Source organism: Mus musculus, chromosome 13, assembly GCF_000001635.26.
Source record: "Mus musculus strain C57BL/6J chromosome 13, GRCm38.p6 C57BL/6J".
Taxonomy (NCBI): domain Eukaryota; kingdom Metazoa; phylum Chordata; class Mammalia; order Rodentia; family Muridae; genus Mus; species Mus musculus.
Window position 1 is genome coordinate 54,066,063 of NC_000079.6, and position 71,368 is coordinate 54,137,430.

At 45.1% G+C, this 71,368-nt stretch overlaps 1 protein-coding gene and 1 long non-coding RNA gene across 6 annotated transcripts; one reads left to right on the forward strand and one right to left on the reverse strand.

The window, feature by feature from the left end:
• The first annotated feature begins 5,593 nt into the window (after nt 1-5,593).
• On the forward strand, nt 5,594-42,284 carry Sfxn1 (sideroflexin 1). 5 transcript variants are annotated; one of them, XR_003950425.1, is made up of 12 exons: nt 5,594-5,870; nt 19,387-19,561; nt 22,827-22,997; nt 25,161-25,259; nt 26,311-26,386; nt 26,939-27,024; nt 27,792-27,919; nt 30,669-30,718; nt 31,286-31,390; nt 38,740-38,789; nt 39,686-39,733; nt 40,445-42,284. XR_003950425.1 is itself a non-coding variant. In XM_006516849.4 (11 exons), exons 2-11 carry the CDS (start codon nt 19,398-19,400, stop codon nt 40,539-40,541), a joined length of 969 nt encoding a protein of 322 aa, XP_006516912.2. In that variant the 5' UTR covers nt 5,758-5,863; nt 19,387-19,397; the 3' UTR covers nt 40,542-42,284. The 5 variants fall into 5 exon arrangements, 3 of the variants coding, with proteins under 3 accessions (XP_006516912.2, NP_081600.1, XP_006516913.1); XR_003950424.1 differs by having other exon boundaries at nt 5,764-5,863; XM_006516849.4 differs by lacking the exon at nt 31,286-31,390 and having other exon boundaries at nt 5,758-5,863.
• On the reverse strand, nt 22,298-24,160 carry Gm52069. Its single transcript, XR_003950719.1, has 2 exons — nt 23,621-24,160; nt 22,298-23,075 (listed from the first exon to the last, which is right to left on the reverse strand). It is a non-coding gene; the product is annotated as a predicted gene, 52069 (long non-coding RNA).
• Nucleotides 42,285-71,368: the final 29,084 nt, after the last annotated feature.

Consider the following 71,368-nt stretch of genomic DNA (forward strand, 5'->3'; position numbering starts at 1 on the left):
TGCCCTGGAACATGAAGAAGGACAGATGAATGAGTGCTGAGCTAAGGTGACCAGCCAGGTGGTAGAACTTAGATTAGAATAAATGAGATATTAGGTTATGAGCTAGTTGGAGAACAATCCAAGCTTATGGTCAAGGTGCTTGTAAACATATTTGAGTAGCAGAGTCATTATTTCAGGGAATCTCTGCATGGATGGGAAAGCTCACAGTTACAGCAAGGGACAAGCTAGTGCCTAGACTCACAGGCCTAATGTGTGGCAACTTTGGGCTGTCTCACCTTTTGTTTAGCAATAACTTAGTGGCCAGCATTCAAAACACTAGAAAATTTTGCATTAAAAATCCTGACTTATGGCTTTGGTTGGAACAAATCAGAAGAAGTGACGGCATCTATCCCTTACACCCACTGTGACAACGTGTTAAGCTAGGCAGACTCAGCCCTTGTGTGGTGAACATGCCGGGTGTGCCATCTTTACTTGGCTGAGCAACAGCTCCTCTGTGTCTCTTGTTATCATGACCCTGCCCAGCCTCTGAGCCTTTGACCTCCAATCCAAGATATTGATTAACTTTGTGCTTTATGCATGTTAATTAATATGAGAGCTGCCCTGTGCTCCTATGGACATTTAACACAGTGAGACAGACCTTTTTAAATTGTGCTACAGACAACCTTCTAAGAAAGTCAAACTGCTTTAATACAATGCATTTAAAATTTTTTGATAAACAATGTTTTGGTTATTACTGACCTAGCTTCATGTAAAATTTTCTAATACATACATATACATATATATGAGAATGATAAATTATGGGTCATTTATAGATACAAACATCATATATTTGTTTTAATAAGATCTCAAAAGCATAAAAAAAATCAAGTAACTATTTTGTTTGTTTTTTGTTTTTTGTTTTTTGGTTTTTTGGTTTTTTCGAGACAGGGTTTCTCTCTGTATAGCCCTGGCTGTCCTAGAACTCACCAGGCTGGCCTCTAACTCAGAAATCCACCTCCCTCTGCCTACCAAGTGCTGAAATTAAAGGCGTGTGCCACCACCACCGGCGTCAAGTAACATTTTTAATGAGTTTTTTTAAAATCATGCTTCATGCCAGATACTTCATTATATAGATTATATTATAGTAATATTAAATCTGATAGCCAGTTGACATAGAGACTCCAAATTTAACAATTTTTGTTAGATCTTTTCATGAAAAACACTGATTCCATATTAATAAGTTTATAGTGTATATGTGTATACCAACCTACATCTTAAAACATCTAACTTCATGGCCTCATCTATAACAAAATGCATAATCCATTAGCATTGGATTAACATAAGTGACAACTTTATCATTCCTAGAGGAAAGCATAGCCTATCTCAACATTGACAAAATATACATAAATTTTCTGTGGAGAAAAGCCCAGAAGCAGTGTATAGCTTCTTCTACACATAGACCAGATCTTCAATCTTTGTTTTACCATGTCGAATAGCCATGTTACAAACTAGAGAAAACTGCACATTACAGCACATGCCCAGCTCATGGTGGGCATCCAGTTATTGCTAGTCTCTTCCTATCTGCAAGGCTCTGCTGGATTGCTCGACCCGGAACCTTTAGGCTTCCCTATCACTTGAGGGGAAACATCCAACCAACCAACAAAGCAAAGGAAGAGTCAGAGCTCAGCAACGTCTTTGCTCAGAACACCAGACTTTGATGATGCTCAGAAATGTACCCGGATTAGTGCTGACTACAGCGATGCTTTTTGTTCGCACTGTTCCCTGAATGGCTCAAAGTCCACATTCAAATGCAAAGTCCCCACAGCTCTCAGCAGGGTTAGAGAGCAAAACTTCCAAAGCCTTCTGTTTCCTTCTGTTTCAATACCAAACAAAGATCCCTCAGTCCCAGGAAAGCTACTGCCCTGGGGGAAAACAAAACAAATATACAATAATGACAAAACTATTTAAAGCAATGGTGCAAAACACCTAAAGACACCCACTTTCTCTTTTAATGCCTCCTCTCATTTCCTCCCCCTTTGTCCACCTATGCCTTCTACTTTTTTCAGTAGTTCTATTTGCCTTGGATTTTGCCATGAATTCCCAGTCAACCAGGTCTGGAAATCCAGCTCAGAAGATATGCACGGGGTGAAGGATTGTGGTGGTTTGAATGTGCATGGCCCAGAGAATAGCACTATTAGGAGGTGTGGCCTTGGTGAAGAAAGTGTGTTATTGTGGAGGGTGGCTTTAAGACCCTCCTTCTAGCTGCTTGGAAGAGAGTCATCTCCTGGCTGCAAGATAAAGAACTCTCGGCTTCTCCAGCACTATGTCTGCCTGCACATTGCCATGCTTCCCACCATGAGCCCCAATTAAATGTTTGCCTTTATAAGAGTTGCCTTGGTATCTCTTCATAGCAATAAAACCCAAACTAAGACAGGAAAGGAGAGATTTCTTGTCCCTGTAACTAGAAGCCCAGGGTTGGCTTCAGGATTGACTAGGCTCAAGGTCTGACATGTTCTCCAAACTCTCTATCTTTCTGCTAACTCACTCCTGCAAACTGGCAAAAGGGGGTTACTTGGTTCCTTTGACTGGAATCCTCTTAGCTTAGCACCCTCAATCTGTGTTCGTGTGTGGCAAAGGAACTAGAGAGGATTAATGTCTCTTTTCCAGTGTTTGCAAATTCAAGGAGTCTGACCCAGTGTGGGCCATGTACCTGTAATTGAGGCAGGTCTAAAAGGATAAGTGGTCATCAGATCAAATGGAAGGAGGGAGAGGGTCTATTCCCAAGAGAAAGGGCAAAGACACATATGACAGAATTTGGGGGACACCCAAGTCTTCACCTGCACAATGTTGCTTGACGGCTCCTGACCATACCGGTGTGATCTTTTCCTCTTGAATGGCCCATGGTTTTGCCACTTGCTTGGGCCCACAGACTGCAGCAGAAATGGGAATATGTCTGTTCTAAGTCTTGGCTTCTGCTATCTTCCTTCCCGTCTGTTTCCCTGCTAGGCAAACATGCCCAGTACAGCCCATGGGCAAAAAGAAACCAGAGCAGAGTGAAGTCAGCCCACTGTTGTACCTAAGGCCTCCCTCAAATGCAGAGATGAGTACAGCCATCAGTCATGTAGGGATGAAGGATAAGCAGAGAGCAACCAAAGAGGTAGAAACACCCAGCCAGCACACTGACTCGGAGACAGAACACACTGTTACAGTTGTACCACCTAGGGTTTTAAAGTTAGTATATATGGTTACTGTAGCAACAGAAAACAGATAAGTTGTCTCTACTATGCCTTCTGCTCTGTTGCCAACCTGGTGGCTTGCATAGCCCTCAGTTACAAATACTGTTGCAAAGATGTTAACTTAGATAGTCTACTGTTGCAAAGTTCACAGTGGATTGATATATTTATCTTAAATACTTGTTTACAATGTATGGGTTCTCTCTCTCTCTCTCTCTCTCTCTCTCTCACACACACACACACACACACACACACACACACACACACACACACACTAGCTCTTTGTAGAGTCCTTTTGTGTTTTGTTGGTTGTCTTAGTTAGGGTTACTAGTGCTGTGATGAAACCATGACCAAAGCAAGTCGGGGAGAAACAGGTTTATTTGGCTTACACTTCCTCATCATTCACTGTTCATCACCTAAGAAAGTCAGGACAGGAACTCAAACAGGGCAGGAACCTGGAGGCAGGAGCTGATGCAGACAGAAGCCATGCAGGGGTGCTGCTTACTGGGTTGATCCTCATGTCTTGTTCGGCCTGCTTTCTCATAGAACCTAGGGCCAGACTCCCATGAGTGGCATGACTCACAATGGGCGGGTCCTCCCTCCCCCATCAATGACGAATTAAAAAATTAATTCGTGCCACCAGCTTGCTTACAGCCTGATCTTATAGAGGTATTTTCTCAACTAAGACTCCTCCTCTCTGATGACTCTAACATGTGTCAAGTTGATTAGAAAACCAGTCAGGACATTGGGTCTTTGCTTTCTCTCTCAGTCCTTTTTCAGTCTGCTTTAGAATCAGACTAAGGACATATGGAAGTTCTGAGTATAATGAATACCATTGAAAATGTCTGAGAAATATTGCTCCAAGCTCTGCTCTCCATGTTTGTTTTATGAATTCACTTGCAATTGAGTTAGTTTTCTGTTGTCTAAGGCAGTGTATCCTACTGCCTTGTGATGCAGTATATTCAGGAGCCACAGGTATGGTGGGGAGGTTGGGCAGTAAAAGAATTCACGCAAGACAGTACTAGGTATAAAGGGACATGTTTAACGAGCACGGTGCAATGGGACAAAGCAGTAACAGACAAACTATCTTCTTGGCTTAGACCAGTTTTTAATGTGGGGACTGTCTTGGTTTCTTTTTCTGTTGCTGTGATAAAACATCCCAACAAAAGCCACCCAAGGGAAGGAGGAGTTTATCTTAGGTCACAGTTGGAAAGCACAGTCCATCACCCAGTGGAAGTCAAGGCAGCTGGAGCTTGAAGCAGTGGATCAGAAGGCTCCAAGGCAACAGCTCTTTTAGACCTATGGGTATTTAATTTGATCAGTGTGGCCTTGGTCACATCATCCACACTCAGAAGGAGCACTGCTTTTCTTTACAATGTTAGTAGGGCCTTCTGGGCCAGTCTCCCACAGTAGAAGCCCCTAAAGGTAGAAGCCTGATCCCCACTCCCACCCCCCATGTTCCCCTCTGGTGACCTTTTTTTTCAGCCTGTCCTGGATGTCTGATTGGCTGGATGGAGCTCCTCATTGATTCTGGTACAAACACATCCTTTCTTTTTTACCATTCTTCTGTGTTTGTAACTGTAGGACAATCTACTCCTTCAAAGTGTTTTAGCTGTTTTGGGCTCTTTGTTTTCTCATATACGTTTTACAGTCACCTTATTGGGATACAGACAGACACACTCAATGGGCGCGCGTGTGTGTGAGCGCACACACACAGAATCCAAATTCAGTTCGGAATCTCATTGCTTGTAGAGGTTATTTGGGGTAGAATTTCTGTCTTTAAAAAAAGGGGGAGGGGATTTATCTACCTGTGCAGAGAATGCAATTCGTTATTTGTTGTATTGTGCTGGCCTTCAGAATGCGTCCGAGATTCTATGCTTCTCTCCTCATCGTCCAACCTGGTCTAACCAGGTCCAACCTGACTAAGCTCATGACCTCTGGTCTGCACCTCCCCTATGGTCCCATCTCTGTCCAGCAGCCAGTGACTCTTTTGAAGGTGGCACTTGTATTGTCTAGTTTTTCTTAGAGGGCTGGCTGTGCCAAGCTCCCCCATTTTAAGAAGCATTAGGGGCTGGCGAGATGGCTCAGTGGTTAAGAGCGCCGACTGCTCTTTCGAAGGTCCCGAGTTCAAATCCCAGCAACCACATGGTGGCTCACAACCATCTGTAACGAAATCTGATGCCTTCTTCTGGAGTATCTGAGGACAGCTACAGTGTACTTACATATAGTAAATAAATAAATCTTTAAAAAAAAAAAAAAAAAAAAATACCTAATAAAAAATGGAAAAAAAAAAAAAAAAAAAAAAAGAAGCATTAGCCCAAATGAATGGAGGAACAATGATGATGGGTGGTCTTCTAAAAAAAACCAAATTGAAAAACAGTGGCATTGACCCGGGCTGCGGCTAAGATGAACTTAGGAGTTCTCAGTGTGGCCAGAAGCAGAAGCGCGGGCACATGGGGCGTGCGCAGACTGCGGAGCTCAGCAGCCAAAGCCATGAATGACACCGAGGCAGAGGCAGGAACCTCTGGGCGGGGCCGCGCGTCGTGAGCGCGCGTCGTGGCCGCGCTCCTGGGGGCGGCGCGCGGGGCCGCGGCGCTTCCGGCAGCTGGAGGCGGCGCCGAACGGGACCGAGCGGCGCGGGTGGCGGCCGGGTAGGCGGTGAGTGGCGGGGGGCTGCGGAGCGCGCGCGGGGAGCCGGAGGCGCGCGGGATGGCGCAATCTCGGGGGCTGCAGGGGACCCAGTAGGGTCCACTGTGCGCGCTGGGGTATGCCTGAGGCGGGTTACGTACGCCCGGGACCTCGTGAGTCCGCAGCTCTAGACTGGGGCTAGGGAGGCCTCAGCGTGGAACTGATCTTGTGGAACAGATGTGAAAGGGGAGCATCACGCACCGTGCCACGCGTCCCTAGCCACCGCGTGACGAAACATGCTGGGTGCAGGCGGCCAAGATGGCTGCCAGGGGACTGTCTCCACGAGGATGGGCGCGCGCAATTGCCAGGTGACCAGGTGGCTCTTAGTAGCTGGGACCCGGAGGTCCGCGTGGAGATCACTTGGTGGCCGACCTCCAGCTCTTAATCTCTTCAAGGGACCGAAGTGTCCCAGGTAGAACCGTGGGACCCTCACCCTCAGCTCCCACATCGTGTTCCTGCTGATCATCTCAGGTTCAACCGCCTCCAGAATGACAATGACCACACTAAGGTCTGTGCCTCCGGAGTTAGATCTCTGACTTTTGTATTCATCCAATGCTGCCAAATCCATAATCCAGATTTGAAAACTGAGGCATTAAAACTTGAATAACTTGCCTAAAGTGTCACAGCTGGCCAGGGAGAAGAGCCAGGCAATCCGAGTATATATATTGTTTCCACTTTGTCCCTCAGTGACGATGTGACGATTGAGAGACCTCGTGGAAAAGCGTAGTTCTGCTGGATTTCAGAATTTGGGCCTTTACCCGGGACTCTCCCTTTATAGTTTTCTCACACTCCTGATCCCTCATCTGCTGCACCTACTTTGGGTGCCTCTAGTCAGCAGCTCTCAACTGTGGTTGCATATCAGAAGTTTACATGACGATTCATAACAGTAGCAAAATTATGTTTATGGAATGGCAACGAAATAATTTCATAGTTGGAGGAATCACTAAACCATGTATTAAAGGCTACAGCATTAGGAAGGTTGAAAACCACTGCCTAGATTTTTCTCTCCGTCCTTGTTCCAGGCAGAGGCAGGAGTAGAGAGGCGAGCACTGAGGTAAAGAAGAGGACTTTGTGGGTCTTAGAATGCTGGACTCAGGCTTGCTGTGTGAAGGAGAGCTGTTTAGAGGACAAATGGAAGTTCAGCAGGAAGTCCCAGAACCTCAGGCCACCCCTCCCCACCCCCCACCCCACCCCCCTCCCAGGACTGAGGTTGTCACATTCACAGCAATAACAGTGTTTGGGAAGAGTTTGTTAATTCCCACCCAGCTCTGATAAGGAATTGCTCCATCTGTGTACTCAAGGGTGCAGCCAAAGGTCTGCAAAATGGAGAGAGTTGTGCTTAGTTTTCTGTAAAAGTTTGGTGAAACTATCCCGGGGTGTGCAGCAAAAGCTGGCTGAGAGGAAGCATCCCCTTTCCCCTCCTAACTTCTGCCAAGAAAGCTGTGAAGACAGCCAGGCCAAAAGGACTCATAAAGCAGTGGGGCCACTTTCTCTTTTATCTAAACTGTGTGTGTGTGTGTGTGTGTGTGTGTGTGTGTGTGTGTGTGTGTGTAGGAGGAGGAGGAGTAGTAGTAGTAGTAGTAGTAGTAGTAGTAGTAGTAGTAGTAGTATATATGTAGTATATGTCTGGGTGCAAGTGCTCTTTAGAGGCCAGAAGAGGGCATCAGCCCCCCCCCCCCCTGGAATTGGAGTTACCCACAGTGGCAAACTGCCAGATGTGGCAAATTCAGGTCCTCTGAAAGAGTAACAAGTTAACCACTTAGCCATCTCGCAGACCTCCTGCTGCCTGAAAATGAAACAAAGTATCCCTGCAGAAATGGCAGCTTTAGTTGTGCAAACAGGGTGCCTTTAGCTGTGTGTAGCTGTTGAAAAGGTGGTTTGGACTTCAAGGTAAGAAATCTAGATTAGTCTGTAATAATCTGTTTCGTTCCTTCATTTCCTTTGCTAGTTATTAATTTGAAAGTAAAAACTCATTGTTGCCAGGCGGTCCATACCTTTCCTAGCACTTGGGAGGCAGAAGTAGATTTCTGAGTTTGAGGCCAGCCTGGTCTACAAAGTGAGTTCCAGGGCTATACAGAGAAACCCTGTCTCCGGAAAAAAAAATTATTGTTAGGACTCTATCATTGTATAAACTTTATATATCACTTAGTGAGGGGTGGGGGAGGGAGAAAACACCCAGGTCCTTTATCTGTACAAAGTTCAAATTTATTGTTTAGTTGACACTATTAATTTGTAACATAATTTTATAGACTTTATTATGTGTAATCTATGAGTTGATTTTTTTTCCTGGAGCTGAGGACTAAATTCAGAACCTTGTACTTGCTAAACAAGCCTTCTACCACTGAGCTAAACTCCCAACCCCAAGTTGATTCTTTTGGATGGCAAAAGACTCTTTTGGATGGACTGAATATGTTCGATATATTCTGTTCCTTGTTGGGTAGTGTGTTATCATTTTTGCAGACTAGTGCTACCTCATCTCAAAGGGAAATTATAATATAATTTCCATTGTTAGTCTTTAGCCAGGGTTAAAGGTTTGTCACCAGTCACTGGGGAAGTTCATTCCATGTTCCTTGTCTATGAAACGTCAGAGAGAGAATTCCTTTTCAAAACCAGTAATCAAACGTAGTCTGGTGTATATCTAAAGGTCTGAAATTTGGTTTATTTTGAAGAAAGTTCCTTTTGATTAGACACATGTGAGGATCTCTGGAGAGCGAATGCAGCCCCCCTCCATTCTCTGCCAGCCACTGCCAGTGAGGACAGCTGTTTCCGCTCTCCATCACTACATTTCATTTATGAGGTCAATAACACCTTCTACGTTACAGTCTTATGGGCTCTGTGAAATCGCTCCCGTGGTCGGTTTCTTCATCAGGAAAATGAAATGTAGGATGAAAAGTAACTCCTATGTTGTGGGATTGTAGAGTCCATGCTCCCATCCATGTCATGTTTGCTTGGCTCAGTTCCCATTCTGTTGATTGTCCCAGGGTAGGTGACAAACTGGGGATCCTCTCTAGTCCAGAGCCAGCCTGGAAAAACAGGCCAGTAGCAGCAGAGACAAAGAGCTGGGACATCACTGAAATATTTAGACTGCACTAGCTCAGGCCTTAAAGGTCTTCCGTAAGACTGAGTCACTTGGTTTATATTTTAATTTTTCTCCAACTGTGTTTCCCGGTTTGCCTGGTCTTAGGATATTCCCAGTGTACCTCGGACACACTAGTTTTACCTCAACTCTGTCCTGTCAGACTCTCTACATCCATGCTGTCCCAGAGTTACAGGCATTTCTCAAGGGGGCAGAGATGTTGGCAGCAAGTGACTTGGGTTCACATCTGGGCACTGCCAGAGTAAAGTTAATGAACTGCCTTCCTGTGCCCAATGAGGGTAGTGATGGTTCTATAGTTTAGATGGGGATGCTGTCTTAGGGTTTTACTGCTGGGAGCAGACACCATGACCAAGGCAACTCTTACAAAGACAACATTTAATTGGAGCTGGCTTACAGGTTCAGAGGTTCAGTCCATTATCACCAAGGTGGGAACATAGCAGCATCCTGGCAGGCATGGTGCAGGAGGAACTGAGAGTTCTACATTTTCATGTAAAGGCCACTAGCAGAATACTGACTTCCAGGCAGCTAGGAAGAGGCTCTTAGGCCACACCCACAGCGACACACCTACTCCTACAAGGCCACACCTCCTAATATGGCCACTCCCTGGGCTACTCATATACAAACCATCACAGATGCTGTGAAGACAGCTTTTGGAGTAAGTGGTTAGCAAATATTAGTACTTATTGGTATCCAGAGCTCCACGTTTATAAATGTTTTAAAGTTGTTGAATAGCATGCATCAGTCCTCCAAGTAGTTGGCAGAGCTGAGTTTTGAGCTCAGGTTTGCTCTGCCCACAAGCATAGGTTTCTGCCTTTACCCTGGTAGCAGCTCTCATGCATGTCTAACTCCCCTCATCTAGGACTCAAGCTACAGAACAGCTGGCAGAGGTGGGAACTGCATCTCAAGTCAATTCAAGTGACTAGCCCACTGGTTGACAGTGCCCAGTCGTAACAAACTTAACCTGGAGTCGTGGAGGTGGACATGTGAAGGAAGGACCCCAGGACCTAGGTGTCAAGGGCTGGTCCTTTCCCTTACCCAGCTGTTTGCTGCCTGTGGCGCAGGGAAGGCGGTGGTATTCTCACCGAATTGCTCATGAAGATTGGGCCATGTAGTGTTGTAAGCACGAGCAATCTGGTTCCCCTGTTACCTAGTGAGGATAAGAACAGGAGGTAGGGTGACAGAAACAAATGAACTCTACTGGCAACAAGCTGGTGAATTGGAAGGCGGAGGAGTTTCATACTCAGTCCTTCGTGCCAGGGGCTGCAGATACAAAACTCACTTGGCATTCCTAAGGGGTCTAATTTTAGAGCCAGATGAGTGCCCAAGTGGCTACTAATTCTTCCAGTAGCCAGTTTTCTTGATGTGGCTTCTGAATTGTCCCCTGGTCCTCAGGGAGCCCTGAAGTTTGAGGGGTCCCATAACATCTAAAAAAAAACCATCATGGTCAGGGCGGATGGGGAGTGTTGGTTTTTGGTAGTTTCTTGTTTTCAGGTAAGAATCATTTTCTTGGTTAGTTATAATTTCTTTGGAGAGAATAGTCTGACAGACATGGGCTTCTAAGTTCCAGCGGCAAGTTAATCCAGTCATTGCTTCAGTTACCTCAGGTGGTGCTGGGAGAGAACTGACCCAGCCATTGGCCTTACAGTATCATGTGCTGAGGATAGACCGGCTTTCTGTGCTCCTCGTTGTGGTCTGCATGTGACTTAGCTGCTGTGAATTTTTTTTCTCCCCAGACGGGGTTTCTCTTTGTAGCCCTGGCTGTCTTGGAACTCACTCTGTAGACCAGGCTGGCCTTGAACTCAGAAATCCTCCTGCCTCCCAAGTGCTGGAATTAAAGGAGTGCACCACCACTGCCTGGCAGCTGGTGTGAATTTTAAGGTAGTTTGAGCCCATTGAAATAAGGAGTACCTTTGACCAGTGTGTGGATTCGAACACCCGTCAATGCGATCCCAGTCTCAGACAGGGTTTGCTGGGTTACTGGTCTTACAACCCCCTTCAGCAGACGTGGATGAGGCCTATGCATAGACAGCTTGCTGTGTGAAGGGTCTCTGCATGCGTATTTAAAGAGATTAATGTAGGACATGTTCCATTATAATCTGTTTGCTTTTCAACCTGATGTTTTGCGTGTTAAGAACATTGGACCCGAGCCTAAGCCAGTGAAACTGCCTTAGTGTGCACTGGCTGCGTTTAACCATGTTTGTTAATGAGTATCTACAGAGACCAGAGAAATGTGTTCTGATGAGGCTTCCTGAGCCTTGGCCAAGAGATCAAATGTTAACACTAACAGAGTGTTCTTGTCCCCTTAGAAAACTGTTTCGAGGTCTGGAGCAATGACTCCATAGGTGGTGCTTAGCCTGATGGCCTGAGGTAGATCGCCAAGATCTCCACCTTCAGGACAACCACCTATTGCAAGTTATCCTCTGAGTTGTGTGCCATGACACACACACACACACACATGCACATACATACATGCAAAATGGGTAAACTAAAAAATGGTTGCCTCTATGAATAAGAAAGACAACTTATTATAGGTGATCTCTGCCAACACCAGGAACAGCAAGGTAATAATGATCAGCGTGAGCCAAGAGGGAAATCTGGTTCAACACAGCTCAGTACTCAGGGCTGGTTCAAAGTTTGCAGGTCTGACGACAGGCAATTTGTCTCAGGCATATTGAAGCACAGCATGATTTGGAAAAAAAGTTTGCTGGTGACAATCACCTCAATCCCACGTGCACAAGAAAGCTTAAGGCGTGGAATGACTACATCGAGATTCTCTGTAAAGCGATTATGACATCTTCCATAAAGATGAGTTCTATAGACTGCATGTGCCATCGTAAAGGTTGAGGGGTGGAGGAGTGGAGAGAGTCTGGTGTGGTCTCAGTCACTCAGATAGTGCAAAGGTCTCCAGGCTATAAACCACCCCCACTATCTGCCTTCCGGACAGAAAACAGGTTCTCCAGTCTCTTCTTTTGAAGAACTGCGTGTTTAACATTCCTGGCTTTCCCTAGTGCTTCTCTGTGAGCACAAGGACCTCCGTGCCTCCCACAACTTACTGCTCATGCAGAGCGCCTGAGTTCACCTCCCAGCACCCACAATGGCAGCTCACAGCTAACTGTAATTCCAGTTTCAAAAGCAGCATAATGCTATAATATTAATTAATGCTCCTAGTGGCTGACATCCTAAATTGTTTGTGAGACTGAGAAAGAATGACTTGTAAAAGCTAATGATTATTCATAGATAAAGAGCTTGAAATCACTTTGCTTCTTAGTAAACTATAGAAAATGCTTTACACCTATCTGGTTGGTTGGTTGGTTGGTTGGTTGGTTGGTTGGTTGGTTTCTTATAAAAGCGGGTGTTTCTAAAAGGCTAGGTGCTAAATGTAAGGACTAAAATCACTCATATAAAAGATCCTTTAATAGGAATTAATACTTTAACTGACCAGTGCAGTCAGGCATCCGTGGGACAGACTCCATTCAAAACTAACCCCAAGCCAGCCAAAACTCTAGGAGTTACAGTTCAGTTTTTGAAATGCAAGGGGAGACCTCTTGCCCCAAATCTTTCTTCTGGTGCGTCTGCTGCGGGCGGGCTAGCGTGGTTGTGGCACTAATTCCCTTCAGACTGTGGAACATGAGAAATCTGCCAGTGTGCTACGTGAACCCCCCAGTACCGTTCACCACCAGCTGGCAGTGCTGTGCTGTGGATGCCTCCTGGCTGCTCTATGGAGTGCCACCGGCATGGGGTGTGGCCCTGATGCTCCTGCATCTTTGCTGGTTGTCTAGAGGGATGCATTTTAACAGTCTGTCGTAGCCTCGGATAGATGTGACGAGAACGTACTGGAAGCCCCTTGTCTCCTGTCTCTCCAGGGTACCTTTCATTTGCCTCCAGTGTACCAAAGCTGAACATTCTTTGCTATTGTCTGCAATGTGTTCTTTTGAGCTATGTATGGCATTTTTCCTTACCCGTGCCTCCTTCTGCCGTTTGGAAAGTGTGTATCTCCTTGAACTCTCTGTGGCTAAGTGAGCATCCACACCGTCCCCAGTCCCCAGTATTGGTGTGAGACTGAGCAATAGAAGGCCTTTCTGCAGGCAGGCAGCAGCCTCTCTCAGCTAACTCCTCTGTTAGAGAACCCACATCACTGATTACCACAAATCTCTTGTTTCCTGTCTCAAGAATACTCCTCTAAAGAGTAGTTTGAACTCTGCCCAGTCTCAACCTTCAGGACAAACAAGCCTTTAACTATAGCCATTGGACGCCTGCTCTCTGCATGCTAACCAATCCATCCCGTTACTTCACCTAGCCACCACCACAACCTCACTTCTCAAAAGTTGTGTGTGTGGTATTCCCAGTCAGGATGATCAGTCTGTGCGAAGAGGGCACCCCATCTCTGTATGCCACTCGGGCCGCTAACCCCAGTACCCTGTGCCACCACCATCCCAGCTGCAGTAGGACCTGAAACAAACTGACCAAATGGGCAGGAGGAAGGTGGTATGCCCACAGTCCCACGCAACAGCCCCTTCCTTGGCCCACTCTTGACCCAAAGTGAAGCTGGCCATGCTTCCTCCACCTGACATACACAGGGCGCCTGAGTACCAAGTACAAAAACAACCCTGTTCCTGCCCATGGCTGACCCAAGTGAACTTGGGAGTCAGAGTCGGGGTGGGGCTGGGAGGAGGTAGGTTTTTCGGTTTTCTTTTTGTTTTTTGTTTTGTTTGGGGTTTTTGTTTTGTTTTGTTTTAAATAAAACTAATCGGTTCCTGAAGAAAATAGAAGTGGAGAAAGTGAAAGCACTGCTTGCCGATGGAAATTGATACTTTAAAAAGGGTTTGGCTAGTAGATCATAGTAAATAGTTACATTGTACCTGGCCCTCTATCAGCCGTGTCAGGCAAGATGCTGATGCAGCGTTACTGATGAATCTGGTGGCCTTTCTTTTTCTGGGCGTGGGGAGCACAGGTTACTGCATCCAGTTTGTGCCGGTAGAAAGCCACTTGGACTCACAGTGAGGGAATGGAGCCCTGTTTGTTCCCTTTGCCACACTAACAAACCACACATTTAGTACCTAAAACAAGTTTATTTACTCTCTTAGTGTGCTGGAGGTCAGAAGTCAGACTGGGGCAGACTTCCCCCTGGGAAGAGTCACTTTGCATTTCCAGCCACTGGAAGCCCCTGCTCTGCTCAGCTGTCCACCCAGCCTCACTTCAGCTCCAGCTTGTGACTCTGGACCTACTCAGATAATCACAGGATCTGGAGCCAAAACCCCTGAGCCAAGCCTCAGAACTATGAATGCAGCGTTTCCTCAGCTCCTGGGCACCATACTGTGTACTTGGACAAGAGTTTCTGTGGGGCTTTGCGGCTTCTGAGATCTGACAGTTTCGCCTGGAGTGTGAAGGTCTCTGTGCAGAGAAAGCCGCCTTGCTTTCTTCCTCCGTAGGTTGGGAATAGCCTCTGAAAATCTTTCCTCATCTGTAAGAAGTCTGTAATGTGTAGAAAGGGCACAGCTGTTGTGGAAACTGAGCTGGCTTATTTCAGCACTGGCCTGAGGAGAGAGCACATGCTCTCAAGCATCCAGGGTACCTCTGGGTTTAATAGGAAAATGTTCATTTCCTGACCCATCTTTGTCCCGTAGAAGGGAAATTTTACAAGGCCTCTGTCTGCAGTGTTCCTGTGGCTCTGTTGGGCTATGCTCTGTGAAGTATGATGTCCACGGTACTAGAAGTTTCTTTCTAAGAAGTTTTCTTTCTTATTTAAAGGGAAAAGGGAACCTCAGAGACTCCATCCAGTACTCTATAGATAGTAACTGATTTTATCCTTAAAGGGAAAAAAAAAAGCTAAAGAGACTAGAGAGAAAAAGTGATGTGCTGGGGTCCCCTCTCCCCTTCAGCCATGTCACCTGACAGAGCATTTCCTTCCCTTGGGTCTCAGGTTTCCTGTCTGTATGATAAGCTTGTTGGATAATTCAGTTGTAATGTCCTGTATAGTTCTTATGCAATACTACCACAAAGTATCCACTAATGACATGGTGTTGGCTACAATTTAGCCAAAATGGTGCTTGTACTTAACACATTGGACAAAGTTTGTTGTTAAGAACTGGTACACGCCTTTAATCCCAGCACTTGGGAGGCAGAGGCAGGCGAATTTCTGAGTTCAAGGCCAGTCTGGTCTACAGAGTGAGTTCCAGGACAGATGGGGCTACACAAAGAAGCCCTGCCTCGAAAAACAAAAACAAACAAACAAACAAACAAAACCAACCAAACAAACAAAAAACCCAAAAAACAAAACAAAACAACAACAACAAAAAAAAAAAAACCCTGGAATTCTGTGAAAGCTACATTTAAAATATTGCCTTGTTGCCTCTATTAAACATAAAAGAGAGAGAATGCTCTTGAGAAAAACTGTCCCCTGGGGAAGAGTTTACCCCAGCCTGAGAACATCACAGGGTGGGCAGGAAGGGAACATTGGCCATGTAGCCATATTTAGAGCATGGTCCAGTGCCCACCCATTGAGCTGAAGGTTTGCTAGACCACCTGTGGAGTCACATGTCCAGGCAGCCTCAGCCAGGCCTAGTGTGTGAGAATCTCTAAAAGGCCTGTGTGTGTTGTTTCTTTTTTTTTTTAAGATTGATTAATTGATTATATGTAAGTACACTGTAGCTGTCTTCAGACGCACCAGAAGAGGGCATCAGATCTCATTATGGGTGGTTGTGAGCCACCATGTGGTTGCTGGGATTTGAACTTAGGACCTTTGGAAGAGTAGTCGGGTGCTCTTACCCACTGAGCCATCTCACCAGCCCCGTGTGTGTTTTTAAAAGCTCTCCTTCACCCCCATGTATCCTGTGGTTTAGAGCTTCTGTCTTTGCCAGTGCTGTTGTAGGAACAAACTGAGCCTTTGATGTGATGTGCCTTTGCTTTTGAGCTTCTCTGGGCTACTGAACCATCCCTTCCATCTTTAGCTGTATCTCTTACTGTAGTTATCTACTACGACGGCGACGACGACGACGACGACGACTACTTGCCTAATCAGTAGAGATTCCTTAATAACCTTCATCTCCAAACATAGGCACTGAAGGTAGTCAGACCAGCTGGAGGTGCAGACAACCTTTGGGTTCCTCTCCATTATGGAGGGTGCTTAGATGTCTTGGCTACCCTCTGTGAGTGAATCTGAAAGCATCCCTACATATAAACTGGAGTTTTTATTTACTATTGGTGGGCTATCTAAATAATCCATGTTTCCACACAATGACCCAGCCTTTTGTTGTCTATGAGACCCATTTACCTGTTAGCTACCAATGATCAATCATAATCCAAAAACATTGAATGGGAAATTTCAAAAACAGTAAGATATTTTGAGAGAGAACACATTCCCACAGCTTATATTGTCATATGTATTGTTCCACTGTAAGTAGTGTTAACTTCTTGCTGTGCCTAGTTTATCGATTAACCTTATTCTGAGTATTAAATATATAGAAAAATATAGGGGTCCATACCATCTGTGGTTTCAGATATCCACTGTGAGGACTTGCACCCCTCAAATAAGGTGAATTGCGATATGTCTCTGTCCCTGGATTTAACATGCACAACTGTTTATTTTAATTTATACTTTGGGTCTGTTGTGTATTATAACCTTATCAGGCAACAGCCAGCAGGGATGGAGCTGCTGTCCAGTGGAGGAGTACTTCCAGGCTCATTGTAGTAAGGAAGATCACGACCAGGGGAGTTGTATGGGCTCTAGCCAAGCAGAGAAGGAAGGGTTATCTTAGCACTGTAGAGGACAGTGTAACTTATTTCTGCAGCATTATGATGAGCACAAACCATGACTGGGGAAAGAAGCAGACCCTCGTCCCTGTTTCCTTGGAAACTACGGTGTTGAGATGGACTTAGGATGCTGAGTCCAGAATTTCCCTAATGTGATGCCTGGGCTGAGAACTCGGTGACTCTGGTGCTGGGGAGCAGAGGAGGGTGGGTTGATTCACTCTTATGTTTCAAAATGCAAAGTTTCTGAGCATCTGTGATTCTGCAAAGCCAGGTCTCTCCTAAGTGGTGTCACTCTGACATGGAGCTGTTGACACTTCACAGCTGGGAGAAAAGTGGTTTCCTGTTGGCTCCCCACCTACTTTTATCTGGATCTGCTGTCCTAGCCTGTTTTATCAATAGCTAGATTCACTGCTGGCTGCGCCGCTTCAGGCATGGGTGCCTGACTGACGTGGTCAATTTTGACCCAGTGATCAGTGATGCATTATTACGGACAAAGGGTAGGGTGACCTAGCATTTTCATCTTATGCCTTAGTGGTCCCTAGAATTCATGAATGCTAAACAAAACTATGGTTAGAACTAATGTTAGAAACAGAAATAAAAAAGTATAAGAAAATGACATGAGTCCTCTCTAGTGATTGGATCCTTTGACTCGCCATCACCAGAGAATTCATCCAAGAGAATCACCAGATATGACAGAAGAGAGCCCCAGACAGGCTGTGGTGTTATGTGTAACATAGAGAGCTAACACAAGGCAGGACTAAAAGGGTTATTGTGAGTCCACAGTGGAGAGCTGACACCTCTGGGGGATTTTTATGAAACAAAGTAGATATCCAAGAAAGGGGTGGAAAGATTGCAAGAGCCAGTAGGGGTGGGAAGTGCTGGGCTGAGGTGGAATAAGCCTGCAGGGAAATGGTGTCCTCTGGATGTAGTGGGCAAATTGCATCCACTTACTCTCAACAATATGGGCTGCCTGAATGAGACCATGTCAGTCAACATTCCAGATGAGGGAAGGACTTGTCAGCTGTTGAGAGAAGGAGGTTTCTTCAGAGTGAATCATGTGATAGGCTGCCCATGCCAAAGTGGTTCATATCACACATATGTACATACTTGGACTTGAGCTATGTATATGTGTGTATATACACATATATGAATATGTAACACATACATAATATATATATGACATATTAGAAGAACAGGTCATAAATTTGAGAGGGGGACGTAGAGGGGACACAGGACAGTTTGGAGAGGGATAGATACAATGAGAACACATTATATTCATGTTTGGAATTATAAAATAATTAAATAATAAGATTTAAAAGATAGCACATCAAATTTTTATATGCTTGTAGATGTTCTCAGGAAAGGAATATCTGAAGACAGTGTCAATTATGACAGAGAGGCTGGATTGTGGGAAATTTACTTTCTTTGCCTAGTAAGGTGGTGGTTTTCTGCAAGCCAGAAGCATATAGCATAACATTATAGAGCAGCTCTGAAGTAGGCAATATTCTTCGGAAGTAAATGAGCAAATAGTCATGGACCAGAGAGCAGGCGTGCTCTAAGGGGAGGGGAGCAGGCAGGCTCTAAGGGGAGGGGAGCAGGCAGGCTCTAAGGGAAGGGGAGGTGCCATGTCTGGTCTGTGGGGCTGTCGGCTTGTGTTGCTTGTCTCGGTGTTTCTGGTAAATTAAAGAAGATGATCTTTAATTTTTGATGAGCAGGTTTTGTGCTGAACAGGCTGAAAGAACCTGCCATCTCTTTCAGTTTTATAATTGTTAGCATCCATTGTCATTATTTATAGTTTTGTATTCTTGTGTATTGTCTGTTACTTCCATTAGGAAATGACATTTGTTAGGCCAGAATGCGGTAACTTTGACATCAGCTGCTTCGCTCAAGGGCATGTGCAAGTTGACATCAAGTGACTTCCTAGATCATTCTCGCACCCCCCCCCCCTTTTTTGAGACAGGGTCCCCTGCTGAGTCTGGAGCTGGCTGGTTTGGCTCCAGGAAGCTCCAGGTTTGGGCCAGCATGCTGTATTGCAGGCAGTTTTCTAACTGAGCCATCCCCTCCCCTCCCCGCCCCCAACCCTTGTTAAAACTTTGTATGTTTCTGCCTTATCTAGAGTGATTCTGACTTTCCTACAGGGAAGCAATGATGAAATACTATGTACTTTAGAGATGAGAAAGATGTGGTAAATTTCTGAAGTCTTGCTGAAATAGACTGAGGTTTGTAAACAGCTTGCTTTGGTTTAGAACGGTTTCCAGCTGGGCAGTTATGGACCACATGCACCCCGTGATAGCTATGAATGTGACCGAAGAAAAGCAAAACTTAAACATGAAGTATTTGTGTGTGTGTGTGTGTGTGTGTGTTTTAATTAATTACTTAAATTGGTATGAGCGTAAGAGCAAGTGTGTGCACTGTGTGGGGGAGGGGGTTAAGCACATGCAAAGGCACTCCAGTGGCAATCAGAGGGTAAATTTGTGGAGTTGATTCTCCTACCTTTGACGTAGGTTTGGAATGCAGGCCACCACGCTCGTGTGGCAAGCCTTTGTCTGCCAAGCGTCTTTACACACAGGTTAATCGTGAACTGCACAATAAGCTTGTAGTAACTGTGTCACTTCATCTGACTTGTCTTTCCCTTTTCAGGATCTGGGACGATGTCTGGGGAAGTGCCACCCAACATTAACATCAAGGAGCCTCGATGGGACCAGAGCACGTTCATTGGCCGAGCCAGTCACTTCTTCACGGTTACTGATCCCAGAAATATCCTTTTAACGAACGAACAGCTAGAGAATGCGAGGAAAGTGGTGCATGACTACAGGTAATGCTGGCGCTGCACGGTGCACGGTTGCGCAGTGCGCAATTATGGGTAACCGCCGCCAGCCGGCGCTACATTTCCCAGCTTATTGCATGATGGATTCGTTGCTGTTTTCAAATGGCTTCGTGATTTTGCAGTACGTTTTTTCCCCCAGTAAACTGCTGCTTACCAAAACAAATGAGCAAATAGGAAGACCAAGTAGAACCACAAAAAAATAGCCAGTGTTCGTTGTAGCTGTGAGGTCTCTTTCCCCAGCATCCTGAAACCTTTTCTCTAACACCAGTGTCTCAAGCATCTTTCTATCTTTGTACAGAAACAGCATCATTCAGGAAACTGGCTCCTGATAACTAGGGTAGGGCCGTGGCTGCTGAGAAACAGCCCCAGTGAGAAAGACTTTCTAGGTGTATGCTCAGATGGGAAGGAATCTAACGGGAGTTCAGGCATGCAGATTTGAGATGCACCCCATCCCTGAGAGAGCCACGCAGGATTTTAAGAGGATGCTACCCATGCAGGGACAGTCTGTCCTCCATGTTCATCAATTTCCCTGGCCTTGCCTTTAACCAGCTCTGGTAGAAACCTCTAGAAAAAAGTCTTCCATTGATATTGGACATGGACAGACTTTTCTTGTGACTATTCCGTGAGCAATACAGTCTAACTGTACAGGGCATTTTTATTTCTTGAGGTGTGACAGGTAATCTAGAGATGATACCAACGTATAAGAGAGAACGCAGACATGATGCTACCTGCCTGAGTCTCAGTGACTCAGAAGGCTGAGGCAGGAGACTCACCTAGCCAGTGTGTAAGACAAGCTTGAGCAATGTTGTAAGATCCCATCTCAAAAATAAATGAGGAACATTTGGAATGAAATGCAAATAAACAAATACCATGCATTCTATAGACAGTACCCTAATCTCAGAATTTGTATGCTTGGGGACAGCTAATTCAGCAGTAGACTTATTTTTCTATAAAAGACTGGATAAGGAATATTTTAGGGACTGGAGAGGGGCTTACATTTAAGACTTAGCACTCCTGATCTTGCAGAGGACTTGGGTTCAGCTCCTAACACCCACGTGGCAGTTCACAGCTGCCTGTATGTCCAATTTTAGGAGATCTGATGCCTTCTTCTGGGTCCAAAGGCCCAGGCACGTATGTGGTACACATACATGCCTGCTCTTATAATCATAAAATGTTTTGAAAGAATAAGTACTTCAGGCTTTGTATACTTCAAGGAGTCTCAGTCACATAATAATTTTGTTAACTTTTTATAATCCTTTTAAAATGTAAGATCCCTGTAATCCAAGGGGCATCTAGGCATGGACACTACTTGGCTGACTTCTGCTTTAGGGAAAAGCCAATCAGATACAGGGAATCGGACCATCAGGAGCGCTGCACCTGAACATTCCAGGAATAGCGCACCTCAGGCTAGGCATTTAGAAAGGGACCAGTAAAGAGTAAGTCTGACCAGAGTCTGCAGTATGTCAAGAGAGGAAGGAAGGAAGGGGTTAAAAGGAACACAGCAAGAGCCTAGGAACTAAACCTGCTGTGCCTTACATGCCTGCTGATAGAAACCAGCCAACTAGAAATAAGACTAAGCAATGATACATTCCTACCCAAGAGCTTTTGCTGCCACAGCCTGCAGCTCGGGTCCTGGAACCCTGAATGAGGCAGAGAGGGAAGGAAGAAAAGACAGACACACACATACAGGAAAGCTGGCATCCAGTGGAGCTGTGCGCTGTGTTGGAGGGCACCTACCAAGCAACCCGGAACCTCAGGTGTTTATTAGGTGGAGCACAGAGGAGGGCCTAGCTAGTCTGGGTAGGAGGGCTCTGTGGATTAGCAGGCTGGGGCTGCAAATGTCCTGGGGAAGGAAGCTGCAGCTGCTAATCTTTGCACACTGATCACTCATACTTAGACTCACCCTTGGCCATCTCCCCTGAGCCTGGCCCATATAGGGATCTGACTTTGTCAGTTTCTCATGATTTGAGGCCTGGCCTTTGTTGTAGACATTCTCCCAGGGGAATTCCTCCACCTCCTACAAACTCAGACTCATGTGCAAAGGATAAAAGTCATAGGAACATTTAATATTTTTACATGGCTGTTGCATTAGCAAGATTTTCTCATTTCTAAATAATCTTGGATGTGGGTAGAATTCTATTATGAAAGCTTATTCCTACATCCTTTTCTAAGTGGAAAAGGTAGGACAATTAAAATCCCAACATTAGGAGAGTGATTTTTTTTAAAGCTCTCTCTCTTTTTTTTAAAGTAATCTGTAGTGTTTAGAGGATGGGTCTGAGTCACAGAAGGGTCACACTCCCTCTGAAGATTCTCAGGAAGGGTCCCCCTTGTCTCTGGGAATTGCCAGCATCCCTTGGCTTGTAGATACGTGATTGTACCCTGTCTTTTCTGCTTGTACACAGACACTATTCCTTAGATTTATGACTACTTATCCAATAGCATTTCCCTTTGGCTAATTGCATCTATAGAACCATATCCTCTTTGATGTGGACATCAACTTGGGAGTTAACCCAATGTAGATGGGTAGACTATTACTGAATAAAGACCCTGGTTAGAGAGCATCTGGTTTGGTATCATACCTTAAACACCTTGAAAGACTGTATTTCCCCAAATGTTGCCAATGGCAAACAGTATATACGCTCTGGGCAATTTCAGAGCTCCACTAAATTTGAATATTTTCTAAATTTCTGACAATGAGTATTTCATTGATGATAAAATATGACAAATTGTGCACCAAGCCCTTTATTTGCACCAAAGGGTCCCTAACCTGTTCACCAACTACAGGTTTGAAATAAAGCAATAGCGTTGAGAGCCATCATGTTGGTCTGACGGCTAAAAATGGTTCAGAGTTTGCCAAATTCAGATGGCACTTTTAACACGTCATTTAAAACAATGAATATCTTCAAGTTGAACACTGCTTGGTAGACATGTTACTTTCTGTTATTTTCCAAGTTATGGATAATCAAGGTGAGTGGGTTTGAGGAGTTTGCTGTAGTTGGGTTTTTTTGTTCTTATGCTCTAGGCTGCGAGCATGGGTCAGGGATAGCGTGCATGCTCAGTATGTGTGAGGCGCTGGGTTCAGTCCCTCGTACCCAGAACATAGAAATATTTTAAAAAACAATAATTACAGCCCACGCTCTAACAGGCCTGCCAGGTCCCGTAGGCATAGTAAAGTCGAGCAAACCATGTAGTTCATGGTTGGCGATGCCCGAAAGGGGCGGCAGTTGCTGGACCGGTTGTTGTCATCTTCTAGGCAAGGAATCGTTCCTGCCGGCCTCACGGAAAATGAGCTATGGAGAGCGAAGTACGCGTACGACTCGGCCTTCCATCCTGACACCGGTGAAAAGATGACTCTGATAGGAAGAATGTCAGCTCAGGTCCCGATGAACATGACCATCACAGGCTGCATGATGACCTTCTACCGGTACGTTCCAGCAGGGTGCGCGTCACGGGTTAGTCAGTGTGCTTTTGCAGTCATTCAAAGAATATTTTAATATGAGTTCTACGGAAATAAAATGCCACAGTGATTATGTTAACAAGAAGGATGAATTCATCCCTATGTCAGAGTATGTTATACCCCATAAATATAGTCAGTAAAAAAAAAAAAAAAATGAAAGAAGATATAGGTCAGGCGAGATGGTGCTTTGAGTAAAAGAGCTTGCCACCAAGCCTGAACACATGGTTTGACTCCTGGGAACCACTTAGTGGATGGAACAAGCCGAATTGTTATTCATTCTCTGACTCCACGTGTGTGCATGCGCACATGCATACAAAATAAATAAAAATTCAAATTAAAAACTTTAAAATAAAATAGAACCTATGACAGCTGGAAATACGGTGGAGGTGGATAGAGAGGTTCACCCCTGGAACTACATCTCTTGGGAGACTAAGACAGGGTTTTGAGTTTGAGAACAGCCTGGTAATACAGCTAGCAACTGTCTCAAACAACAACAGCAAAAGTAACTACTAAGATAAGATGAGGCAGTGTTGCTTTTACATTAAGAAGGATATCATTTCATCTTCACTTCTGCTCTAAGTGAATGTTACCATTCTCTTCAGCAGCCTTTAGCATGATGTGCATAAACAAACATCTGTTTTATCTAGGCACGGAGGCTCAGACCTGGAATCCCAGCACACAGGAGACTCAGGCACTCAGAGGCCATGAGTTTGACTTTGTTCCTGGCAAACAAGATAAGATTAAATAATTATGATGATAATAATAAATAACACAATTCATTTTATTTAAATGCGTGTTTTGCCTCAAATGCAAAATCAGGGACCAGAGAAGTGGCTCCATGGCTAAGAGCTCTCACTGGCTGCTCTTGCAGAGGACCCTAGCTCAGTTCCTAGCACCGCATGTCAGCTCACAACTGTCTGTAATTCCAGTTTCAAGAGACCATCACCTTCTGGCAGGCACTGTACACACACGGTGCACACACATACATGCAGGCAAAAACATTCATAACACCTAAGACTAGAAATAAAGCTTTTTTAAAAAGATACTAAATAATACCTTTGTTTAAAAGGAAGGTGACATTTCCCCTAAGTGTGAAAGTCTTAAGAAAATGAGATAGGCCGGGCAATGGTGACGCACGCCTTTAATCCCAGTACTTGGGAGGCAGAGGCAGGTGGATTTCTGAGTTCGAGGCAGCCTGGTCTACAGAGTGAGTTCCAGGACAGCCAGGGCTACACAGAGAAACCCTGTCTCGGAAAAAAAAAAAAGAAAGGAAGGAAGGAAAGAAGGAAGGAAAAAAATGAGATAGGAGAAAAAAAAGAGTCTAGAAACAAATTCTGCTCTTTCTCTCTGTAGATGCAGAAGTGTTTAGGCACTGTGATAGACAATGATACAGCATCCTCATGCATTAAACCGGTAAGCAGAGCCAAGCCTGCTTTGCTTGCAAATAGTTTTGTTTTACCCAAGAGAAGATCCATTTATTATCTACTCTGTACCAGGTTTTGCGTAAAATTTATTTATTTACTTACTTATTTATTTAATTTGTGATAAGTGTCCTATATAATCTATTTGTCAACTCGACATAAGCTAGCATCATTTGGGAAAGGAAACTTTCAAATAAGAAAAATCTTACCATAAAAACTGACCTGTAGGCAAGTCTGTTAGGCATTCTCTTGATTAATAATTGATATGGGAGAGACCAGCTCACAGTGGGTAATGCCACCCCTGCGCTGGGAAACAGACTGAGCAATCCATGAGAACAAGCCAGTAAGCAGCACCCCTCCACGGCCTCTGCATCAACTCCTGCCCCCAGGCCTTAAGTTTCTGCCCTGACTTCCTTCAGTGATGGACTATAACGTGTAAGTCTAAGCTGAGCAAACCCTTTCCTCCCCAAGTGGCTTTTAGTCATGATGTTCACCACAGCAATTGAAACCCAGAGACAGGAGCCTTGTGAGCTTGATGGTAAGGAAACGGAGTGTCAAGGTAGATGCTCTGTGGCCCTACATCTGTAGCCCAGGCTATCTCCCTGCATTGTGCCTTTCCTTGCTGATAGTTGATGGTTAACATCTCTTTACGAACCCCGAGGGATGCTCACTGGTGCTAGTGGTATGTGACAACTCTGCTGTGTTTTAGGACCACACCGGCTGTGCTTTTCTGGCAGTGGATAAACCAGTCCTTCAATGCCGTGGTCAACTACACCAACAGAAGCGGTGACGCTCCCCTCACTGTGAAGTAAGGCTATGGGGCTGACCTGTCCTCCATGAGCCCCTGCTCCTTGTATAGCAATGCACTTATACACACTGCTTGCTCATGCAATGTCTCTCCTCCTCCCTCTCGAACTGTCTGCTGTTGCCTGCCTCCTCTGACGACAGTTGTGCCATTTGTTGTGTAGTGCTGTGTAAAGCTGTGTGGCTTATACCCCAAGCTCAGGACCCTGCAGAATGCCAACTTGGCAGCCCTCAGCCCTGCCTCTGTTAAATAATTCCCTCTGGGCTACATAAGTCAAAGCCCCCTGCCTCGAAACAAAATGAAGGGACTTTGTAGTTGTGCGACCTTTCTAGATGCTTTGCTTTAAAAAGCGCCTCATTTCCGGACTCCAAAGAAAGCAATGGGCTTATGAATTTGTCTCCTGTTTAAGAAGATTTCAGGGAAGTGGAGGGGGGACAAACTGAGATTGAATAAATAAAACTATAGATATCACTTGCACTGTATTTGAAAGAGAAATAGTTTTCCTGTTTTATTTTTGAAAATTGCCTTTGACTCCTCTAATACTTTGATATCATCAAACGAAGCAAGGGACACGGAAACCTGCCACCCAGTGGAGTTTCTCACAATGAGCAGAATGGTTCAGGCTCGGCTGCACATTAGAGATAAGCTTGGACTCTTTTTATACAGTGAGGTAACGTTGTAAGAATGGCAGAGCTGCCCTTTGCTTTCTGTATGTCCGTTAATATTTTGAGTAACAATTTTGATTTGTGCAAATATGCCTCAGACACTGCCCAGAGGCTCTCCTGTGTCCGTGACTTTCCACACCCTCTCATCCCTGCTCCTTCCTCACTTTCCATGCGCCTCAGCTGCATGTCTGCTTGTTTGGGGTTGTAGCCCAGTTTTAGGGATGTCTTTGCTTTGTCTTTGGGTGCTCACTCTGACGGAGTGAGCCCAGATTTTGCTCTGCAGACTCTTGGTTTCTTATTCATTTCTGTGTCCCCAGTTTCTTCCGGTCATAGTTCATGATCCCCCGATGTATACCTGTCATTTACACAGTTTCTTTTTTTCTTTCCAGTGAGCTGGGAACGGCTTATGTTTCTGCAACCACTGGCGCTGTGGCAACGGCCCTAGGACTCAATGCCTTAACCAAGGTACTTTAGCTTTGTTTCCATGGTAAAGTGTCTCAACCTGTTCTCACCTGTCACTCCGGGTGCTTCTGTCACTTCTCAAGATTTCTAGTCACTTGGCTTGCTTGTAGCCATCTTCAACCACATATTTTAATTGTATCTTCTAGTGGCTCAAGGAAGGGTTGTAATTAGAAGCATCATCCAAGACTGGTCTGTTCCCAGCTCTGAGGTTTAACTATTAAATGCCTTTTCTAAAAAGCCCTTCTGAGACTGGAATGGGAGTCCGGGGATGTGCCTTGAAGAGGTAGAGCTACTATCTCAAATCAAAGTTCTGGTATTTGAGGACTCCAAAGTCTGTGTGCTTTCAGCAGCTGATCTAAGCTATCAAAGTGTCTGAGATGGATAGATTGTCACTGTATGTCCTTGCCAGAGATACAGAAATACTTCTAAGCGTTTGAGGGCCTCTTAGCCTGGCTCTATCCAGCCAGGACTGCAGTGTTTTTAGGAGAATATAAGCATTTGCATTCAACCATCCAGGAAAGTAAGACGACGCTTCTGGAATTATCTTTCCTACAGCGTGTCTCCCCACTGATAGGACGTTTTGTTCCCTTCGCTGCTGTAGCTGCTGCTAACTGCATTAACATCCCACTGATGAGACAAAGGTAAGATGAAATATGTGCACTGGGCAAGAGAATAGAGTTTAGAAAGGACGTGAATTCTGAGCTCTGCTTTGAAATACTCTGGAATGGCTGACCCGTTGGGTTTTCACTTACTGAAGTGGGCCGAAGCAGAGGTGTGTCTCTAGCCTACACCCTCTGCAAAGAGAGAATTCTGTATGATCGAGACCAGAGAGAAAAACCAAGCGTTCCTTGAGTTTTCCTTGGAATTTTCTTACGGTGATTTCAGTCTCTTAGAACGGATAGGAATAAAAGGAGAAAAAAAAGAGTGCGCATTTATGGATGGATAACAAACCAAAGCAATAACAGGAATTGGGCTCCCATCGTTAGGATCCAAAGCTAATGAATATCCCACAGGGCTGTGTTGCAATGACTTCACTGCTTGAGTTCACTCAAAAACAGTATGTACTGTATCTATTTCTGATTTAGAAAGTTGTTCAAATCTGTACAGGAACATAGAAATCAACCTCGCCTTTGAGCTGGCATATCCACCCCTCAAATCTATCATTATTGAAAGGTACATCCGTGAGGGGTGAGGGGGGCACTTGTGTTATTTTCCCTTCCTGTCTATCACGGGAGGCTTGAACCTGTTCGTGGTATTTAAAAATAGGCTTATCAGTGCCAAAAAATGACACATGAGTGGGAAACTGGGTGAAGGAGGCACTTGATCTCTCTCAACAGAGTCCTCCTTCGGGATGCTCCCCGAAGGCATCTGTGAATCCCTGTGTGTGTGTGTGTGTTCCATCCTTCAGGGAGCTGAAGGTTGGTATTCCTGTCACTGATGAAAATGGCACTCGCTTGGGAGAATCGACCAACGCAGCAAAGCAAGCCATCACGCAGGTGGTCATCTCCAGGATCCTCATGGCAGCCCCGGGCATGGGTGAGTGAGCTTGGTGGTCCTGCCTTGTAGTTCATTCCAAGCTTTTATGTGTCGGTAAACGGAACAGCAAACACAATTCCCCTTTGTGAAAATTGCCTTCTGATGGAGGAGCCAGGAATGACTAAATAAAATATGCTCTACAAATGCTTGGGGCTTTCAAAAGTGTCCCAGATATTGGATTTGTTTGGGTTTTGGAACATTTACACATATATAACCAGCTTCCTTGAGGATAAGGTCCAAAGTTAAATTTGAAGTTTATTGCTGATACATATACATCTTATACGTGTGGCCTACACGTACAATAATAATTTCATGCAATATTGCTAATGGTTTCAAAATACTATAGGTGTGTGTCCCAGCTGATGTGTTGTGTGACTTGAGAGTGGCTGAGGACATCATTTGGTTTTCAACAAGTTTCTGATTTGGGAAGATTTCAGAGCTGAGAGCTAAGGAAGGGGGATGGTAGGGATAGAAGAAGCAAGGCTGGCAGGCGAGGGACCGGGAAGACATGGTGAATCAGAGGTCCAGCGGGCATCAGCGGGGAGGCAGGAGCTTGCCAAGTGTGTGGGAGGCACTCTGTAAAGTCAGGTGCAGCTGGAGGAGAGAGGGGGCTTTATGAAGCCTCAAAGACTGGAGTCAGCTCCTGGAGCCAACCCTGGGGTTGGGTACTGGGACATTCCAAGCTCTGAGAAGTGGAGGACCATGCCCAGTTTTGAACATGGTAATTATGTGAATGTGGGTGCTGGGTGAGACTGGGTTAAAGGGGTGCTGCAGGGGTGAGTGGAGACTGTTCAGGAGGCTGTCTCAGCACCACAGGAAGCAAATCATGGTCACGCTGAGGACAGCTTTTAGAAAATGTGTGCCTGACCACTAGCCTGGTAACTATATGGTGTAGGGTCAGCATGCACTGAGCGAACATCTGGGTCATAGTAAGACCCTTTGAGAATGTCCAGTCTACCCAGTGGGCTGCTCAGAGGGCCTAGAGAAGGTACTCAGACACTGAGAATCACATGGCCTGGGAGTGACAGCGTTCTCTGCAGGAAAAACAAAGGAAGAGAGAGAGCCAGGAGTTAATGTGCCTTTACTTCATCACCTAACCTCGGTGTAGACAGCACTTGGCTATTAGGAGACGCTCTCGCACGATGCATGTCTGCCAGCTGCTGCCTGGCTTGCATGCTGATTTGTTTGACTGTTGTCACGTGATACACTGAGCTGGCTAGTTTGAATGAGCAACAGAAGTTGAAGAGAAGTACAGGAAGTAAAACTGAGGAGTTTTTGCATTTGACCCTGTGTCTGCAGCTCAGCATCCAAAGAGCCCACCAACCTTCCAAAAGGAAAAGACTTGTGCATTGAACACACTCAGGCTTTCTTTTTATCCCTCAATGATACAATGTAACTATTTACACATCATTTATGTTATACTATGTGCTGCAAGTCACCTAGAGATGACCGCAGCTGTGAAGGCGGAGTATCCATGCACTGTGTACCTATAAGGAGTCCCGGAGCCAGTCCCCTGTAGATACTGAGAGACAAGCAATGCTGCATTTCAGCTAACTAGGGGAGATTGCCTTTGTCTAACCGTACAGAAGAACCCCTCTGTACTCTAGCAGGATGCCAGTGTGGTCTGTGAAGGTATCTAGGAAACTACAGTCCCACAACATACAGAGACTCTAATCCAAGCCAAGGGTGCTTGTCACTGCCAAAGAGAAGGCTATGAGCCCCCGCACACCTCTGGAGCCCTGATTTCCAGATGTCCTGAAAACAGCATCATGCCTCTGCGTCCACTCAGCTCCCGCTCTGCATTTGCTTTGGCTTGAGTCTTTCCTGTTTCTGAGATGCCCTCCTCCCAGAGTCGGTCAGCTCACTTCCTGTGCTTCCAGAAGCTTGGTTGTTTTCCACACTGTTTCATCCCCATAGAAGACCCAGGTCTCTCGGTGCCATTGACATCTGTGAGAGTCATAGGTTTACTGAAATAGTCAACGTGTTGTTAAGCTGATAAAGGCTCTGAGCTAACGAACGGGTGCTGCCTCCCACAGTAGAGCCAGGCTAATGTAATGGTCCCCGTTCCATAAATGGGAAAACAGGAAACTGAGGCTCTGAGAAATTGGATAAGTGCTCCAGGATCCCCAGCAGCCAAGGCGCCTCAAATGCCCTAAACAGTTTTTTATCTGAGCTGAAGCAGGACCCTTCCAGTTACCCTCCCTGCATGGTAGACACCCAAGAAAAATGACATTTATTTTGCTAACAGAGAAGAAAAAAACATTCCTGGTATCTAGTATTATGAATTTGAGGCAAAAAGTACTTATTTTTATTTTTGTACATGTTGTATGTGTGCTACATGCAGGCAATCATGTGTGTAGAAGCTAAAGATTTCAGGGACCTAAAGTTACAGGCAATTTGTGAGTGGCCGGGACAGGGCAGGGTGGGTGCTGGGAACCAAACCAGATCCTCTGAGAGCTGCACACATCTTCACCACTTAGCCATCTCTAAGCCTCCCCGCCCCGTTCCCTTCTTTATTATTATTTCCATTGGATAAATCTGTGAGGCATGCTGGGATAATTCAGCTTACATCTGATGTATAACAATCAGTAACCCTAAATTTAATCATTTAAAGATTGCTCCAGGAGATTTCATTCTGCCAGTGTAAAACTAGCCTAAAAGGGACACAGCTTTCTATCGGATAGTTGCAGGAAACTCAGCTGAAAAGAGGTAGTAAGTGCAGATTTAAGTGGCTCTGTCTTTATTTCAGCCATCCCTCCGTTTATCATGAACACCTTGGAAAAGAAAGCCTTTTTAAAGGTAAGGCAAGTTCTTCTGTTTTTTTTTATGAGCCCTTTTCTTTCTTTTCTTTTCTCTTCTATAATTCTTTGTTTGTTTGTTTGTTTGTTTGTCTGTCTCTCTGTTTTTTGAGACAGGGTTTCTCTACATAGTCCTGGCTGTCCTAGAACTCACTATGTAGACCCCCGCTAACTTTGAACTCACAGAGATTTACCTACAACTGCCTCCCAAGTGCTGGGATTAAAGTTGTGTGCCACCCCAGCTGGCTGTGAGTCCTTTTCGGTACTCTTCAGACTTCACACTGAACAGAGTGGTTTGAGTGACTGTGAGTGCCTGTGCTCCCTTCCTGGGCCAAGAAAGATTACCTGATGTGGCTGGCGAGAAATGAAGCCAGGCTTGGGCTGGAGCAGCCTCAGCAAAACTGAGGATGTGACAAGTTTATTGCATGCAACCAGACTTTGCATACCTTTATCAGAAACAGAATATAGTGAAAATTGCCAGGATTGACACAGTTGTAATTCCAGGATACAATGGTGTTTGCAAGCTATAGAGAGTACACAAGATTAATGTCTAAACTGTCCTGTCCAGCTTCCATGCTTCCTTGACATCTAAGGGAACAGAGAAACACAACGCTTCACTGCCTGAAGGCACACAATGCCCCAGGAGCATCGGACTCTAACCTGAAAACATATGGTGCGTGTCTCTCAAGGCAGCTAGGCCAGACCAACTTTGTGATTTCCTACAAGTGTGTCTTAGAAAGTTACAAAGTTGCTTCCAAGTGACAGTTTGAAGGTCAGTTTCCCTTGAAAAGTTACAAAGTTGCTTCTGAGACGGTCTCTCTACTCTGCTGGGGTGAGGCTGGTCATCCCGTCATCTGCTGCATGCCTAACTGGATAAAACTGGGATGATGGCAGGGACTTTGGAATATGGGAAGTTGCACTGGAAATGGAAAGCTCTGGAGAGGTAGCTTCATGGATCATTGAATTTAGTATTTCTCTTTGGTGATCGTCTCTAAAAGTTTATTAATCTACTGACTGTTTGCCCTGACGGCCTGGAAATATCACACAAGGAAGTGCCCACTGCTGTGTGCCTTCTCTATGCCCTCCAGAGTGTGTTTTAGAGGTTCCGATTAGCCCAGTTGGGATGGCTCTTGCGTATGATGCTGTGTGCAGAGACATACTCAGCAGCAGAGGTCCTGGCCCTCTCTGGAGCTCTCTTGGGATGAATCATTTGAGTCTTAAAAGCAGAACTGTGAAAACAAGGGAGAGCCATGCCTAAAAGTTCAGAAAGGGATGCTGCCTCGGGCCAGGTGCTTCTGGGTGAGATCATTATGTGTATTCGTAAGTGCATGTACTCCATTTGGGCACCGAGGGAAAGGAAGTCCATATGATGGCTGGATGCTTCATAAACACTTTCTCTGTGTAAGCCAAGAACACACGCTGGGAAGAGACAGCATGAGCACCTCACAGGGCCCCTGTAAGGAAAAGGAACTCTCAGCCCTGTTCTTAGAACCTCTGGGGACATGGAGAATTAAAACCCCCAAGCTATACTCTCTGAAACATCAAGGCTCTGTCACTCTAATGTGGCAATGTGCAGTAGTGTCAGAGTCACTGGATACTGACAAAATGTCTCTTCACTCCTGGAGCGTTGTCAGAGGGAATCCTCCTGCTTCTCTGGAAAGCCGTACCCGGGAGGCTGCTGGCGGCCTTAGCCTCAAGTTAACAAAAAGGCTAAAACAGTAGCTCAGACTTGAGCAGCGAGCCTGTCAGCATGGCAGTGGATCCCTTAGGTCTCGGTTACCCGCAGTCCAGGAAAACTAAATGGGAAATTTCACGAACCAGCAATGCGTATGTTTTAAATTGTGAACCTTTCTGAATGGTCCTCTGCATCCTGTCTAGAATGTAAATCGGCCTTTTGTGCAGGTTGTCCATGCTGTTCATGTTATCTGCCTGTTAGGCACTCAGCAGCCGCCTCTCTGCTCATGTCAGCTACCATGGTTTCATAGTGCTTGTTTCTAAGTATCCCTTAATTATTCAGTAATGGCTCCAAAGGGCAGGTAGTGATCCTGGCAGTTTCATGATACTATTTTGTAATAATTCTTAGTCTTAGATCTAATAATTGTGTGATTAGCTACTGCCAATATTGTTATTATTAGCTCAGTATCTCTGATTTATGTTAAATGTGGTCATAGGAGACAGTGTCTAAATGGAAACATGCTACATCCCAGGGTTATCCAAGGTTCCAGGCAACCACTTGGGGGCTTGGGTAAGGGGAGTTGGCATATAGAACAAAATGCCATTGTATCCTCTCTTGACAGTTAACCTACTTCAGTAAATTTTTTTGAGGATACTAAAGTCTTTTTCTAGAACAAGTTTAAGAACAGTTCTCTTTGATAGTTTATAGTAAGCAACGCACAACTCCTATCTATAAACTACCGAATGATGGCATCATATGCAGTTTGCCCATCAGAAATCTCCATGGCTTTCAGATAATCTAAAAACAAATCCACATGCCCTTCTCTGTTGGTCTCTGCTTGAGGTCGAGGGGCAGATACAGACTCTGAGGTAGTGAGGTGGTGAGGGAGCCTCCCGACAGATCCACACAGTAGACATGGAGTCAGTATCCTGAGCTCTCGATCTGGAAGGCACCAGGCCTTCATCCTCTGCACTGAGGATGTACGTTGACCCAATCAGCCTCTTAGCTCACTTGGTCCTATCTTAAGGCATTGGCATAAATAAGTCTAAAAATAACAGAGAATCGAGAACATTTTAAATAAGGCAAATGTCCCTTCCTGCCAAAGGCAAGTGATACCGACCTTTAAAAGCAAGGCTAGGCCTGGAGATGTGGCCTAGTGGTTAAGACTGCTCTTGTTGAGAACTCACCTCCTCCCAAGCACCCACATCCTTTAACCCCAGCTCCGGGAGATGCAATGCCCTTCTTGCAACGTCCTCTTCTTTGTAAGAAAAGAATAGTCAATGCTAGTTTGACCTGCAGGTCATGGTCATCATGATTTTGGGTCACTATGGAAAGTTTGCAGGCTGCCTTCAATAGCAGAATCACTCCGTGTAAGCTTTCCTGGAGTCACCCCACACCCAGTGAGCAGTAAACGCCTACGCTGCAGTTATATAGGGTCACCCACAGTCCAAACATATTAAACGGGAGACTCCACAGACAGACGACGCGTAATGCACAGCTTGACAGTGGCGCAGAGGCTGAGAATCTTGTCACTTTTAGGAAGGACATTATTCAGAAGAGTCTGATTCCAGCTGAGGACACAGAGCACGCTGGCTGCCAATATGTATCTGATATCATGGCTCGGGATTGCATCCGTTCATAAGAAAGTTTGCATCTTTTTGATGGAGGACAAATGGCTATGGGGGGTGAGGGGGACCCAAGACAGGAAGTCGGTTCTTTGGAATTCCAACTCATTCGTCCCTTTGAACTCCTGGGGTCTCAGTGGTGGAACAGTTACCATGGTAACTCTAATCTTACCATGGCAGGCACTGGACAGAAGATCCAGTTAGTCATATTGCACATTTTTCTGGCTGTGATAGACAAAGTTCCTGGGTGTATACATCCTGACAGTTTCTTGCAAGAAAGGCATTAGATGAAAGAAGTGCTCTGCTCCCCAGAGCTATACCGTCCACATCGCCCACATCATCCTACATTTCTACATTCTTAAAAAGACATACATGTCACGGACTTATCCCACCTCGCCCTTTTTAATTTTTAAAAATGTATTGTTATGTATGTATATATGGTGGTGGGCATACATGTGGAAACCTGAGGGCAGCTTTTGGAATTGCTTCTCTTTCTATCTTTATGGCGGCTCCTGGGATTGAACTCAGGATACCAGGCTTACACAGTGAGCATCTTAACCCACTGAGCCATCGCTGCCCTCCGCCCATCTTACTTTATAGGTTGCGGCATGACATGTGTCCACACCCATCTGTAATTTGGACGTATTCCACTCACTTACTCTTCCTAAGAAGCCCTCCATCACAATCCCCAAAAGGGCCACTGGCTTTGGAATCCTGGTGGCAAGGTGGTTCCAGGTGTGGCCAGAATAGTTCCAGGTCATTCCATGAGCCTCCATAGCAACAGCAAGTCTGGTTGTAGCTCTATTTCCAGTTCCAAGGGAACATGCTGCTTTGAAACCATCAAAGCCAAGTGTTCTTGAAAGAACCACATATGTGCAGCACTCCCAAGTTCAAAGTTGACCCACACATACCCACCACTCCCAAGTTCAAAGGTGGAGTTCTCCTTAGGTATCATCTTTGCACTTGGGGCTTGTTTAATAGTGTGACCATTATGCAAGCTTACACTGGGGCAGAATACATGAGCGTTCCTATTTGGAGCTTGAAGCCTTTTCTCGTCGTTTTTGGAAATGCAGACTTTTCTGTGATGACCAAACTCCTCTACCAACGTGAAACCGAATTGAACATTCTCAGCTATTTAAACAATTCTCGGGGAACATTCAGCATGACTCATCCTCCCCCACATCTTATCTTTTTCCAAGTGGAAGGCTAGGAAAACAAACCAGCTATGGGCGGGTGACTCATCAAAATCCCTAAGCTAACCAGAAGTTCGCTGCCAAAATTACAATGTATCCTTGAATAGTTGTCTTGAAGGATAGTTCTCAGCTGCCTGTACTTTCATTGGGAGTAAAACCGATTGGTTTGAGTCCCCAATGTCATTCTTAGGACTTTTCATTCTAGATATTTCTCTAATAACAGACTGCTGTGTTTGCTCAGTAGCTGTTGGGGATCGTTTGCTAATGGACACGAGTGTGGTGTTCTTTACTTATTCATAGACAGTGTTTAGTCTTGAGCCCTTTGCTAAATGCCTGTGGTAAGCAGTATTCGGTAGTAGAATCAGAGAAGCAGGGCACCGGCCTTGCTCTCAGGGCAAGATTAAGGTGCAGGACCAGAGGCCACGGCACAGGGTGACTTCAGCTTGGGGTAGCAGCGAATGCAGAGGAGCTGTGGCTGGCATAGACTCACAGAGGATCAGCTGGTGCCACATGTCCAGTAGAAGCTTACTGAGAAGAGAACATGTGGCTTCATGGGGACCTGTGGGTGATTGGGTCACACCGAGGGAATTGATTCTACCCTGTATGCAAATTACTTCTCCACAGTTTATGTCATCTAAATGTAAAAGCTCAACTGTAAAAAGAAAATATCATTGAACAACAGCGTGGGCAAAGATTTCTTTGAATACAAGATCAAAGTGTGGGGGGGAAACCCAAAAATTTAGAGTATTTCAAAGCATTTTTGAATACTGTCTTTCAAAAACTACAGAGAATGAGAGAGAAGAACCCCACACAGTGAGACCAGTAGCAAAGTAACTCTTTTTGGTAAGAAAGTAAATCAAGAATTTTGTTAAGAACTTAAAACACTCCTTCAAGAAACTAACACCGTGCAGAAATAGGCAGAAGAGGCCAGCAGAAGCCTCACTGCACACATACAAATAGCACATAGAAAGTGCTTGGAATGCTTTAGTCATTGGGGAAATTCAAAGTAAAACCACATGAAATACCTGTTGGAATGGCCACGATCCTGGTTGACAATAATAAGTGCTGACGAGTCTGGGTAGAAACTGGAGCTCTCAGAGCTTGCTGGTAGCCATGTAAAATAGTGCAGCCACTTTGGAAACTATGCTAGTCATTTATTCAAACATATGCTACAAAGCAATCCAGCCACTTCTAAGTGTTTCCCTAAAAGAAGTGAAAGCCAATGCCCATAAAGGAGAAAGTTTATAGCAACTTTGTTTATATCACCCTCAAATTGGAAACAACTCCAAAGTCAACAGGAAAGTGTATCAACCCGTTCACTGGAATACTTCTTACCTTGTCAGCAAAAAGCAAGGAAGTATTGATGCGTGCAGCAGCATGAACAATTCCCAAAGTAACAACACAAAAATGTAGACACTGTATATCAAGCCCCAGACTCAGACCTGGTAATGTGTGCCTGTCATGCCAGCCATTGAGGGGTAGAGATAGGAAGACCAGGAGTTCAAGGTCACTCTTGGCTCTGTAATGAGTTTGCTTGAGCCACCCTGGGGTAGATGAGACTCTTAAAAGGGGGAGGGGGTAAACTCAAACCCTCAGGAATATTAATATATAGTGAGATCAAAGCTACAACTTTACCCTGGGACAGAGACCAGGCAAGAAGAGGAATCTCTGAAGGGCATGGGGAACACGGCAAGCATTTAAGATGATAGGTGGACTCATTATTTTTAATATGGCGATGCATCATAGCTGTGCATATAGGTGACAAATTACATTTTATACAGTAATTGATTCATATCATTGATTGTGTGTCAATAACTGTAATGGAAAAGGAGCTATTAGGAGAAAGAAATTGAGACTCACATTAACATCAAGAAACATAGCCACGTCACTCTGTATCCCAAGCCATATCAGCCTGAAGATATATATCTTCTAAAGTCACTGTACTATCTTTGATTCATCTGAAGTTTTTTTTTTTTTTTGTATAATATACCCACTTTTACAGTCTGTTAAGAAAGACATGTCCCAACCCTGAAAGATTGTGTGTATGTAGTAAAAGATCGACCATCCTCAGTTCACTCGTTTCTGGGCCTCAGGCCAAATTGTCCTTAAGGAACAGGCAGGATAAGGTAGTGGAGACAGAGTCAGGAGGATGGCTGATGATGGGTTCGGTTTTGCAAGCCAGTCAGAATTTCCCAGTGTCCTTGTCACTATGAAGAACCCTCAACCTAAGCTAGCCTTCAGTTTGTGTGCCTCTATCCTGAGGTGACACACAAGTGCACTCTTTCAGATATGTCTGGCTCTGTTTACTTGGGCAGGCCACTAGAAATGACAGTCTGGTCAGGATCAGGTTTACCCACCCTTACAGGCTCACTCAACAGTTAACCTGCTCTCCCAACCCTATGGCTGGGTGCTATCCTGGGAGTCTCAAGTCCAGGAGGATCTTGGGTGAGAATTTATCATCTTCCTGTGAAAATCCCTCATCAAACAGCCAGTGATTTGCATAGAGGTAGGAGGACCATATTGTGTTGAAATCATATAGCCCAGTGACCTGAATTTAGAATGGGTGCTAGTAAGTACCCAGACCGCCTGGCCCCAGGATGCGTTTCTCAAAATATATCCTGTCTTGAAGTGTCACATGACAGTAGGTTGCTTTTTCAATCTTTTGGGTTAAGGCGCCCCAGCATAGTCTATGTGGGTTGGTTTCATTTTGATGATATTTTTCTCTTCCTCTTTCTTCCCTTTCCCTCCGTCCATGTTGACCTTCACCAAAGGAGTCTCCTTGGGCACGAGGGTATGCCTCCTATGCACGTGTCTCGTAACAACGGTGTGACTCAGAGCTGAGGTGTCTGATTACATGCCAGTCAACTCACGGCTCTTGCGGAAACTCCTGCAGTCTTACTTAGATCACCCTGTATCCTATCGCACTTTGTGTTGTATGTTTCCCTCTTTTAAAGACTAAGTATCTAACAGTTATTTGTTTTCTGAAATACCAACCTACACCCTCATTACCCAGATAGTTAATTCGGGGAATAGTTTTAACCTACTGACAGCGGCTAAATCCAAGAAAGAACGTGCAAGGGAGTGGAATATGATGGCTGCTAGGCCCCTCTCACACTTGACCACTGTCCTGGGCTCCCGGCTTGTCTGCATCCTTACCCTTAGAAGGACTGTTATTTTGTATCCTAACGAATCCTGGGCACTGCCTGCTTTCTCCACAGTTAGTCTGTAGTGGTGAGGCAGAGATTTAGTGCAAGTTCATGTCTCTTCAAGCTTGTATGTTGGGCTCCTCTGCCACCCTAGCAGCAGATAAACCGTAAGTAAATGCTAGCGCAATAACAGTTGGGCGTGGTGGCTGCTGCCTGGTCATCGCACGTGAAGTCAGAACTAACCCGTGTGGCACTTTTACCCTGGGTCTCACTAATCCCATCTCATTGGGTCTGCTGCCATGTGGATGCTGTTTAGTCAGCAGAGGACACTGCCTTGAGGAAGCACATGAAAAGTACTCACGCTTGTGTCTTTCTCAACACAGAGGTTCCCGTGGATGAGTGCGCCAATCCAAGTCACGTTGGTTGGCTTTTGGTAAGTGGGAATTAACCATTTAAAAAATTGACTACTGTTATTTTTGTACATGTATTTTTTCAATAGGGGTGTGTGTGTCTGTGTGTCTGTGCATGTCTGGGCTGTATATGATCATGATAGTCAACACAGAAATTACACATATATTGTCTTAGGGTTTCTATTCCTGCATAAACATCATGACTAAGAAGCAAGTTGGGGAGGAAAGGGTTTATTCAGCTTACACTTCCATGTTGCTGTTCATCACCAAAGGAAGTCAGGACTGGAACTCAAGCAGGTCAGGAAGCAGGAGCTGATGCAGAGGCCATGGAAGGATGTTCCTTACTGGCTTGCTTCCCCTGACTTGCTCAACTTGCTTTCTTATAGAACCCAGGGCTATCAGCCCAGGGATGGCACCACCCACAAGGGGCCTTTCCCCCTTGATCACTAATTGAGAAAATGCCTTACAGCTGGATCTCATGGAGGCATTTCCTCAACTGAAGCTCCTTTCTCTGTGATAACTCCAGCTTGTGTCAAGTTGACACACAAAACCAGCCAGTACATACATAATTATTTTTTATGCCTACGGAAGGTTGGGTGATACAAGAGAAAACTTTTGAAAATAGCACCAACCCCAGGTGCCTAGAAAGTGTGGCTCCAGTAATTAGAAAGATGGAAACTGTCCATACAGGAATCTATATATTTAGCTATTTAGGTGATCTCCTGTAAATGCCAGCTAACCCTATGGTTTTGTTACTTTTGTTTGTCATTTTGGTGATCGAACAGTCAGTATTTGTAAGGCAATCTCTCGTGCTCTAAAGAAAGGAAAGAGGTTGTTATTAAAATACGTATAGAGAGAAAAGGAAGCTGGAAGTGACCCCTTCACCCTGCTGACCCGCCATTTTGTTTTGTTCTTTTAGTTTGGTATTCGCCACCCCCCTGTGCTGTGCTCTGTTTCCTCAGAAGAGGTAGGTGCTGGGGTTTTTTTGTGTTTTTTTTTTGGGGGGGGGGATTCTTGTCAATTTTGATCCTAAAAAACAAGCTACGTACACAGTGCAGATTTCAGTGGTAAGAAGCTGGGACTTTAAAGGTCCCAGGCAGACCATGCCTCTGAAAAGAAGAGGCTGGAGGCTAGTTTTGGTCGGGGGGGGGGGGGGGGGGGAGCTTCAAGACCCGCTCTACCCAAGTCTTGTCTGCCCCCTACTGTTGGTTACATTTGGGACCGGTTTAGCCTTTGTGAGAATCGGGCTACCTCCTGCGTGGTTTCACTTTGATAACCTTTAGCGTGACTCGTTTCATTGGAGCCGCGTGCAGGCATATCTGTAGCGTTCATCCCTGACCACAGCTCTGCTCTTCACTTGGGTAGCTGTCTATAGTCCCAGTGCCGTGGTCATCCAGGACTGTGAATGTCATTGCCATGTGCTCTTACCAGCAATGAGACATTTTCATCTAGAAATCAGAGGTAAACAGGCTTAGCCATTGACTCCTTACAGTTTTTCGTTAGTGACGGCTAATTTCCCAAAGAGAACAGGATGCTCGGTTTTTGTAGCCAGATGCAACCTTTCTGCTGTGTGTCATGCAGCAGCCCTGGGTCTCTGAAACTGTTCGCTTTCCCTGTCCTTCCTAGCTCAGGATTTAATTGCCCGTGTGATAACCTTCTTCCTTCTACCTTGTCCCAGTTCCATGTCTGTGACAAGCTTGGAGGATGAGTTGCAAGCCAGCATCCAAAGGACTCATCCTGAAATACGGCGTGTGTACTTTAACAAGGGCCTGTGAAGCCAAGATCAAGTGCTGGAGGCCGGAGCCATCTGTGAGCCTCCCTAAGCCACAGCAGTGAGGAGATTTGTGTGCTGGGGCACTCAAAAGCCTCTACAAGATCTTCGTTAAGAGTCAAGCTGCCGGTCAGGAGTCTGACATTTGAATCGTGTTGTGATTTACAAAAAAAAAAAAAAAAAACCCTTCTGGTAGATTTTAATGATGCCATTTTTCCAAAGCCCCCACTGTAAGGTTTCAAAAGCACTGGTAGGCATAGCATAGATGTTCCAGTTACACACTCAGTAAACACTGGTTATCAGTCATTGGAAAGGTTACCTGTGCAACCACCAGATTCCATTTCTACTTCTCTTCCCCAGAGGTCTCAGCAATGAATCGGGAAGACACGAAAGGTCTAAGACTAAATATCCAAATTATAAATACTAAGGAAACTTTGTTTCCAGTTTGGCAATGATCCAGTCTAAAGTAGAACCTCAATTTAAAAGATTGAGGTTCAGAGCATCAACACTCCATACACCTCCCCAAGTCAGCCATAGACTGTTTTTTTTTTCAGAAGTGAAACCATAGTCCCTATATGCCTCTTTTTTCCCCCTCTTTTTTTTTCCATCCTTATAGAATTCTCCCTGCTTTCAGGAAGATACAAAGAAACCACATGAACTAGACCAGCATCTGTGAACATTGTGCTATGTTCCACCTTGTTTGAAAACTGTGAAACAGTGTGGCATGCCAACATCTCTATAGTGATTTTTACACGTGATGTATTCGGTGTAGCTGAGGTCACTTTGGAAGTCTGTGGCTGTTCCATGTCCTAGGCAAGCCACTTGTTAACCCTGAGTGACAATCTTTATAAATCATTGTTAATTCAGAGATTTGTACGTGAGAAAACAACAACAAAATTAGAGACTATCTAGTTTCTGTAGGTTATTTTTCCCAATAATGTTTCCAGATCGAATTTCCTCATAGAGAAAAAAAAAAAGGTGTGCCTTGTGTCTGTGCTTCTCCGCTCTCTGAAAGGATGGATGGATCTGAAGTTCTCAGCCCTCACCCCACACTGCTGGAATCTTCTGTAGAGCTGCCTGCCAAGCCACCTGAAACACAGTGGCTCCCTGTGACACTCAGGCCTCAGATGAGCCTCGCTTGCCTTCACTGCTTCTGTTTTAAACAGTAGTAAAAAACTGGCGTTCAAGGCAGAGTCCACAGGTGCTTAAAGGACACTTTCAGAAGAAGCTGAAGGCCTTGAGGTCTGCCCACCCAGCTGATCTCGGAGTCCTGGCCCCAGTCCATGTGTAGCTCTAAGAACATGAAGTAGCTGGTTGCAAGATGGACCAACTCACCAAGTGTCAGCCCAGGTAGTGAGAAACTTGCAGTAGACATGGAGCTGGGCTCTTTTAAATTTGTTTTGTGAAGTTTCAGCCTCTTAATGCTTTTGTATAGGAATACTCACTGTGTGGTTTAATCATGATTTATTAAAAAAAAAAAAAAAAGAACAAATGAACGAAAATTGGCAATCTTTGCTGATCTTCTAAAAATACTTTTTTTTTCCTGAAGAAAAAAAAAGCCACACGAAGTGCAATAGGGTTGTGCGGCGACTCATTGATATTTCTCTGATGTGAGATAGAGCTGTGTGTGTGTGACTGGCTAGCAGCTATCAGTATTAGCGAGGTGTCTTGCCGATATCAGAGTCAGTGTGTCATTTCAGTTTAACTGGATGAACTGTCAAATAAAGAAATGCAGAATGAAAACAAACTGTCTCTTACTTGTCCGTGAAGCGTGCGGCTTGGGTGTTGTAACCTGCTCTGCCTTCATCTGAGTACCACAAATAACCCAGTTGTAACATCTCCTGTTGGTACCTGTCCCTTAGCAAATACTATATCTCTGCTTTGGGTTGCTGCTCTTCTACCCTCTTGAACTACACAAGAGCCGGACCCCTCTCTCCACAACCAACTCAGAGACGCCCAAAGGGGACCCGAACAGTCCTCTGAAGAGTAGGGTTTTGTCCAGTATATGCATATTAGCGGTAATAATATCATTGATAACTTAGACACAGGTGTAACAGTGATAACTGACAATAAGGAGACATGAGCTATAACAATGCTCTGTTATTTAAAACACAGGGATTGTTTATTTCTGGACTTTTCCGTGTAATCTTTTTTTAATCATGTGGATAATGAGGAAAAACAAATGTACAAAGAGCCTGCTGTACGCTGAGGCCACGACCCCAGCCTCACTCAGTGTAAATCTAGAAGGTACCTTAGATTTGGCTCCAGACCTCAGTGAGGCTGAGGTCAGTTTGGTCGCCTGTCAGATTCTAGCCCAGGACTGGTGTTTTAAACAGAGAAACGTGCTGATTTGCAGTTGGGAAATGAGTCATTGATAGGACAATACAAAGCCAAGTACTGTAATTTTTTTCTCTTAATTTTATTGTGGTGCTTTGAATAAGAATGGCCCCCAAAGCTCTTGTGCTTAGTCACTAAGGAATGGCACTACCTGAGAAGGAACAGAAGGTGTGGCCTTGTCGGAGGAAGTCTCTCACTGGGGATGGCGTCTGAGGTTTCAAAGCCCATGCCAGGTGCAGCCCCCCCTTCTCCTCATCCCTCCCTCCATCCACCTCTCCCTCCCTTCCTACTGGTTGGGATCTATACAACCCTCAGCATCTCCTCCAGCACCATGTCTGCCTGTGTGCCACCTTGCTCCTTATGAGTTCTGGAGGTCAAGCTCGAGTCATCAGCCCTAGCTGCAGGTACCTCCTGAGGCATCTGACAGTCCCAGAGCTTTGCTCACGTCTCTTCCTTGGTTTCTATTCTGTACCTATTTTCACCTTGAGCGTTCTACTCTAGAGCAGGGTCTAAGAGTCAGATAAAGCCGGGCATTACCACTTGCTTTTCAGCTGGTAGAGACCGATCACTATAAGAAATGTCTGAGACCTATCAGAAAGTGAAAGGGGTTGCTTGGCTCATGGATTTAACAGTTCTAGTCTGCACTTAGAAAGACCCACTGTTCTTGAGCCTCTGGAAGAGGTGCGGGCTGGCAGTGCCAGGCTAAGACTGATAAACTGACCAGGAAGTGCAGAATAAAAGATAGAAGGCCCCATGGTTTCTTTCAGTAGCATGTGCCCAGTGATCCAAAGACCTCCCAACTAGACACCATGTTTTATAGGTTCCATTACGTCCCAACGGTGCCACCTGAGAGCCCAACCTTGAGAGATGGACCTTTGAAGAGTGTGTCAAACCCAAACTAGTACTATGAACAATGAGAGTATCTGTGTTTGTTTGTGTATGTGTTTCTGTCTGTGTGTAATTATGTGTGTGTTGATTATTATTTGGAGAAAGTAATTGGTGCTGCCCTTAGAGTAGCTGTAAATATTAAAGCTAACCCCCATGCAGACGTTACCATGGTTCTTGGCACATAGTAACCGTTGTGTAAATGTTTTCCTACTGAGTATTTGCTAGAGGAGCACAGACAATGTATTCTAGATGCCTGCATATCTTTCCACATAAGAATTCAGAATCTTGAAGACTTCATCTGAGGTAACTAAAAGTATCAGGTTAAAATGGTCAAATAGAGACGTCTGGCCCCATTCCTTCCTGTCTAACAGTCAAGGTTGACACTTTGAGAATGAGGAGGGCACTCTGCCCCCAGGAGGGAAACTGAGGACTGCTGTCATGTGGCACTTTTCAAGGGTGTCTTGGTCACTTGAAACTATACCAGAAGCCCAGATCAGTTGCCCAATCTACAGCTCTCCATAAAGCACTGAGAACCAGAATTAGTCTTTCTTTTCTGTGTTCAGGACTTTTCTAAATGCTAAAGAAAATAGTATCCTCAGGCGGTAATGATAGAAGTGAGCAGTCATCTAAATCTACATAAAGTGTAGTGCCTAACACCATCCAACCTTGTTAGAGTTGTACATTCTTTTTTTCTCCATTAATTTATTCATTTTAACATTCCAATCGCTGATCCCCCTCTCATACAATCTACCCACCTCCCCTTCTCAGAGAGGGTTGGCTTCCCTAGGTATCTCCACCCTGGTCATCAAGTCTCTGCAGGGCTAGGTGTATCCTTTCCCACTGAGGCCAGACAATGCAGCCCAATTAGGGAAATGGATTCCACAGACAGGCAACAGCTTTAGGGACAGGCTCCACTCCAGTTGTTGAGGGACCTACATGAAGACTGATCTGCACATCTGCTATATATGTGCCAGGGACATTGGTCCAGCCTGTGTATGCTCTTTGGTTGGTGGCTCAGTTTCAGAGAACCCCCAAGGGTCCAGGTTAGCTGACTGTTGGTCTTCCTGTGACGTTCCTATCCCCTTTGGGACCCTCAATCTTTCCCCCAACTCTTCTATAAGAGTCCTCGAGCTCTGTTGTTAGACTGAGGGTCTCTGCATCTGTTTCAGTCAGCTACTGAATGGGACCTCTCAAAGAACAGTTATGCTAGGCTCCTGTCTGCAAGCGTAACAGAGTATCATTAGTAGTGTCAAGAATTACCGGGCATAGTAGCGCACCCCTTTAATTCCAGCACTTGGTAGGCAGAGGCAGGTGGATTTCTGAGTTCGAGGCCAGCCTGGTCTACAAAGTGAGTTCCAGGACAGCCAGAGCTATACAGAGAAACCCTGTCTCGAAAAACCAAAAGAAAAAAAATTAGTGTCAAGGATTGGTGCTTGCCCATGGGATGGGTCTCAAGTTGGGCCTGTTATTGGTTCGCCATTCCCTCAGAGTTGTGCATTCTTGAGTCTGACCTCAATCTACTGAGCTAGAATCAGTTTGAAAGTCCTAGCAACAGCCACATTTCTGGTGTTCCAGGGGTCAGCTGGCTGCCTTAGGGGAACCTGAGGTAGCATTTGATCCTCTGTGATTCTGTGTTTAGTATTCACAAGCTTCCATAAGGCAAGGAAGCCATTGGTGACATGCTTCAGACAAAATTAACAAGCTTACAAAGACGAGAACTTGCTATTTTACCCATTGGCATGTATCTATCACGCAGAATAATTGGTAAAAACCAAGCATCTTTGTCGCCACTGGGTTCAAGCTGAGCTCTTGGCATAAACATCCTCATGTCCTGTCCAGATAAAGAAAGGAATCTTCCGTATCATGGGGAAGTTGTAATTCAGGTGCAAAAAGAAAATGAAATACCAACTTTTTCTGGGAACAGAGCTGAGAATGAGTGTATGGTCTCTGGGGATCTGGGGCAGGGAGAGTAAGGACCAACAGCTTGGTCCACACCCAGCCTCTTCTGGAAGAGGGTAGAGCTGAAGATGATCTGCATGGCCTGCTTAACTCTGGAGCACATATGTCCTTTCTCAGAAGATGTGAGACTCTGAGGGGTGGCTTGACATGTCTGGTGACACTCGCTCCCCAAGCCTGTGTCTCCACCCATATCTGCCCAACTTGGAGGTGATCTGCCCAGCCTCGGCCTCTCCATCTGTAGTTACAATGTAAGTTACAATGATGCAGTGCTCTAAGATCTCCATGGTAACTCCCCATAGTTACAATGTAACTGTCTACCGGCTCTACAGTAACTCCCCCAAAGGTTTCTCTGAGCATTGTCTCCATTAAAAGTAAGAATTGTCATAAAGAAAGAAACAATGACAACAAAAGTCATGATGCAAGAACAGATCCCAAGCATGGGAGATGGCTCAGCCTGTAAAGCTTCTGCCGTACAAGCACGAGGTCCTGAGTTCTGATCCCAGATCCCAAGTGAAAAGCCAGGGGAGGTAGGCCATGCCTACAACCCCAGTGCAAAAAGGAGACAGACAGCTGGTCCTTGAAACTCACAGGCTGACCATCCTTGTCTTGTCAGTCAAGTTTAGTCTCTGTGAGAGACGATCTCTCAAAGAAAAAAGGTGAAGAGCAACCAAACATACTTGAAGTCTACTGCTGGCCTCCATATGCATGCACAAGCAAACATGTGCCCATCATATACATGTATACACTACACAGTAGCAAGTATGGATAACATGCTGGGGAGAGGGAGAGGGAGTGGGAGAGGGACAGGGAGAGAGAGAGAGAACCACAGACCTTACCTGAAACACTCAAAAGACTATGAAAGGGTCTGTTTAGACAGATGCACATACTTGATAATAACACAGAGTCTGAAATCACATCCAGTCAAAGTCGAAGCTTAGCATTGCCGTGTCCCAGAATAGGATCAATGGTTGTTCCTGGAACAGTGTTACATCACTGGAGACTGAGAACTGCTGTTCTCATGTCCACTCTATACTTCTTGAATCAGAAACTAGAGAGAGACCTAGCCAGCTTTCACATACACCCTGAGTGGTGCTGAAAGACACAGACTTGAGAAACGCTGGCTGTGGCTGGACTCTCCTGACTTGGATTCAACTCTGTTTCTTAAAGTAAGGCAGGTAAAGCTCTTTAAACCACAGTTCCTACAGCTGTAATGTGAAGACAGCACTTCCTTCCCTGGGTGGTAACGAGGATTCACATAGCATGTAGCCTGGCTTCCTTCCCTGCGTGGTAATGAGGGTTAACATAGCATAGCATAACATGGCATGGTGCACGCTCAATACTCTGACCTGGAGTTTCACGGCGTTTTGTCTGCGGCCCAACTAGAAAGTGAGAATGCCCAATTGCAGAGTACAAGTCTGACAGTATCTGATGACATTTTATAAAACTTTCATGCCTCCTTGTTAACCACTTTAGTTCTACAAATCAATCCCATGGAAATATGCTCTCTGGCTTCTCCCATGCGAGCCGTGTGAACTGAGTATGTTGGGGAAGCAGGTAAGGGACTGGGGTGGCAGAGAGGTTGGAGGACGTTCCCAGAGGATGGCGAGATATTTCCTAGCAAAAGATAATAGGCATGCACTGTTATAGGAGTAATCAAAGACATTAGAACGCAAGTCCTTTAGTATTTTTTAAAGTCTTGCAAAATAGACATATTGGTACATTTCAGTTGACTGTCACAGTGTGCACTAAGCAGAGAAGAAAGGCTGCCACTGGGCACTAAGACCGACGCTGGCCTGAGGTTTACTTTTTCCCCTCTTTTCTGTTTCTCGAACTCAGGACATGTTCATTGCTATTGAAAAATAATTCTACAGTAGAGCACAATAGTACTTACTTTTGTTCTTAGCACTCAGGAAGCAGAGACCTCTGTAAATCTGAGGTTGAAGAGATAAAGTGTCCTAAAGTAATGAAGACCTAAGTTCAATCCCCAGTGTCTGCATAAAAAAGCTGGGTGCAACAACCGGTGATCACTTGTAACCCAGAACTGGAGAGACACAGACCAGCAGATCTCTTGGGGCTCACTGGCAGGCAGCCTGGCCTAGCCTCAGGCCAATGAGAGACTCCTATCTCACATCTCCTTGTCAGGCCTGCGCCAGGGTTTGCAATCCCAGCTCCGGACCAGAGAGGAACGGCAGTACTGTGAAGTGACACCAGAGAGCAGCATTGCCTGCAAGATCTCAAGGCTGATGCTAGATGCTTCCAGGAGCTGCCTGCTGGTGGCAAGAGGCTGCAGGCTAGTCCCAAGCTTAAGCAGGTGGTCCTAAAGGCTTGGAAGAAAGACACAATTCCCCCAGCAGTAGCTATTGCTGTTGTTGGAGTCCGTGGGCAGGATGGAATCCTCCCCATGTGCATTTCTTTGGGGTACATTGTAAAAGGGGGTCTTCAGCGAAAGTAAGAGAAAGGCATGGTCACACCCCAGACTAAGGTGGGCAGGGCTCTGCCCTTGACCTCTGTGCCACCAGAGCTGATGGTATTCCAGGAGCTCAGAGAATGAGCATTGAACTTTTTGTGAAAGGGGACAGAGTGGGAGTGCCCCCAGCAAGCCTTTTGAGCCATCCCCAATGGGCGCGGAGATCACCAGGAAGGGAAACTATGCCAAGACCTAGAGATCAGAGCAGCATGCAGCAGCTTAGGAAAAAGCCCACGAATCCCGGTCCTGGGAGCTCTGAGCACCTGAGACGGCACGGCTTCAGCCTCAACCCTGGGCTTCCTTCACAGCCTGGCGCTGCCACTGCTTCGGTGAGCCTCTTCTCAGAGCCTATCTCCTCATCTTTAATATGGGCCAATCTGTTCCACTGAGCAGTCTGAACATTAATATTCCCAGGGAACCCTGGGCCAGTGGCCTGTTTGTGTCCCCCAATCCCTTGGCCTTTTCCTCTATAATAACATCTAAATGGAAAAGCTCCCACGCTGCTTCCAGGAGCTTCGTTTGGGTGGTCCCGGAAAGCCATCCTGCTGCCTTCAGGGCCAGGAGCGTAGATCCAACAGGGCTGACAGCAGTCACCAGCCAGGCTCTGTTCTCATCCCTTTTTCTAGTAGACTGTGCGCTACTCTGATAATGAAAATGCTGACTACAGAAGCAGTGGCTCTGACAAAGATGGTAATATGAGAGAACAGCCTTTTAAAACTAAAAATAGAGAGGAAAATACCGGTTCTATTGAAATAAGAACGGGCCCAACCCCGTGGTACGGACTCTGAATAACAATTTCAGATGAGGAAGGAAGGGCTGGGAATCCACTTTCAGAGAGGAGCCATGTGGGGTGAGGAAGGGTGAGAAGCTTTAAGGGGACTGTGGGGGTGAGGACAGAGAAAGTGGAACAGGCCAGGAGACATCAAAGAAGGTGGTGGTGGTGCTGGTGGTGGGAGCTGGTAGTGGTCGTAATGGAGGAGGAGGGAAAGGAGAAGGAGGAGGAGGAGGGCAGAGAGGAGGACAGAGAGGTGGAGGGAGGAGGATAGAGTGGAGGAGGAGAAAGATGGAGAAGAGAAGGGGAGAAGGATGAAGAGGAGAAGGGGAGGAGGAAGGAGAGGTGGAGGAGGAGGAGGACAGAGAGGAGGATGGAGAAGAGGAGGAGAAGGAGGTGATGAGGAGGAAGAGGAGGAGGGAGAGGGAAATGAAGCCCCTACGTGAAGTAGGGTTGCTACAGAGGAAAAGGCAGTGTGCTGTGAACTTAGCGTGAGAAACAAAGGAATCTCCACGTGCTTAGAGTCTCCCAGCAAAATCTGGAGGAGGCAGGTCCAATTCCATCCATCTGAGAACAGAGCCAGAGGTTGGGGAGGTGTGATCTGGAGGGACAAGGACAGAGACTGACAGCAATGGGACATCACTGAAAGTTGACTGAGCATTAGAGCACTCGCTGTTTGAGTATGTAGACAGCACGCATTTTTAATCCCAAGTTTCATTCCAAGTTCATTTGAGAGGGAATTAAAGGGGTCGTGTCCATTAAAGGGGTCTTGTCCTCCGGTCCCTTCCAAACCTCTCTCAGTGAGAGCTTAGGCTGGGGACTGGAATTTTTAAGCACTGGGAGCCTATTTTAAGATGCATCTCTGGCTGAGAACTTCTAGTAACAGGAACGTACCAGAAATCGTTCCGTGGTTCTGGCAATGCTAGGAAGCAGATTAAGGCCCACACAGTTGCACTCTGTCCAGCACAGTGCAGAGCTTACTAACATGTGTTCTCTCTCATGTAGTTCTCGCCCATCAATGAGCCCCATTGTGCAGAAATTCAGCTTATTCCTCCCTAGAGAACACTTCATTTCATCCCTCATGAGCCCTGTGAATGACTTTAGAAATGGCCACCTCGCAGGTGGGGGAATCACAACAAGTAAAAGACCCACCAGCCACCATGACACAGAGAGAGCTCTGAGCAGAGTACCCTGCCCACCACACTGGTGCCTGCCACAGTCACCTCCTCCCAGGCCCAGCCCTCAGCCTACCTTCTGCCAGTGTCCAGATGGACAGGGCCAGTCTCTGTTCCCATGTTAAACATCAAGATATCCTGAAAGCTGGGCGTGGTGGCGCATGCCTTTAATCCCATCACTTGGGAGGCAGAGGCAGGTGAATTTCTGAGTTCAAGGCCAGCCTGGTCTACAGAGTGAGTTTCCAGGACAGCCAGGGCTATACAGAGAAACCCTGTCTCAAAAAACCAAAAAAAAAAAAGATATCCTGAAGCTGCCCAAGGCAGGCAGCAGATGTCCCTAAAGCCACGGCTCATCATCGAGCTTTGAAAATGCACTTCAGAGAGGGTTTCAGATACAGGGTCGGCTGCTTGAAGTATCAGGTGCTGTCTGGAGCCCCACAGTGGGCTCTATTATGCCTGTGAATGACTTTAGAAATGAGTTCTTTGGTCTTTGGTGGACTTCAGTGTAAGGTTTCTTTTCTCCCTGTGAGGGGCTTATTCTGGTACATTGACGTTCCCTGCCTGTTGCTGCATAACAAACCATTACACTCACTTCTTTCAAGAAGATTCTACTCCAGATCCTGCAGCTGGCCGGGCTTTGCCTCTCCTGCTCTCACCCAGACTCAGGTGAGGAGCTGCATGTGGTTGCTGGGAAGCCAGATAGGTCTTCAGTCATGTGCATGCCTAGTAATCAGACTAGGGTGTTGGCTAGGGCACCTCAGTGCCCCCCCGCACCCCATGTAGCCTCTCACCATCCATAAGGCTAGACCTTATCATTCCAAGTACTTACCATGCTCCTGATGATACTGCACTTGTTTGTGTCCAAAGGAAACCACTCTTGCAGCTAAACCCAGAGCACTGGAGGAAGAAGTCTGGGAGCTCCCGGGAGCCTTGTCATGTTTAGAAATGTCATTGGCATGTGCTAATGGCCTGCTCCAGGAGCCCCCATCAGAGGCTCCTATAGTATCTCTTACTTCTCAGTATCCCAGTCTCTTCTGTGCCTCATGATCCTGGATTCCTGACTCATGGATCACCATCATCCAGAAATTCTATGTCTCACCACCATCTCACCTCCACAGTACATCACACCTACTTAACAAAGCAACGGGGCCAAGGCCTTCCCAGCCACAAGGTTTTATCTTGTAGCACTAATAGTGAGTGTCTTTCTATAGAGGGGATCTTACATTAAACGAGAAAGCAGTTGGTTACAGCCATAACAGCTGTGCCACCACCACACCGGTCAGTCACATCTTGCCTTGCATGTTGGTAATGCTGCACACAGGGTCCACAATTGAGAAGGACTGTCAATGCCAGCTCTTCCCCAGCAGACTTCAGAGTAACCTTGTAGCACTAGGCTAAAATTTAGTGACCTCATCAGTAGGGACTTAGCATCTACTTCTGAGAGGCACCCAACAGCACTGGCCTATGTGAGGACAGGGGACCTCCCTGGCTAACAAATTATAAACAGGAAGCCCATCCCTGGTACTGAAGCTTTTACCCATCAGTCTATGGCTCTGGGCATGTCTCTCCGCCCCCCACCCCCACCCCCCACCCCGCACACCCCACCCAGGCAAGCCCCCCTCCCCTTTCCTTCTAGCTCTTCAATCACTATTTCTACTGTTTGTCTAGATGCTTTTCTAAGTCTCTAAGACATTCAAGGGATAGCATTATGTAACAAAGTTTTCATTCAGAGGATGGGCAAGATCTCTGATGGCCCATTGGCAGTCACTTCATACATAGTTTCTCTGCCCAGAGGGAAATGTTTCTCTTTGGGGAGAATGGTTACACAACAGTCTACTCTAAAGCCAAGGCCCGCCCCAGACTAGATTCCAAAGCTGAGTGACTGGCTATCCTGGGCAAGTCTCATACTGCTCACCTGTACAACAAAAATAATCAGAGCAAGAGCCCACCTTGTACAGCTGTGGGGAGGGAAAGATGATGTAATGCATGAAGACAGCCTGGCACACAGGTAGACAGCCTGGCTCAGTGCCCAGCACACAGGAAGTGACAGGTAAACATATGAGCCAGGACTTCTTTTCTCAAGTGGGAAACCCAGCTCCGTCTGGTCCTGAATGATAAAGTGTGTGTTAATGAAAGGTTGGTTGGCTTTGCTTTCAGCTTGGGCAGGAACAATAATCGGAAAAAAAAAGAATTTCCCCGGGGAATATGGACCAGGTTTTAAAGAAAGCAAGGGAGGCAATGGGGAAGCCAGCTGGTTGGCTTCTGAGGAGAGAGGACTTGAGAAAAGCGTAGCCTCTTCTTCTGCATCAGAGCTCCATTTATCCGGAAGAGTTTCTCATTTAATTATGCATGGAAGGTAGACTCAATGGGAATCTATTTGCATAATAAAAGAGGTGATTGAATCCAGTGCTGTGGTGCCTTTACCTTTCAGGACGCCCCAGTCTCTTTGTCTCCTTTCTAATCTTTTTTTTTTTTTTTTTTTTTTGGCATTTTTTTTTTCTAAAAGAGTAAGAAATGTAGCATAAGAAGATATCAATTCAGGGAGAGGAGGTGCCATGGTAACCAAAGGGGTTAATTTGACTTATGGCCAGGAAGTCTTTCTTCTTTTACTTTTCCCATGAAGGGCAATTGCTAAAGAAGAAAGTGGGTCAATTCCTAGGTTGACAGGTTGGCCGGTTTGTCTGTCTCTGTCTGTCTGTCTCCTCATTCCCATTAGAAAGTTTCCTCAGAAAAAATGTTAAAACATTCTGAAAACCTATACATTTTAACAAAGAAAACTAGATGTAAACTTAACATTTATTGAATAAACTTGCTTTATTCAGGAATTCCAAAAAAATTTGATTTAAGTTTCAATGATTTAAGTTTCAATGTTATGACCAGTTTGTAGATGTAGATCTCTGGGTAAGTACCTACCAGAGACTATAATCTTCTTGAGTCCTTGATACTGTGAACTGAAGTTGGGGCCAGGGAGGAAACACATACCTATATGTTAAGGATTCTACAAGACTGGTTGACTGATTAGAACTTTGTCAGTATGGAGAGTTGGAGAGTTACAAACCCAGGGCCAAGTTATACTGGTCTATCTTTCGTCCCTTTAGCAGCCATTCATTGCCTATCTCCATGTCTAACGTAACATTCTTTCAACCATCCTTTAAACCTTTAAGATGTGTTAACTTTCCTGATCGCTAGCTTCCACTCATCCAGTAGCTACAAGCTGGCTATCACACAGCATCTAGAGCATCTCACTGGCTCTGCTTTGCTAGAATCTACTTGTCCTGTTGCAGTAGCTTTGACCAGAGCTCTGTTGAGGCTCACCAAGGAAAGGCTATTTCCTTCTGGCCTCAAAGCTACCCAGAGTTGGCCAATTTGGGCTGTCAATCGCCTGGCTAAGACAACCCATCAAGAAGGTGGATTCGCCTAATGCCATAAGGTGCTGTCTTTTATGGTAAGCTGCATTTCTTGCAGTCATCAGACAGTTGGGCCTTGTCTTTTAATTCAGTTAGTTAGTGTATGTCCTTTGATGAGGAACGTAACCATTATGAATCAATTATTATTGAAAGGTGTGTATTATGTGCTGTCATTTGGTTGATTTGCAGTGTTTGATGTCTTTCCTAGTCCTCTGTTGCTTATCTGTTATTCATGAGTGGTTGGTTCCTCTCTGAGCCTCATGAATGCATTTGTCTATCTCTTGAGCCCAAGAAATTGCTCCCAGCGTCCTCTGGAGAGCTGACTTACTAGGCACAAGATCTTTAAGCTGTCTTTTCTCATAGCAAGTTTTGCTTTCTCCTTCAATTACGACAGATAGTTCTGTTGACTATATTAATCTGGGTTGGCAGGTACTGTCATTTAAAATTTGAAAACTATCATTCCCAGCTCTCATGGCTTTTGATTTTTCTGTAGAGAAATTTTGTTGCTAAGCTGAGGGGCTGCCTTCTCATGTGACTTTGTGTTTCTCTCTTGTTGTTTTCAATACCCTTTCTTTGCACTGTGTGTTTAGTGGGTTAGTTACAATGTGGCTAAGGGAAGCTCTTTCCTGGTCTTGTCTGTTTGGGGTTGTTAATGACTCCTGGGTCTGGATTAGCATCCTTTCCCCTCATTTAGGGAATTTTTCTTCTGTAAATTTTGTTGAAGTTATTTCTGTGCCTTTATAATGGAATTCTTCACTCTTCTTTATGCCATAATTCTTAAATGTAGTCTTTAAAGGGTGCTCCAACCATCTGAAAAGTTCTCAGTACTATCTTCTAATTAATTTACATTTACTCTTGTTGGACTGTTCTAATTCTTCAGCCTTGTCTTCAAGCTCAGATATTCCATCTTCTCCCAGAACCACTGTGTTACCGAGGCTTTTCACAGCACATTTTCAGTATTTCAGTTTGATTTTTCTCCTGTATTTCTATCTCCTTATCGAGTTCCTCTTTCATATCTTGTATTGACTTCCTTATCTCATTAGCTGTTTGTGTCCTTTTGTGACTCATTCAGTATTTATTTGTTTGTTTGTTTGTTTTCCTTTGAACTGATGGACCCGTCTGACTCCATTTTTAGATTAGAAGCTGTCTTGTTATTCGGTCAAAATACAATCGTTTCTATTTATTGCAAAACTTAAGTTTGACATAGCCTTAACCTACTCCTGAAGTTTGGCATGCTCCCTAGGAATCTGACCATACCCTGAACTCTACCCTGATAAGATATTAGGACAAGGAATCTTGACAAGTTCTGTCAAATAATCATATCTGTTGTCTGCTTCTGTAATTCACTTGCCAAGCCCTTACTTTGCCAAATTCATCTGGAAATCCTCAATTTGGTTTTTTTTCTCCCTATAAAAGAGGCCTAAAATGTTTCTTCATCACTGTTCTCTCAAATCCTGCTTTAGGGAGACAGCCCTGTGCAGAAATAAAGCTTGCTTAATTCAACCAAAATTTGTTGGTGGTTTTTACTCTCATTTTGGTAGGATTATAATCTGGAGGCCCCAGTAAGATAAGACCCCCAACCCAAGTTCAAGAAACCACCTCCCCCTGGGCCTCTGGGACTGAAGTACTACTTCCCTTAAAGTTAAGTTACAAAGTCCAGTGAAGTGCATGTAGGTCTGAAGACTACTGAAGTGAAAGACCAAAGACAAAAAGAAATCAGCAAGCATTTGTCGGAGGAGGAAGCCTCTTTGGTAAGTCACGGTAAGACATCTCCTTTTCTAACATCTGATACTGGTTCTGGTGAGAACTACAACTAGTCTGGGGCAGTGAGGTGCCTCATGAGGCACACAAACTCCTGTCCAGAGCACTAGCAAGATGTCCCACTGCCTGGCTGGCTTTTGGTGACTGGTTCTTGGTTTCCTGTGTCTTTTTTTTATGTTTTGTTTGTCTCTTCTGTTATCTCATTGTTAAGACTTCCATGGTCTAATGCTGAGGTGAATGAATGGATGGACAGAATGGGTAAAAAGACTAGTAAGCCTGACACTCCCCTAAGCTGTGTCTTAAGTAACTTCGACAAACTTTACTCCCCTCTAATTAAGCAGGATATGATTACCCTATCACCACAAATTGCCTCTAATCCTTTTGTGAGCTCAAATAGCCTACATTTGGGATTGAATGTCTCCTGGAAGGCACTTTAGCAATCAGCTGGTGTGGCCCATAACCAATGCCGCTAATGCATGGTATTCCTGACCACCTGAACCAGACTCTGTATATTCTACCATGGTCAGAGGCAACATCCAATCTACTCCTATATATAAAGATTTGTGTGATCTGAAATGGGCAGGATGGCCATGCTCTGGTCATGGCAAAGAGGACCCTCGATGACCTCCCCCGGATGTGTACCAGAAGCCCTCCAAAAGTCCTGTTTTGCAGGACTCTCTTGAGGACCCTCCCCATGTACTCCTCTTTATCCTGCTTGGTCCCCACCTCTCCTGAGCCCATCACCTTCTCTTCCTCCTCTCTCCCCACAGCCTCTCTCTCAGTCACCCCGCTTGACTACTCCTTCTGCCCCAGTAGAGTCACTTACTGTCTTTTTCCTTCTCCACACATGTCAGGGCATCCTTGATGGGCAGCCAGACTCAGTTTTGTGCCCTAGCCAATCATCATCTTCTGTTTCCATTTAGAAATGGGACCCGAAAGAAGCAACTTCTGCCCCTGTCCTTCCTCTTTGCTAGATTCCTGAAGGTCAATATACTCTGTTTTCTACAATGGAAAAACCAGAATTCCCTTCTCTGCACAGACCACAGTACTCATATTACCCTGATTGGTTGTTTTCCTTAACCACCCACGTGAGATGACTGCCAGCAGAATCTCTACACAAGCCTTACTACTGGAGAAAGAGAGTGGATCCCAGCAGAAGCAGCTAAGGCCCTTGGGTTAGGTGATGTCGATGAGAACCAGTGAATGGTTGCAACTGACCAAGTTCTACCCAATAGGCGACCAAGATGGGACTATGGAGTGGAAGAGGGTAGTACCACCAGGCTCTACTGAAAAGTCTTAAATGGACATTCCACAAATCTACTAATTTTTCTAAAGTAGCTGATATGAAACAAAATTCAGACAAGACACCTTCAGTGTGTCACCAGCACCTCCTGGAGGCACACCATCTATATACTCATATATAAGGACCTAGCAGCTTAAGCTGATGAACCTGGTCTTTATAGCTCAGTTGGCCCCAGATATACATAAGAAAATCCAAAAGAGAAACAGGTTTACAGGGAAGACTAGGTCTGAATTATTGCAGATAACCCAAAACATGGTTAACAATAGAGGCGGCAAAGAAGACCTGCTAATAATGAAAGTAAATGGAGCTATGGTGGCTGCCCTGTGTAGGCCTGGCACTTCCAGCCCTGGGCAGGCCACGTATACACACACACACACACACACACACACACACACAAACACAGAGAGAGAGAGAGAGAGAGAGAGAGAGAGAGAGAGAGAGAGAGAGAGAGAGACAGAGAGAGACAGAGACAGAGAGAGAGACAGAGAGACAGACAGAGAGACAGACAGAGACAGAGACACAAAGAGAGACAGAGAGAGACCTTCAAATAGATCAATGTGTTTAACTGCAAGCAAATGGGGATACTGGAAAAATGAATTCCCCCACTGAAGACACACGGGCCCTCCCTGGTCATAAGTGGGCATTCCTCAGGCAAAACCAGTTCTGACTCTGAAAGAATAGGGGCATGGCTCTTTCAAATTAGGCCCCCAGAATCCAATGGTAACCTTCTAAACTGGGGGCTAACCTGCAGACTTCTTGGTAGACACAGGAGCTTCATTTTTGGTGCTACAGAAACCCCGAGACTCCTTGGGGAAAAAGAAAGAAAGCAAAGGGCAGCAGGAGAAGCTAAAAGATAAAACTGGGCTACAAGACAGTAGGTTAGCTTAGGAAAAGGAACCGTGACTCATCCTTCCATTGTTATTCCTGAATGTCCCTTCCCTTTGCTAGGGAGAGACCTCCTGAATATGCTCCAAGCAACTATCTTATTCTTAGGAGAGATGCCCAAGCTAATAGGTAACCTAGCTACTGTCACCTGCCCCTTAAGCAAGGAATATCTCCTCCTGGGCCCACCCAAGACCCAGGGTACAGGAACTAAACGAACATTTGATACAAGACATTCCCACTGTCTGTGCTGAAGAGAATCCCCTGGCCTGGACAAGCACCTTTCCCACAGACAAACACAGTATGACCTCAGGGGCCATGCTCATCCAAGCTAAACAGTACCCTATTAGCTCGGAGGCCAGAGAAGGGATCAAGATCCACATCAGATGCAGGCATGCTCACCCTAAGCCAGTCAGCCTGGAACACTCCTTTATTCGCAGTTCAAAAGCCCAGAGCCCAAGACTAGATCCCAGTACAGGACTTAAGGGAGGTGAGCACACAGAGACTACTCACCCAGTTATTCCTATGCTCTGCCAAGTATACTGTCACCAGAGCATGAGGTCTGCACTGTGATGCATTTAAAAGATGTATTTTCCTCCATTCCTCTGTCAAAACTAAGTCACCTCATCTTTGGCTTTGAATGGGTGGACCTTGAACTGAGAAGATCTGGACAACCGACCTTGACCCAGTTACCTTGGGGGCTCAACGATTCCTCTACCATCTTAGGTGAGGCCCTTAACCAGGATTTAAGCTGTCTCTACGGTGAGTACTCAGAAACTACCTTATTCGGTTTCATGGATGTTTTGTGGCTACCAAGGATAAGATACTGGCTCAGTTAGGCTATCGGGTCTCCAAAGGGAAAACTCAGATTTGTACACCTCAGATTAGGATATGAATTAAAGGGAAAAAAGTTAAAAAGCCCCCATGGAAGACATAACAAGAGTCCCTACCCTGTAGAATTTGACCATACCCTGAACTCTACCCTGATGAGATGAGGTGTTCTGCCAAGGAATCTTGACTTGTTCTGCCAACATGTTCCGTCAAATAATCTTTTCTGTTGTCTGCTTCTGTAATTCACTTGCCAAGTCCTTACTTTACCAAATTCCTCTGGAAATCCCCAGCCTGCCCCCACCCCGCTTTTTTCCCCCTATAAAAGAGACCTAAAAAGTTTCCCCTTTACTGTTCTCTCAAAGCCTGCTTTAGGGAGACAGCCCTGTACTTAAGCAAAGCTTGCTCAGTTCACCATAAAACGGGTTTGTGGTCTTTATTCTTGCTCAGTGGAATTAACAGAACAAATTTATAGTTATTCTTTTTTGAGGTTCTTTCCTTTAACTTCTTAGATTTTTTTTAATCTAATTCACTCTCTCTGGAGGCCATAACTGTGAGATGATTGAATTTTAGGTGAATTCTAGTTGCCTTGGTTTTTCACATTCTTTGTGGTTTTGTACTAGGATTTGTGCGTGCGTGCAGAGGTTATTGGTTGAATTTATTTATTTCTTCAATATTTATTTATTTTAACTCTTTTTTTTTCCTTTCAAAGCAAGTGTTTGCCTTATTCAAGAGAAATGACATAGCTGGGCAGTGGTGGCACACGCCTTTAATCCCAGCACTAGGGAGGCAAAGGCAAGTCAATTTCTGAGTTCTAGGTCAGCCTGGTCTACAGAGTGAGTTCCAGGACAGCCAGGGCTACACAGAGAAACCCTGTCTCAAAAACTAAATGAAAAAAAAAAAAGAGGAATGACGTGGTTGTAGTGTTACAGTGTTGTTGCCCTGTGTTATAATGATGGTTGGGGCACCCGACTCTAATCCAGGTCTCAACAGGTTTTATCTGCACCACTGCCACTCTCCCACAGAAACTATCTTTGTCCCTCCGATGTGCCATTCACTGGTCAAGACAGCCTGATGCACAATAGGCAGAGTGTCTGCAGTGGCAGAGGTTAGGGAGATAGTCATAGACAGGGGTGGGAGTCACCTACCTCATCTGACCTCTGAGTTGGCTGATGCACTTCCTCTACCTGGGTGGTATGCCCTCGTGGGGCATCACACAGGCGCTGGAAGCTTGATAGACACCCTCACCTTTCCAGAGTGACAGGCAGAGCTGAATGAAGCCTTTTGAGTATGAAGTCCTCTAGGTGGTGAGCAGGGCTAGTGCACCCTGCGCACATAGTCCTCAGTGAGGTCACAGGAAAGGCTTGTGTCACATAGACACGCTAGCCTGATTGGAGAGATGTGTGGGGCTAGGACGTCACAGGTCCACAGTCTCCACTGGGCAGGGGAGTCTCTCTAGTCCTTTGTCGGCTCAGTCAGATAGACCAAGACACTGAAACTCAGCGGCTTATACATAACAGAAACTTGTCCCCAGTTCTGGGCCCTGGAGATTTTGTATAGCTTTGGGGTCCCTTGATTCATAAGTTTCGATTCGACGTTATCACACACAGTGAAAGTCACATTTTTGCCGTGGCTGTTTGCTTAGCCAGAACTATTGTGCTTGAACAAAGTCTTCATGTTTAAAAGGTACAAATTTTCACTGCCCTTGTGAAAAATGATTTTTCTCATTATTCAGTACAATTCCCACGGGAAATCAAGTTTTCAGACAGACAGAGCCCCGTTTTAAGTCTTCTAAAGGAAACTTCATCAGAGGTGAGGAGATTTTAAAATACAAACTTCCAGAGCCCAAAAAATGATAGAATGCCTTACTTCCAAAAAGTGAAGAACATTAGCCAGGGCTGACCAGTTGGATTCCTGTCATGCTATTGATACTAAAACTGTTAAGGTACAATGAGTTTTAGGTTAGGAAGTCCTAGGATAAACTCAGATTTCTGTCTCCTTAAAATGATTTCAACTGTTAATATTTATTAGGGACTCCCCAAGATTTGGTGTTGACTCTTTTACTCAAACTATACAGAAATGATTAGTAACAGGCTGGAGAGATGGCTCAGTGGTTAAGAGCACTGGCTCCTCTTCCAGAGGTCCTGAGTTCGATTCCCAGCAACCACATGGGGGCTCACAACCATCTGCAATGGGATCCCATGCCTTCTTCTGGTGTGTCTGAAGACAGTGACAGTGTACTCATATACAGAAAATAAATAATTATTTTATAATTAGTAACAATATGGTGCAGGAGGCCAGCTGCACCACTAGGTCATAGTTGGAGTTCTGCCCAAAACCAACAGAAGCAAGAGTGAGTGCACTTGTTTCCTGTTGGTGACCTGTCTGCCTCCCACAAGGATGGAGAACTGTGAACACTGCCCTAAAATGAGGAGATTCTTACTCCAGGGAGCTCCAACATAGCAGGGCCAGGGCACAAAGTCTGCAAACACTGTCAAATGGAACTGCAGCCAGAGAGAGCCTCCGTATGTATGCACTTCATACTTTTCCTATGAACTGCAACCTAACGTGGTCAGTAGCACACTAGAGTGTTGGCAGTTTGCCTTTATGGTGAATCTCAGCTCAGCCCACTAGCGGAGCTTGAGACCTATGCGGCTAATGGTTAGATGGAACCTGACTAATTAAGACAGATACCACCCAGACAGTGAGTAGCCTATTTCCATTTCTATCCATCGCTTCCCTTTTTCTGTCTGTACATTTTACCCAGACACAAAGACACTTCAGACCCTTTATGAGTCTACTGTGGGTCTTGGGGCTGGCTAGCTGTTCTATACTTAATCATCTTTTTTAAAATGTATGTTCCTATTTCTACTATTGGCCTTCAGACTTCTTGAAGGGGCAAAGGGAGTGAACAGAGCAATTTGGGGCATCATCATTGAGTATTTGGTTACTTTCAGTCAAAAGTATTTGGGTGAGTATGTCCTGTTTTACAGAATAGGAGATGAACTCTCTGGCTAGAGAAACCACGGAAGAGTCGCCCCTCTCCCTTGATATACTCTCTCAGCCAGCAAGCCTTCCCCAGTGTGCTCCCACATCCTTTCACAAGAACAGCCTTGGCTCACCCCCAGCCTCTCTTCTGGGACACCTTTGATTCTGTTAACCATGGGAGCGCTCCTGTCCATACAGATTAAATTACTGTAAAAGCCCGGCATCGGCATCGTCAGTTCCTGCAGTTGGGTAGAGGTACAGGGGATGTTTAGGAAGCTCAGGAAATGAAGATCTGCTCCTGAATCAGAGAGAAGAAGAGAGAGAGGAGAGAGGAGACAGGAGACTGCATGGAGGGGGTGAGGGGATAGTTTGTTGCATTTTCAAACAGTATTACTTTCCCTATTGCAAGTAGGCTCAATTTTAAACATATTCATTGTTATTCTGTTTCCTGCCGAGTGTGTGCCAAAGCTACAGCTCAGTCTACTGCCTCCTTTAGGTCCGAAGAGATAGCCTAGGCCTTGAAGACTCAGATTTGCAGGAGAGGCTTGGGTGCTTCTATGCTTCCTTAGAGACCACAGCAGAGAGGTGCTGAGGTTGCTGTGAGCCCAGTTCTGTCTGATTGGCCCAGTGAGCAACAGGAAATACTCCTTCTCCATGATGTCAATGCTACCCAGTACAGGGAGACTTCAAGACAGGAAGCCCCAAGGTAGCAAGGACTCCCTACTCAACTCTGATCCATCTCTCTATGCACTCCCCAGGAATTGAGAGAGACAGGGAGGACACAGGCTGCTTGTAGCTTCATGAAGCTGCTTGGAAGAAGATAAAAGAGAGGGGAGGGGGAAAGGCCATGCTGTTTGAGGTAAGCGGTGGAAATTCTGGGAAATCAAAGTGCAGAATTTCATTCGAGGAATAAATTATTCCTCCTATCTCTCTAGTGAGGATTAAGGTGATCCGATCCCCCTCTTCCTGGCGGTGGTCCCACACTCTCCTGAGGCAGAGCCCCATGACCAGGGACTTCATAACAGCCCAACTAACCCTGCAATGCTACAGGTATCTTGGAAAGTTAGGTCTCCTCCCAGGTCAGAGACTTCATCTTCCGAACTGGCCTCCATTAATGGACCTTCTCTACAGTTAAAACTATAACATTATTTTCAAAATGGTTATGAATCTTTGTGATCTTAGATTAGGCAATATTTTTTTGACATATGACAACAAAGGACAAGGACCGATAACAAAAATAAATTAGACTTTACAAGACCGGAAGCTTGCTTTCTAACTGATATTTCATGCCTCTGTTATCCCAGCACTCAGGAAAGTGAGGCAGAAGGGTCAAGAGTTCAAAGCCAGCATGAGCTGCATACCAAAACTCTGTCTTAAAAGCCCAAGGATTGGAGAGAGAGCAAATACCAACCTCTGAACCTTGTCACCAATACTTACAGAAAAGAAGCTTCGTGCTGAGGTGATGGCTCAATGGGTAATTAGACAGGAGACTGGAAAACAGGGATCGAAGACATTCTAGAGATTAACATAGAGAAAACAGCATCAGACAAAAGTCTAGCAACCATAGCTTACCTGTGCTTCATTCAACCAAAAGGAGATGACCAGAGAAACCAATAATACAGCAGTTTTAGAAGATGGGGTACATAGTGAGTAAATCACTCACAACAGGTCGCTTTTCCCTCTTTACCTTCTTGGCGCCAGAGCACAGGTGAGCTATGGCCCACCTCCAGGCTTTTCTGCGTCTCTCCCTTAATAAACTCTCTCCTTTCCTATGACTATCCATGTGTGTCTGTACAATTCATTGTAAAGAGGCACAAGAACCTGGTGATTTCAGAATTTGCCCTCAAGACTCAGGGCTGAGACTGCTGGGGTAGGAATGCTTGCTGTAAAGGCATAAGGACTCCAGTTAGTAACCTCAACCTCTCTCTCTCTCTCTCTCTCTCTCTCTCTCTCTCTCTCTCTCTCTCTCTCTCTCTCTTCCCCCCCCCTCTCTCTCTCTCACACACACACACACACACTTAAAAACCTTAGTACTTCAAAGGACAAACTTACTAAAATTAAATGCAGAATGAAAGCTGTTTGCAAGTCATATATATGATACCAGATTTGCATCTATAATACAGAAAAACTCACAGAATTCAACAACAAAAAGATAAGTAACCCGGAACAAAAATGGATTTAACGGGTATTTCTCCAATCAATACATGGGGGATGGGGGGACGGAGGGAGCGGAGGGGGGTCCACAAGGGTTAGGAGAGTAAAGTTGAAGAACAGGGTTTAAATGGTCTGTGAATATGATTGAATGACAGACTTCTAGGATCAGCTTCAGCGAGGCAGCTCGATTTTGTTCTAGAGGTGGGGGGGAAGATATAGGAAGAGGGCAGCAGTGAGGTTATTTCTGATTGGTGTTCACTGTACACTTCATTTGCATTACACAGCAAGGCCCTATCATCTGAGTGAGAGCATAGCATCTAATTATCATACGGGCTCCAAGAGGGAGAGCATTTGCATGCAACTGTGTCAAAGGTTCTACCTAGGATAAGCTTGGCATCCATACTCAGGGACATCTTCCAAATAAGGTCAGATAGAGAGTAGGATGCCCCGCTAGGGGAAGAGGGTCCTCCATTTTGCGCTGAACTTGGAGAGATGTTCATGAATAAGGTGGACTGCAGCCTTCAGCAGCAGGGCCCGCCAACATTCCACAGCTCACAAAGTCCTGGCTAGAGCTCCCTGTACCCACTTCCTCTCATCTCTTACTGAGGACACACCAGGTTTCTTTTTGGTGTTTAAGCTTCTGAGCTGGCTCCCATAGTGGGGTCTTTTGTTTGCTGTTTCTGTGGGTGGCTCCTCTGCAGTCTGTCCCTGACTCCTGGCAGAAGGGGCAGCCGTCCTCACAGCCCTGGCAAGGTCATATTTGCCTGTGGGTTTCCACAGTCTTTACTTCTCTCTGCTTCTTCAGAGGAAGCCCCTGGAAACAAAACACTGGCGTGAGGATTGACACACAGTAGGCCGATTAGCACACAGTAGGGTCTCAGTAAAGCATGTCCAATGAAGAAATGGACCAGTGCACACCTGCATAGGTGGCCTCTGTTGTCAAGCTGTCACACCTCTCCAAGTGACTGGTTGACATTCTGCCAAACCGCACTACCTTTCTGTCCCTGAGCAATATTCTCTGAAGATGTCTTAGTCAGTGTCCTGTCACTGTGAAGAGACACCGTGGCCAAGGCAAGTCTTATAAAGAAGAGCACTTAACTGGAGCTAGCTTACAGTTCAGAGGTTTAGTCCATTATCATCATAGCAGGAAGCATGGTGGCACACAAGCAGAAATAGTACTGGAGACAGAGCTGAAAATTCTAAATCTGGATCAGCAGGCAGCAGGAAGGGGGAGTGCCACTGAGTCTGGCTTGATCTTCTGATACTCCAAAACCCACCCCCCAGTGATACACTCCTACTAAGTCACTCCTTAATGAGCAAGTGTTCAAATCTATGAGTCTATGGGACCATTTCTATTCAAACCACCACATTCCACCGATTGACCATCTTGTGGCTTGATTAGGACTGTTCTTCATTGCTGAGAGTTGATGTGTCCCAGTTGATCCAATCTATCTGTTCCTACGTTGGGAGGGTAAGGTGCAAAGCAAGAGATGTCAAGGACTTAATTGCCAATAAAACCCTTTCTGGCCAAATTTGAGCAACAAGAGGCACTGGAATGACTGGCTTTCAGGCCAAGCCCACCTGGATTCCTTTCATCAATTTAATGATTGCAGTCCTGTGGGTGATGTCCTAGAATCTTTTCTTAGAACTTGGGCTTCTGCAGAATGTTAACTGACAGCAGATCTGAAGTTTTACAAAACCACAATCAACTAGAGCAAATATTTAAAGAGAACGAGTTTGAAAGTTCAGTACTCGCTACAGCTGTATTCCTCCGGTATGGAGGTATGTTAAGAACTGTGTGCCTATTAGGAGACACAGCTAAGGATGCACAATGTTGGGTAGAGGGGATGTCTAGCTGATTAAAGAAAGAGAGTCGTCATAGTAGGATTAGGAAGATAGGAACATAGCTTGGGAGGGCTTATCACACTAACAGTTTTAGCTTAGAGGAAATCAGCTTGGTAAAGCACTCTCCTACACTACGGAAGGCTTATGTTCTCTACCAAGAGCATGACGGTGCTTATGCAGAAAAGAACTGGCAACAACTAACATCACTCCGCAGGACCGCACAGACCATCTTTCTGCAGTAATGTTCAGGTTTTGCTTTTGAAGCAAGAGTTAGAGTCTTGGACCAGGTAGGATAATAAGACTACACAACACAGACACAGATCCAATCTTTAGACACTTTTCCATTTGGGAGAACAGCGCTAATGACGGTCCCATTCTCTAATGTTCAAGTGTGTGGTGTATGGATACAACAGCAAAGCACTAGTTTAGTCAAGGTAAACGGGCAGTATCCAGTGTAATGTGAGAATCCAGACCACATTACCTCTGAGGCTGCAGTACCGATAGAAGCCACGCCCCTCCCAGACACCCACAAGCCTCCTACAGAGACCCTGTCAGTGGGTCTCCAGCTAACAGACATCAGATGGTAGGTAGGGTTTAGTGGCCATTCATTGTGCCCGCCTTCTGCCTGAGGATCAGAGATCCTGGATGCAGGCTCCCACTGTGAAATTCACCCTCCTCCTCCTTCTCCTCCTCCTAGATCTATAAGGATTCCTGCTGCCTCTCTCATGTGCCTAGTTTTCCTAAGGAACCCACCATACTGTCCATTTCTGGCTCAGACACCTGAATTTTTCTGAATCTCTGCCCTGCTGTTGTCTGCCAGCCCAGGCCATTAGTAACTTTTCTAATATATTTCTTACTCCCAACTATCTGTCTCAGTTTCCCCTTGAGTACTTTCAGTCAGGTCTTAACTATCTAATTTCCCCCCTTACTAGAAATGGCAGAAGAACTTCATTAGACATTTTACACATTCAAAATCCAGGTATAACGTATCCTGTTTAAACAGGAGTGCCTATTGGTCACCATACATGTATTAAGAATACACGTTTAAATGAACTTGAAAAATGTGTATGAGTGTTTTGCTTATTTGTATTGTATGTGCTGCAGGTATGCAATGCCTGCAGAGGTCAGAAGAGGGCACCTGATCCCCTGGAACTAGAGTTGCAGATGGTTGTGTGGAACTATGTAGGTGCTGGGAACTGAACCTGGATCCTTTGGAAGAGCAGCCAGAACTCTCTTCCATCTCTCCAGTCCTTAACTTTGAAAACTTTTATATACAGCTGTGCAAATTTGCTGGTCATATATATACAGTCATACACAACACACACACACACACACACACCTCAGGAAAATCATCTTAGAACAGTTGATTATAAAGCAGCCATTTGACAGACCTTAACATATTTTGGAGAGCCGTGCTGCAAGCAATCTCGTGCGTGCCGCCAGCAATTGCTGTGGAGAGCCGTGCCGTGAGCAATCGCCATTATAAGATGGCACTGGCCTCCGCTGTGCCTAACTAGTAAACAAGCCTTGTACACAGGTGTGAGAGTGAACTCACTCCTAGTCACTCCCATTATCGGGGCGTAATAGTGGGGTGATGGGCGAGCAACGAATCAGGAGCTGTCATGCCACATCAGGTGCTGAAATGTCATGCTGCGGGCTATATAAGCGGCGCCATTTTCCCGGTTCAGGGTCTTCCTAAAGAAGTAAGCAATAAAGCTTTTGCCGCAGAAGATTCCGGTTTGTTGCATCTTTCTTGCCGGTCGAGTGGGACACAATAACATATACAGGTATGGAAGTGAACCCTGACTTTGCTAGGACTTGGCTTCCTGGGTAGCAAAAAACCAGTCAAGAACATAAACAACTGAATAAAATATACACTGGATAACTGTACAATGTACACATACAACTCAAATATTGTATTATCCAGTCCTGTAGCATTATTTATAACAAAATGTACTGTCTCTTAGGGATGCACTATCGTAGCATTAGAATTAATCTTAGCACAGATTTCTATCCAATAATAAAATTGTCCCCTCCTAACATTGACAAAATATATGTGTTTTATATGGGGCAGAGCCCAGAAACCATGCAAAAAATAAAAAAGTTAGAAAATAAAAAAACACCTTACATAAAAAGAAATGTTTTAAATCTGCCTAACAAAAAAATCAGTTTAGATATTTCCTGAGTATTTTAACAATTTAATCACTCTTTAAGTGAAAGACATCCATTATCTATCTTTGGGCTAAGATATAACATGTGGCCTTTTTCCTATTGCACACAAAGACAGCTTGCCCTGGTCCTGAAGGATGGTAGAGTTTGCATCTTTTGAATTCCCAGCATGAAAGTAAAATAAAGCATAAAGATGCCTGACTGTACATAAGTCATCATTTCATGTGCACAGCATGTGTATACCCATCCCACATTTTTACATAATGAGAATATTATGAATATATAATATAATGAATATATATGAATTATATTTATATTTATATATATTCATTATATTATATATTATATATGAATGAATTATATATTATGAATATATAATATAATGAATATATAATATAATGAATTTTTCTCAGAAAAATTCATTATAGGATTTTTAAGATCTGATCCTGACAATCCTATAGAAAGATTTTTTTTTCCTACAAGGACCAATTAACTTTGTCCCCATGCTGCTTTAGACACAAAATGGGACAAAAAAAAAATACATTAATGCAAAGTGAACTTTTGGATAAATCACCATGAGTTTACAAAAGATTGGTCACTTAGAAGTCTTGCTAGGAGACGCCGTGATAATGCTCACATATTGCACAAATCACAGTCAAGTTCTCTTAAGCACCTTGTTTCTCCGTGTCCCTAGTGGTTCAACAGAACTCAGGGCCTCAGAAAAGCCCCAAAGAGAAACACACTTCAGCCTCCCTGGTCAGATGGCAGATGCCCTGAAACTCAATAGAAATCTAAATTCTAAATTTCTTCCCAGTTGACAAGGCCTGTCATACAAATAGCGTAGTAGCTCAAACTATCCAACAGCACCTCACGGCTCAGAACTCCAAGGTGCACCAACTGGAGAAAGACTTGCTGAGGCTCAGACTAGTCCAAACACTCATTTCTGTTCACTAAACAAAGACAAGAGGCAGCTGATGGTGACTATATAGGGAAGAAAAGCCTTCAATAAGATGACACCAGCTGCTGTTCCAGTCATCCGACCTTTTCTTCCTACTGGAGGTCAACTGTGAGTGGACGACATCCCAAATGTGTCATTATCTGTGTGGGATGTCTGTTACCAGAGCCTGGACCCTGGTATCCCCAGTGGGTTAGGGCTTAGCCACCTTCCCACAACAGGCAGGTTAAAACGACCAAATACTCAAAAGCAGAGGAAGGAAATGTGTCCAACTGACCACATTAGGAAGTAGGAGAGGTTCACTGAGCCCCAAGGTTGTCTTCCAGGGTCCTGACATCCTGACATGGGGTTTAGGTTTAAGCAGAGGTTAGAGGCTTGCACAGCTAAGCAGTCGTGGTCAAGGTGTGGTCCACAGATGACTGCCATCAGCTCCTGCCTCTCCTGCAAGCTTCTCTGATGAGGTGTGAGAACTGTGTGGACTCTTTCAGGGAGACAAACTCCCTACTTGCCTGGCATCATGGCCAAGCCTTTTCCTTCCCCATCATGACATGTTTGGGACATTCCAGTTCCTTCAGTTTCATTGTCTGAGTAGTCTGATAGCTGATGTGTGTGTGGTGTGTGTGTGTGTGTTTATGTGTGAGTGAGTGTGTGCCAGTATGAGTGTGTGAGTGTATGTGAGAGTGAATGTGTGTGAGTGTGGGTCTCTGTGAGTGTGTGAGATTGAATTGTGTGAGTGTGTGTATGTCTTTGTGCGAATGCAGTATGTGAGTGAGTGTGTGAGTGAGTGAAGTGAGTGTGAGTGTAGTAAGTGAGTGTGTATATGTGTGTTTGTGTGAGAGGGTGTGAGTGTGTGTGTGAATGCAATGTGTGAGTGTAGTATGTATGTGTGTGTGTGTTTGTGTGAGAGGGTGTGAGTGCATGTATGAGTGAGTGTGTGTATGTGTGTGAGTATGTGTATGTATGAATGAGTTGTGAGTGTGTGTGTGTGTGTGTGTGTGTGTATGTGTGTGAGTGAGTGTCTCCTTAGGATATCTTCACCAGTCATGACAGTTCAAGGATGATTTGTGAGGATCTGGTAAGCTGAGACCTATAAGACCAAATGATGACTTTCTTTATGTCATGAAGTATCCAAGTAAGCACAGGAGAAGGTTCAGATTTGGAGGAAAGGCTTGGATATGAGCCTACCAGAGGAAGTATTAGATTTAGGTCATGTGACCAAAGATAACCTAGTAGTGCGCTGATCACTTGGGGATGTAATGTTCATCGCAAGTCTTAAGCTCTTTGTTGTCAAAGTAAGCCATATCTGCATACCTACACAATTACTTCTGGGTCCTGCCAGAGCTATGGAGAGCTAGCCGAGAGACCATGACTCAGGGGCCCAAACCCCCTTGATCACTCAAAAGTGGATCTTCTCTGCAAACCACTTTCAGAAGCTTGTTCAACACTGTGCTGGGAGCTTTCCATACCTGGAACAGCAGGTTAAAAGGCAGAACTCAAACTTCTAAGAAAAGCAAAACCAAACAAAAAAGAGCACTTTAGAGTGGCCACTTTCACACTCAGCCATGAACAAAGGGAGAGCCCAACACCTGCCCTAGGGGAAGGCTGCACTGCCAGGGCCCAAAGCCACACAGGAAGGAAGCCATCGTGGTACCCTGGGAAGCCCAAAGCCATATGGGAAGGAAGCCATCATGGTACCCTGGGAAGCCCAAAGCCATATGGGAAGGAAGCCAACATGGCCAGGTATCATGGTAATGAGATGCCAAGAACCCAGAGTGGTTCCCAGCCTAACCACACGCCCCATGAAGGCACAGGTAGGAAGCTGTACCGACTCTAGCAAGTGACCAGTATCCACCTCCTTCTCTGAGATGAGCTGCCCTCTGCTGGAGAACGGACTTGGACTGAGCATCCCAGCCTAATCTGTCAAGGAGGAAAATCTGTGGTGTGGGATTCAGGAGCAAGCTCTGGACTACTGTGGACATAGATTTCACTCCATCTTGTCATTCTCAACTGTGAACCTTGAGGAACTCACTGCCTCTCTTAGCTTCCCAGTCTCAGCAGAGAACACGAAGCTGCCTTCACGAAACTACCCAAGGGATGAACGTGCTGTCACCAGAATCCAGCTGAGAATGTTTTAGAACATGTTAGAGGAAAATTCTTTTTCATGTCCAGATAAGAAGGTACTTTTTTTTATTAGATACTGAATGAAAAAGTGTTTGTTCCAGCAGCATAGACAGTAAACTGCCAGGAGCCATTAGGGAAAGGCTAAGGCAAGCTTTCCTGGAGATGGCCCACCATTTTTTGCATGGTCTATGATAGGTGAGCTCTGAGAGGCAAGGCCCTAAGAGACTTCATCCCAGGATTGCATTTTGCTATTGATATGCCTCTCCTATCACTTTTACATAGTCTAACAATTCCTAGGCATCAGGCCACCTATTGGTCAAACTTCCTGCAGATCAACACAAAGATGATCCTTCACGAATTAATGCTTCTTAGATGAATTAATGATCTCATAAAATTATTGACTTGGGTAAAATAATTTTAAGAAGAAAATTTTAAGAGATGGTTTTAGTTGTTTTGCTAGAAAGATGTAATAAAGGTAGAATCAAGAATAGAATGTGCCCACTCCTCATAAATAGTAAGTAATGGCTGCATAGTAAAAAAAACAATGAGCTTCCATAATTACGCTAAAAAGAAAAATAGGCTTGGGACAAATTTGTGTTCAAGGAAAAACATTCAGGTCCAAGGATGAAGCCACAGGTGTGCACTATGATAAGGCAAGGCCATGTGAAAACTGTTGCTTTGAACTCATAATGAACTTACAGCATGAAACACTGCTTTGAGCTTGTTAATGATACCTTTCTGTAACTCCCCTTTTTTGTAACAACTTATCTATCAGGTAATTCTTACATGGAGAACTTTTTGTCTAAAAGCTATGAAAAGC

What these genes read in the sequence shown, in the direction of transcription:
- Sfxn1 (XM_006516849.4), top strand. Translation starts at nt 19,398, where the DNA reads ATGTCTGGGGAAGTGCCACCCAACATTAACATCAAGGAGCCTCGATGG. An exon ending in AAAGTGGTGCATGACTACAG is followed by an intron (nt 19,562 to 22,826) that starts GTAATGCTGGCG and finishes GTCATCTTCTAG; the next exon opens with GCAAGGAATCGTTCCTGCCG. An exon ending in AAAAGAAAGCCTTTTTAAAG is followed by an intron (nt 30,719 to 38,739) that starts GTAAGGCAAGTT and finishes TTCTCAACACAG; the next exon opens with AGGTTCCCGTGGATGAGTGC.